The sequence below is a fragment of the Erpetoichthys calabaricus genome, chromosome 5 (genome assembly GCF_900747795.2).
Source record: "Erpetoichthys calabaricus chromosome 5, fErpCal1.3, whole genome shotgun sequence".
NCBI lineage: Eukaryota > Metazoa > Chordata > Cladistia > Polypteriformes > Polypteridae > Erpetoichthys > Erpetoichthys calabaricus.
Window position 1 is genome coordinate 38,622,292 of NC_041398.2, and position 72,089 is coordinate 38,694,380.

Below are 72,089 nucleotides of genomic sequence, written 5' to 3' on the forward strand. Positions count from 1 at the left end.
TGACAAGTTGCCTCAGATTTAGGCAGTCCAGGAGCTCTAAGAGCTGGGCAGCAGAATAATTAGAGGCAGTGTCCACATGAATGTTCACATCTCCAAGAATCAGTACATTTGATGATGTTGTACAGAAGGATGAGAGCAGCTCATTCATTTCCGTAATGAAATCAGGGTGTTGTTTTGGTGGTCGGTAAATAAGAAGTATTGTTATAAAAAGTGGATGCTTGCAATTTATTGCCAGGCATTCAAAAGTTGAGACTTTAGGAAGGGGGAGAAGTGATAATTGCAAATCAATCCGATGAATTACAACCAGACCACCACCACGTCCAGAGCTGCGGGCCTTTTCAAGGTAGGTGTACCCAGGAGGGCATGACTCGTTGAAAACTGAGTATATTTCGGATTTATGCCAGGTCTCAGTCAAACAAATAATGTCAATCCCCCTGTCTACAATGTGATTATAAATTAGACAGGCTTTATTTGTCAGGGACTGTATAACAATGTTGTATAACAGTATAAAGTAAAAACATCCAAGTTTTTTGAATGCTTTTAAATGGCACTGTTTTGAGTAGTGTGCATTTTAGTGAGGGTGTGTGATAAAGTGAGTAAAGGGTCCATGGCAGTCTGTGAGTTTTTAAATAAAAATGGTGTGACTCAGGCTCTGTGGGTATGGGCGCTGCTGTGGAGCAGTGCGGCTGCGGTATGCTCAGTGTGGAGGTGAGCTGACTGCTTGATTAGCCTCTGCTGTTCCACGTCGGTGCTCTGCAGGACGTCATGAAGTCACTGCGCCCACAGGAGTATAAAGGGGAGTGTGAGGTGAACAAAACAAAAGAGAAACAAAAGGAAAAGGAAAAGAAGTTAAAAGAAAAAGGACAGAAGAGTCAGGATTGTGGCTGCACCGGTGCTGCTACAGAGGGGAGGCAGGCGGTTGGGAAAATTGGGTCGCTCCTGTTGAGCATCGATAGAAGAAGGAGAAACCAAACCACTCCGAGAGATTTCTGCAGACGTCAAAAGATGGTAGTGGGGACATAAGCCAGATAAAAGGGTTGACTGTGCCTGTTGGAGAACGTCTTTTCTTGCTGAGGAGTGCGAAAAGGGTGAGCAGTGAAGATGTTGGTTTTAGAAGGGGGCACAAAAGGACTGACTGATTTTAACTATTTGTAAAATATATTTATTTAATGTGGCTTTTAACCTCCACCAATTCACTGGATTTTATTTGGGATTATTTATTGTGCATTATTGATCTGAAAACCTGCACTGCAGTTTACTTTGAACTGATTTGTTGGTTATGGACTGTGTGCTTTGCATCATCTCTTGTTTAACGCAATGTTTTTTGACCTCATTGCCCAGTCCATCCTCGGTTTACATCTATTCTTGTCCTGGGTTCAAGAAGGTAACGCCAACTGTGGGCAACCCATACGTCTCTGGGTGCCAATATAAGGTTAATTGTCAGGGTTCAAGTGACGATAACACTTCTGCATTCCGATATTGCCTGTACTAATATGATATTCTCAATGAGTTTTGGCTATGTCTATGGCATTTTGTAGATACTTGTGTGCAGAGCAGAGCATTTAATGAAAAAGAAGAGAAAGGTCATCTTTTTATAGCTAACCATGTATTTAGGGGCTCGGTGCACAATGCTCCCCTGCAAAGTCATAAAACTGAAAATTAAGTAAAGTCAGGCCTCCCTTTATAGCTTGTCTGTGATAAAATACATTTTAATTAAGTTAACAAAGTTGTGCAGATTCTGAACTGGGCCAGAGTATGTGCTTTACAATTTTTCCTGTTTTAACACTTATGTTGCTGTGATATACTTTGCCTGAATGCAGAATAATATCAGTATAACGGGAGCAGAAAATGGATACATGAATTCCAACTGTGTCCTGTGATGCCCTGTTTTTTCTACTCAAGTGTTTTGGCTGCCTTTGATCCAATGCTATTTGGCAGAGGATCGACAAATGGATTAAGAAATTGGATGGATGATTGGATTGTCCTGTGTGTCTTCTGACAGTGTGTTCTGTCTTGTGTCTATAGTAGTGGTTCCATGTTGGTATGCTTCAGTCTGATCTTAAAGCACAAATCTAGATCAGACTTCTTCTTCTTTCGGCTGCTTTCGTTAGGGGTTGCCACAGTGGATCATGTTCTTCCATAACTTTCTGTCCTGTCTTGTTCTGTTACACCCATCACCTGCATGTCCTCCCTCACCACACCCATAAACATTCTCTTAGGCTTTCCTCTTTTTCTTTTGCCTGGCAGCTCTATCCTTAGCATCCTTCTCCCAATATACCCAGCATCTCTCCTCAGCACATGTCCAAACCAGTGCAATCTTGCCTCTCTGACTTTAACTCTGCTACCTCCAGCTCTGTCTCCTGCTTTCTGGTCAGTGCCACCGTCTCCAACCCATATAACATAGCTGGTCTCACTACCGTTCTGTAGACCTTCCCTTTCACTCTTGCTGATACCCGTCTGTCACAAATTTTATTCCCCTGTAGTTACTGCAGTCCTGCACATCCCCCTTATTCTTAAATATTGGCACCAGTACACTTCTTCACCACTCCTCAGGCATCCTCTCACTTTCCAAGATTCTATTAAACAGTCTGGTTAAAAACTCCACTGCCATCTCTCCTAAACACCTCCATGCTTCCATAGGTATGTCATCCGGACCAACGGCCTTTCCATTTTTCATCCTCTTCATAGCTGTCCTTACTTCCTCCTTGCTAATCCGTTGCACTTCCTGATTCACTGTCTCCACATCATCCAACCTCTTCTGTCTCACATTCTCTTCATTCATCAGCCTCTCAAAGTACTCTTTCCATCTGCTCAACACACTCTCCTCTCTTGTGAGTACGTTTCCATCTTTATCCTTTATCACCCTAACCTGTTGCACATCTTTCCCAGCTCAGTCCCTCTTTCTAGCCAATCGGTACAGGTCCTTTTCTCCCTCCTTAGTGTCTAACCTCTCATACAATTCATCATACGCCTTTTCTTTAGCCTTCACCACCTCTCTCTTCACCTTGTGCCTTATCTCCTTGTAAATCTAGCTCAGACTATGCTCATGTTATCCTGGACCGATAAGCCTGAATCTCTCTGGAAACTGCATATACTTTTTATTTTAATTCTTATGTTCTTATTAAGAAGTATATGTATGAGATATTGGGACAGCTTAACTACTTGAAAAAACCAACAATCCTGATGGAACTGAATGGCCCCTGAAATTTCTTATGTAAAATGCTCTGTGTTACTTTCCATCGCAAGTTAGGAGACTAGAAAGAGTGAATGCTTACATGACTCTGTGAGATGTAAAAAGTTAACCAAATAATAATTTTGCACTTTAAAAGCTTGGCATGTTTGACAGTTTCTAAGGTGCTGAATATGTCAGTGTGTAACACTCACATCTATTAATTATGAAATTAAGGCTATTGGCTCTGCAAATCATGGCATATGACTCTGTCTTGTGGTTAGGATCATAGAAGCAGTCGCCACGTTAACCACCACAGTGTGGTGCTGGCTTGAAAATTTATTAAGGACTCAAGCTGTGTGGGAATTCAGAGCTCAGTGAAGAAGAAGGGTCTAGGAGAATCAGAATGGTAAGGCCAGCTTAAATCTTTCATCACTTTGACCCAAGTGCAAGTATTAAAAGTGTGTTTTAAGGCACATATGGAAATCCCTTCCGGCAAACTGTCGGCATGACCCCAGGGGGATCATTTGGCCATCAGCCTGTCTGCTATTAAAATGTCTGGGTTTTAAAGATCAATCCATACATTAATGGCTGTTTGTTTTTATCCTGATATAATTAGTCTGAGAGCAGTCCCAATGGTAAGCAGCATTAAGCGCTTGGTCATTCAACACCTCGTCCATATGTAAACGTTCTGAAAACTGGCTGAGTCAGATTGTTTATTTCACCATCTTGCAAATTTGCCCTTTGAGAGATTTAAACTTTTTTTTATATTCACTTTTGCCTTATAAATCAAAAATTTTGAAAGGGCAGGAATGCTCACAGAATCAAAAGACCTTATTGGATTTACTAAATTTTTCACTTTCTTTTTTTTAGGAGCTTTAAATTAAACAAGAGCACAAACCATGTTAATGAATCCTTTGGTGAATTATGGAATTTGGTAATGATGCCCTACCTATTAATAACTCATCTTTTATAGTGAGCAGCTTTCATCCTTAAAGGCCTTGTTTACCACCGTTTGGCCTTCAGGTCAGCGCAATAATGCATTTTTAGAACACATTACTCAGTATGAATAATTGAACATATAAAAAATTATTATGAGCTGAAGAGTTCAGAAGACAAAATGAAAAACACACTAGTCTCTGGCATAATGTTTAGTTCTGCTGCCCCACACCTCCAGGAGAATGGATCTGATCACTGGGGGGGTTTATAAGTAGATGGTTAGATTTGGCTTATTGTACCACAATGGCTCTGTTGTATTCCTTTGATTACCACTTACTATATGGTTTTCTTTAATAAAACACTGTCACTATAATAAGATAGATAGATAGATAGATAGATAGATAGATAGATAGATAGATAGATAGATAGATAGATAGATAGATAGATAGATAGATAGATAGATAGATAGATAGATAGATAGATAGATAGATATTGCTTTATTTGTCCCAAGGAGAAATTTACCTTTTACAGAAGCTCAAAAAATATATTATAACAAAGAACAATAAGAATGACAGCCCCCCTCAAAATACATGCCATACAAAATAAAATGAAGAAAACTTCTGACTTGGTTGAAGATACTGTGAGCAGTCAAAGTGAGATTTATAAAGGCATATTGCCATAGTTAAAAAGGAGCCCTGGTAGTGTTTTAACACACTTATAATAATCTGTTGGCTGAAAGTTCTCAGTGATACTGTGTATAAAATGATGTTGTAATGTCCTAAGGTGCACCTAAGAAAGAGAGATCCTGATAAGGTGTCTGAAAACTGGCACAAGGAGAAGAGCCACGTGAAAAAGTCTCTATGTAATCCTTTATAATTCCCTCATTAAGATTAAAAAGACTATTTTCATTAAAAAGCTCATATGGTGATAAGTTCAGATAACCCCCAGCCAAGACATTGAAAGGAAAAGAAGTCACTCATTTAGTCTGTGATGTGTGGCCTGAAACAAGAAGGGAAGAAAATTTCCTGCAGGCACTGACACTCATGTGAAACTATCTGTCGAGAGGCAGAGATTATTCAGAACAGTGGTCCAACTGTGCTGAGCTGCTTTCTCTAAATCGCATAAGTGAGAAAAATTGACAGTTACCCAGACAGAGTAGAAGAAAGAACCCTTAATAATCTGGTAGGATGCTAATGGCTTCTCATTTTCATTTTTGGTCACTTCAGTCACTTCTTTCCTCAGAGAATGCGTTTGGCTCACAGGTGACATTTGAACCCCTCCATCTTTTCCTGACTGGTATCCACTGATTGATATTTGTCAAAATCATACAAGCAAATCCAATTTAAATGGCAACATGAAGATCAGCATCTCCTCACTAAGAATAACAAAAGGAGCCAAAGCAGCAAACCGTTGCAGACCACAAATGTGTTGAAAACCATGACATTAAAAAATGTCTGAAAATGTGCACACAAGGTTAGTGCGATGGTAGATGGGAGGGAGCGACGAACACTTTCATTTAAAAAAACAGTGATGGCCTTGGGGCCTTTTTTTTCAATTGAATGCTATTAAATGACTGAATGCTCCCAAGTGTTTCCTCAGAAACTGCATGAATCTCTCTATAAATAAACTGTGGAAATTCAACTGCTCATGCAGGAGTTTTAGTGATTACTCCAAAGTGACTCATTTTGTGCATACATTTCAACTGAAAAAAGGAAGTTAAGCAGCATACATTTTATTATGCCTTTCATATTTACCGCTGCACGGTGGTACGGTGATGAGCGCTATCGGCTCACATCTCAAGCTGCTCTGCTTAGATACAGTGAATGGTACATTTGCAGATTCTCGGCAAATCTGCAACCCTAGTAGGTACTCTAGTTTTCACACACATTGCAAAAAAATGCAATAGTAACTATTTAACTCCAATTTTTTTTGTGACTGGAGGTGCTGGGTGATAGACCCAGATTACATCTAAGGTTAGCTCTTGGTTTGCACTGGATACTGCTAGGATAGGTGTCCATTCTCAGTGGGCTTATCATAGAATATAAAAAAATGTAGTCAAGAAAAAAAAAAGCAGGGATCAAAACCAAAAAGACAAACCAATATTTGCCAAGTCAGAAATGTTAGGCAAAAATCATAAAATTATGAATGAAAAGAAATTCAGAATACTGTAATTAGAAAAACACAGAGATACACATATAAAGTAAATACTTTATATCCAAATATGGATAAATGGGAATTGCCCAAGCTGGAATTTATAGGCCACACTGATGATGACACACATCACATTACTCTCATGGAAGTGGTGTCTGGCAACACCTGATACTCCTACCACGAAATACTGTAACAGTGAATGTGAGCAATCTTAAACAGTAAAAATTATTATGTTTCAAAAGAAGTCACACATTAATATTGAAAATGGATTCCCTGGGTTTAAAAAAAAAACAAGTTAGTCTCATAGTTCACCAAAAAATACAAAGGCAAAGGCATAAGTATATTTAAAAAACGTACTGATAACATACCTTCTTCAGTTAGATATACCATTATGTACCTTCACATATAATACAATACAATTTATTTTTGTATAGCCCAAAATCACCCAAGAAGTGCCGCAATGGGCTTTAACAGGCCTTGCCTCTTGATAGCCCCCCAGCCTTGACTCTCTAAGAAGACCAGAAAAAACTCCCGAAAAAACCCTTGTAGGGAAAAAATGGAAGAAACCTTGGGAAAGGCAGTTCAAAGAGAGACCCTCTTTCCAGGTAGGGTGGGCTTGCAGTGGGTATCAAAAAGAAGGGGGTCAATACAATACAAAACACAGAACAAATCCTCAATACACTATAAAAGTATGGAGCAGAATTTAACAGTAGATGATAACACACAATATGATTTGGATTTGTCTATCTTCCTCAAAGCTCAGTAAATACAAAGTTTCAGGGCAGTCATACCCTTTTTAATTTCTTGTATACGAAGTATAGGGAAAGTATTGTAATCATCCAAAAATTCAACGTCGAACTTTTGATGAATCTCAACGTTTTAGGTAATAAGTACAGGGAAAGTATTGGAATCCTCCAAAAATTCCATTTCAAGAATTTGATGAATCTCGACGTTTTAGACCTCCCTGAGTCCAAAAATACCATTATTGGAATTATGTTTGTGTGTCTGTCTCTATGCGTGTGTGTGTGTGTGTGTTGGTATGTAAATGCGATATCTTGAGTACGCTTTCATTTAGGTCAACCAAATTTTGCATACAAGTATTAGGTATAAAATGTAGATTTCTAGCAACTTTTGAGTTATTTCTGCTAACCGGAAGTAGTACTTTACGGTCGGTCCAAACACATGCAGGTCCAAACACCTGCAGGTTAGGTGGACTGGTGATGCTAAATTGCTCCCGGTGTGTGGTTGTGGTGTGTGTGGCTCTGTGTTCACCCTGCGATGGACTGGAGCTCTGTCCAGGGTTTGTTCCTGCCTTGCGCCCTGTGCTAGCTGGGATAAGTTCCAGGACCCACTGTGACCCTGTTCAGGACTAAGCGGGTTAGAAAGTGACTGACTGACTTACTTATTGATGTTTATTTCAGGCATTCATTTTTAATAATTTAATACACTCAGTTTTTACACTATTTTTAATTTTATGTTACAAGTTAATTGTTATTCTTCTTACTATCTTTTTGCTATTTTTTGGACTTATTCTTCTGATTAATTTCTCTTTTCACATTTTATGCATTTTTTTCAAACTTAATTTATTTCACTTTTTTGCCCTTTTTTCTTTTTCTTTTTCTGTTTTTGTTTTTTGCCCCTTTGCCTTCCCAGGAAACTTTTGTTATTATTAGTTATAAGTAATCATTTGCTCACATTAGACAGTACTTAGCTTTGCACAATTTATTCATGTTGTTAATATTCTTTTTATTTTATTGATGAAGTCATCAAAGCACCATTTTGTACTTTTGTTCTCTCTATGACCACTTGGTTGTTATCAATTCTGGGAACATGACTGTTGGTGGCGGTGCTGCATGTAACTTAATTGTGAGTACATTTAAAAAGATGTCACAATTGTGCAGGAGTCCAAGATTCAGGATAGTCAGTCAGTCAGTCATTTTTCAACCCACTATATCCTAAGCACAGGGCCACGTGGGTCTGCTGGAGCCAATACCAGCCAACACAGGCAAGGCAGGAACAAATCCCAGGCAGGGCGCCAGACCACCGCAGGGCACACACACGCACACTCACACCAAGCACACACTAGGGACAATTTAGGACCGCCAATGCACCTAATCTGCATGTCTTTGGACTGTGGGAGAAAACCGGAGCACCCGGAGGAAACCCACACGGACACGGGGAGAACATTCAAACTCCATGCAGGGAGGACCCGGGAAGCTAACCTAACTGTGAGGCAGCAGCACTACCACTGCACCACCGTGCCACCCCAAATTCAGGATAAAACAAAAAAATATAATTTCAGTCTTCATAGTTATTTAGGGAAATGCTCAAAAGACAGGATTTTTATATTTGTTGTTAAGACCTTCAAGTTTTGTTTTACATGTTCTTTTCTAACAAACACCATTCTTGACTCTTTTTGTCTTTAAAACCTGGCCCGTTAATTGAGTGTTCTCTTTTTTGCCCCTTTTGCTACCTTCATTTGTTAGCTCACAACCTCAAAACTTAGTTCTGTGGATGTACGCTGTTTCTAATCACAGCACAATTTGTTGTTAATAGCAGTTAACAATTTTTTGTACAATTGTGACCCATTAACACAAACACATTTTATCTGGGCACTGCAGCTTACTCTCATGTTTGGGTAACTGGTTGTAATGGTCTCTGTGTGCGCGTCCTGTGATGGTACTGCTGTTCCATCTACAGCTGACTCATTCTTTGTGCATGATGTTGCCAGGATCATGTCTGGCTCACCACGATCCTGTAAAGACAGGAATGAGGTTCACGAAATATAGTTTTCTGAAGTCCTACAACATTAGTAAAGATGTAGCCACCTCATGACCTTTTTGGCTACCTTCAGTGAAATAGAGACAGGGAATTGTTTCCCACCAGGGTCACCCAATGGGTAGCATAGAAAACTGCCCTTTATCCCAGGAGGAAACTCTGGCATGGACCACGGTAAGACGCTATGATAGGAACAGACAAATTCACAGAAGCAATATGGTGAAATTATATGCACCTGAAAGAACGAAAAGGGGTTTGGGCATTAGAAAAGCAAACAAACCTTTTCAGGAGGATAAGACTGTTGCCTGCCTAATGGCATTTAAAAGAGGTGTACTAACAAAATGATTGAAATATGAAAATAGTAAAAAATAGACCCTTTACTGAACTTTGTGCAAACCTCCCAGATTTCAGGATTATAAATCCTCCCACATGACAGCTGGGGGTCCAATTTTACTGTTTACACGACTCTGACACTTACTGCTCAAAGGTGATATATTTTCTACTCATTTGCACTACCTACCGTTTAACACAACATCTGTCAGGGGTTTTCAGCTTCATGTTGTCAGAGGCATTCTTCACTCTTTGCCCATTTCTGCTTTTTTTTTTTTTTTTTTTTTTTTTTGCTTCTTCTTGCTGACATCAATGCTAAATTTTTCACCATCCTCATCCATTAATGACTATGTTAACAGCCTTTCAATTTAAATGATTAAGCTACTTGAATTAATCATAACACACACTGAAGTACAGACGGAGGTCTTCCACTTCTTTCTATAATTTCCTATCATGTCATGTAACACATATACAGTAATGTTATGACCAAATGTGGTGTGGTGAAGAAAAGTGTGGATAACTGAAGAACACAATAAAAGCTTTCACCTCATAAAGGCACTTGTTGGTTAGAATAACACATGACATCTGGACAGGAGGTATTGGTGCAAGTTCTGCTTCGGTCTGAAATGGCCTAGCTGAATATCTATTGTTGCATTAGTCTTTTGTATAGTGCCTTGTAGTGGTGTGTTCTGTGTAAGGTTTATATATCAAAAAATGTTTTTAGTTTGCGTATCTGTGGATTATATTTATTGTGTGTCTTCTAACAGTTCAGCTTATACAAATATTTTATTAACTAAATATGTACTGTATTATGTGTCAGACAAATAACTAAGCTAATGGGTAGCATGGTGTCACAATGTGATTATAGAAACAAAACGTGGAACCTGGAAAATTCTATGTGGAGTTTTCATGTTTTCTCCATGCCTATGACACTTTCTTGCTTTATTTTTAAATCACAGAAAATGAATTCTTACAGCTGTGATGTGACACCCATTGCTGAAGGCGCAGTCCCAGAAGTCACATACATACATACGTACATACTTAAGTCAATATATAAGCCAACAATGGGTACTACGTATTGTCATGTCTAAGCCAGAGTTCTTTCCTTAGCTTATGTTTCCTTTTTTATGTCTTTTTCATTTTGTTTTTCATGCTTTAGTTACTTTAGTATATACAACTAATGTTTATGTATTTTTATTATTTGTCTTGTTATGTATTATATATTAATATTAATTTATTTTGTGATTGCTTAGCCCTAGTGACCCTGCTCAGGGTTAAAAGATGGATGAATGGATGGATGGATGAATCATTTAGTTTCTATAGCTGTAGTTTTGTTCTGTCATTTTCCTTGTATTTTGTGGATGAATCCCTAAGAGGCTGGGTCAACCTTCCCACATTAGAACATTAGAACATTAGAACACTCTAGACGAGAACAGGCCATTCAGCCTAACAAAGCTCACCAGTCCTATCCACTTATGTCTTCCAAAAAACATTGAGTTTTGAAAGTCCCTAAAGTCTTACTGTCTACCACACTACTTGGTTGCTTATTCCAAGTGTCTATTGTTCTTTATGTAAAGAAAAACTTCCTAATGTTTGTTCGACATTTACCCTTAACAAGTTTCCAACTGTGTCCCATGTTCTTGATGAACTCATTTTAAAATAAGTCTTGATCCACTGTACTAATTCTCTTCATAATTTTAAACACTTCAATAATGTCACCTCTTAATCTTCTTTTGCTTAAACTGCATTGGCTCAGCTCTTTCAATCTTTCTTCATAATTCAACCCCTGTAGCCCTGGAATCAGCCTAGTCGCTCTTCTCTGGACCTTTTCTAGTGCTGCTATGTCCTGTTTGTAGCTGGGAGACCAAAACTGCACACAATACTCCAGATGAGGCCTCACCAGTGCATCATAAAGCTTGAGCATAACCTCCTTGGACTTGTACTCCACACATCGTGTTATATAACCTAATATTCTGTTAGCCTTCTTAATGGCTTCTGAACACTATCTGGAAGTTGATAGCTTAGAGTCCACTATGACTCCTAAATTTACATTTACATTTACATCATTTACATTTACAACATTTAGTAGACGCTCTTATCCAGAGCGAATTACAACAGTGCTTAGTAGTCTACGACTGTTCTTCAGTCTTTTTAGGCTAGTATTAAATCTACTGTCATTAAACAAGTTACCGCTGACCAAGTTGTACAAAAAACCATGCTAGAAGAAAAGAGTAAGTTTAGTACAATTTTTTTTTTTTTTTTTTTTATATAAAGAGAAAGGGTAGAAAAAAAGTATGGGGACTTTAGTCCCCCAAGTGCTGTTTAAAGAAGTGTGTCTTCAGATGACGTTTGAAGACAGTGAGGGTCTCCGCTGTTCGTACAGCAAGAGGAAGTTCGTTCCACCACTGAGGAGCCAACACTGCAAAGAGTCTTGATGCATGTCGTCCTCTTCTTTTAAGTAAGGGTGGTTCGAGACGAGCAGTGCTTGATGTTCTGAGAGAGCGAGAAGTGACATGCTGCTTAACCAGTGCTGATATGTAAGGTGGTGCAGTTCCAGTTTTGGCCTTAAAGGCAAGTGTTAGGGTTTTGAACCTGATGCGGGCAGCCACAGGGAGCCAGTGCAGGTTCCGCAGCAGAGGTGTAGTGTGAGAGAATTTGGGAATATTAAAAACGAGTCTTCCAGCTGCATTCTGGATCAGTTGAAGTGGTCGTGTTGCCTTTAGTGAAAGTCCAGACATCAGAGAGTTGCAGTAGTCCAGCTTAGAGATGACCAAGGTCTGGACGAGAAGCTGAGTAGCCTCTGTAGTGAGAAAGGGGCGGATTCTCCTGATGTTGTAAAGAAGATATCTGCAGGACCTGGAGAGGTTTCTGATGTGTGGAGAAAAAGACAAGTCTTCATCTAGAGTGACACCAAGACTTCTTGCCGTTTTTGAGGGGACGATAACTGAGTTGTCAAAAGAGATTGCAAGGTCAAGATTCGGAGATGAGTCATAAGGTGTACTCTCGATTTTCTGACTACCCATTGTGTATTCAAACCTAACATTTTTACTTCCTGTGTGTTTACATTTAATGACATTAAATTTCATCTGCCACAAATCTGCCCAAGCCTGTATGCTGTCCAAGTCCTTCTGTAATGATTTAACAGATTCCAAATTACCTGCTAATCCACCTATCTTGGTATCATCTGCAAACTTAACCAGCTTGTTACTTATATTCCTATCTAAATCATTTATATATATTAAAAACAGCAGCTGCCCTAGCACTGACCCCTGTGGAACACCACTCTTAACATCTGCCAATTCTGATGAGGTTCCTCGCACCATCATCCTCTGCTTCCTGAGTCTGAGCCAATTCTGTACCGATCTAAAAACATCACCCTGAACTCCCATTTCTTTTAGTTTGATGCCCAACCTCTCATGTGGCACCTTATCAAATGCTTTCTGAAAGTCCAGATAAATAATATCATATGCTCCACTTTGATTGTATCCTTTTGTTGCCTCCTCATAGAATTCCAGCATGTTAGTAAAACACGACCTCCCTCTTCTAAACCCATGCTGACTATTCAGAACAACTCCTGTCCTTGCCAGGTGTTGCTCAATCTTATCCTTAATAATTCCTTCCATTAATTTTCCTGTGATGCATGTTAAGCTTACTGGCCTATAGTTGTTTGGATCTGCCCTGTTGTCCTTTTTATGTAATGGGATGATATTTGCCATTTTCCAGTCCTTCAAGATCTCTCCAGTACGCAGTGACTTCCTAAAAATATGTGTCAAGGGTTTATATATGTACTCACTAGCCTCCTTAAGAACTCCAGGGTAAATATTAACTGGTCCTGGTGATTTGTTTGATTTCAGCTTACTTAATCTGAGCAGCACTTTTCCCTCTACAATTTCCAAATCCCTCAGTACCTCCTTAGTAGTCCCTGTTACCTCTGGGAGGTTATCCACTTGCTCACTTGTGAACACCTCAGAAAAATGTAAGTTAGGGCATCCGCTGTTTCATTGTCTGTATCTTATTATTCCCCTTTACTATTTCTGATGCACTTGACCTCTTCCTTGACTGTTCTTTTACTACTAAAATACTGAAAGAATCTCTTAGGGTCTTCTTTCGCCTTATCTGCTATATTCCTCTCCAACTGTCTTTTAGCCTCCCTGATATCCTTCTTAATGGTTGCCCTCATGTTCTCATATGCTCTACGATTCACTTTGCAGTCATTAGCCTTATATGCCTTATGAAGCAGTTTTTTCCCTTTCAACTTCTTTTTTAAATCTTTATTTATCCTATTAATTCCAAATTCAGGTATGTATCTGTCCTGCATTACATGTAAAACATTTTTAAACCTGTTCCACTGCTCCTTGACTGTCTCCACAGTTAAAAGCTTATCCCAGTGTATCCTACTTAGACTTTGTCGCATCTGGTCAAAATTTGCTCTACCAAAGTTCAACTTAACAATTTTAGTCTTTGCATCTGCACTCTTACAAAATACTGAGAATTGTATTATATTATGGTCACTTGACCCTAGTGGTTCCATTACTTCCACACCCTCAATTCTATCCTGATTATTACAAAATACTAAATCCAGACAGGCTTCACCTGCGTTGGTGCTTTAACATACTGTGTTAAAAAACAGTCACTGATTACTTCTGAAAACTCCTGCTCTTGAGCTCCTCCATTTGCAAGGTTATCCCATTTAATATTTGGATAATTAAAGTCCCCCATGACTATAATTTCTCCCTGTAAAGTTGCCTTTTTGATATTACTAAATTATTTCATTATTAGGTGACTACCTCTAGTTTTTATATTAAGGTTGGAACAGAAAGTTCTCTCGATTCATTTGAGTGAAATTATCTTGAATGTTGTTTTTCTTGGATTTTCTGACATTTTGCACTGTTTATTGGGTTCTACCCTTCGATTGTGTTTTTGGGACTTGTTTGCCTTTGGATTGCCTTTCAGGCAACTCATTTTTGCTCTTTTGTTTTTTTCTTGCATCTTTTCTTCTTGTTATAAATAAATATCCTCTTTTATAAAAAGTCTTCTTGACTTGTCTTGAGTTTTCATGGTTCTCTCCCTGGGAACTTTAAATGTCTGTGCTCCATTCTGGGGCCTGGCCAGGCCTGAGGCCTCTCAATCACCTAGTGTCGGGACTGCTTGGGTGAGGCCTATATTAGGACTGGCCAGTATGGTTTCTGGCCTGTTTTTGTAAATCTTTTTGAATTCCTCACCCATTTTTTTTTTCAATTTTGTGGTGCCAGCATCACAACAGAATGAACTGCCTCTTAAATAAAAAACATGTTTTGAGGAGTAAGCAGAGCTACATTATATGCAAAAATGTTTTCTTTAGAAAGTGAATGACATTTTTCAAAGATATTTGTATTGCACTGAATGTCTACATAACACCCATAATTCATATCTGTACATACAACCAGGTACAGGATATAGTGGATAAATTACAGTATAGCTCATCTTTTATGGCCAGTATAGTAGACCTGGAAAAAGATGATACCTTTTTGATATACCAGATTATTTAGCAACATGCCAAGCAAATATCCAATATTTAAACAGATATGCACCAAGAGCAGTCAAAACAAGCAGGAAAACTAAGATAGCTATGGTGGTCTTCACGCCCAAATCTCCATTCCTCATTACACTTAAGCCTCTGGATCTCATTGCTCTCTTATCTCCAAGTTTTGCTACCCTTTTCATTAATAATAATAATTCTTTACATTTGTATAGCACTTTTCTGACTACTCAAATAACTCTTCATGCAGGAAACGCCTAGAACATGAACCCATGATCTCATTACTGTGAGGCAGTTGCAGTACCACTGCACCACATTAAGCTACTGCTCCTTGTGCTTGTCACTGAATGCTGCCAAGAGGTCATCGCTGACGCCCCCCTTGCAAGAGTATTGTCAGGAGGTCACTCCTGCCCTATTATTGTTGGAATCTGCGTAGATGTCTTCATCCCCAATATTGTACTTTATTTCCCTTGAATTTCTGAATACTGGTTATTTGAAACAAAGCTCTGCCTTTTGACTTTGATTTTTGTTTTATAAATTAGCTATCATGGGTCTCTCTTTTGAATTATGGTTTTGACCCTTGCTTTGCCCCTTTGGCTTCATTCTTTTCCTGCTCTTCACTCTTTTTTTGGACTGACTACCCTATTTGCAGACAGTACACTTATTTTTTTTAATTAGGTGATGCTTTCTGACTATATTTTGCATTTGCTTTAGTTTAATTCTTCTGGTAAGAACCTTTTGCTTAGCGTTTTTTTTTTACTTTGGCTTTGACACATGGTTTTAAGTCCTTTTTGCTTATGAGTACATGCTTTGTTTTTGACTGCATTACAACTTCTGATTCACTCTGTTTGTTTCATCTGCCATTTCTTTTCTGTGGCAGAATAAAATTGGCACAAATGTATATTTATGTCCCTGTTTATTGAGCATTTCCAACAGAGTCTTATCCAGGAATATGTTAAACTTTCTACTTTGTCCTGTATTTTTCATGTTTTTCTTTGTTTTTCTTTTGTGTGTATTTTTTTTTCTTTTGTTTTCTCTTCATTTTGTTTTGTGTTCAGTATTTGTCACAGCTCTCATACTTTCATCTTTGTCAGTTGCCTGGTATAGTTGGCAAACTTGTAAAATTTGCAGATGATACTAAAATTGGATGGTTGGCAGACACTGGAGGCAGTAAAAAGAATTCAAAAAGAGAGCAGCTTCAGAACTGGGTGATCACCTGGAAAATGCAGTTTAATGTAGAAAAGTGAAGAGTGCTACACATGGGCAAAATGAACATTAATTATCAATACAAGATGGAAGACATCATCATACAGGAATTACCTTCTGAAAAAGATTTAGAGGTTTATGTTGGCACAAAGTTTTCATTGACTTAGCAATGTACAGAAGCAGTTAAAAAGGCAAATAAAATGTTAGGTTATACTGTAAAAACTGTTGAACATAAGTCAAGAGACAATATGAGCAAACTTTATAATGCACTAGTAAGAATACATCTGGAGTACTGTGTGCAGCCCATCAAGCGTTTCCATCCTATTCACCTAAACTGTCCAAAGTCACATCAAGACAAGATGTCAATGTCCCTAAAATTCTGCTCTCTAACACATCACTTGGTAATTTATTCCATGTATCTGTGGTTATTTGCAAGAAGAAAAAGCTTGTAATATGTGTTTGAAATCTGCCATTAATAAGTTTCCAACTATGTCACTTTGTCCTTTTTGATTAATTAATTTAAAAATAACAGCTGGCATCCACATTTCTAATTCCTTTCAATTATTTTAAAGCAGCAACCATGCCACCTCTTAATCTTCATTGACTTAAACTGAAAAGGTTCAGCTACATTAGTCTCTCATATTGCTCATACTTTAAACTCCCAGAATCAGCCTACTTGGTCTTCTCTAGCTTTGATGTGTCTTTTCCGTGAAGTGGAGACCAAAGCGCTCAAAATAACAGCTCAGAAGTGCATTATACAGATTATGCATAACATTCTTAGACTGATAGTTCACACTTCATGATACATAACCTAACATTCTGTTTCTGGAATTTTTGTATATATTGTCTTGATGTAGAAAGTACCATCCCAAAGTGACTCCCAGGTCCTTCTCATATGATGTACTTTCAGATTTCCTTTTGTATATTCAAATCTAACATTTTTACTTCGTACATGTAATACTTTACATTTACTTACATCAAATTTCATCTGCCACCAATCTGCCCAAGTCTGTATGCTATCCAAGTAACTTTGTAACAGTTTAGCTGATTCTATATTATCTGACCTTCCACCTATTTTGATATCATCAGCAAACCTGACCAGCTTTTTGACCCTGTCCAGATCATCTATGTATATAAAATAGAATATCTTTCTGTTAGTCCTACACAATCCTACACACTGTGATCTGGATCAAGATTTGTATAGTTCCTTTTGAGGAACATAAGGATAAGACAGAACCCAAAATATTGACCCTGGGGGTCCCAGCGTTTTTTTTTTTTTTGTGTGTATTGCTGTTTGTACACCAGTGCTACCTACAGAATCAGAGCAAGTGTAATATCTGAACAGACTAAAGCCATACTAGCAGACAAAATGACCAGAGCCTAATGTTACTTACCTGAGCAATGACACATGCTGCTTCTATCTATTGTAATATGAAGTGAAGTATTGTGCACTTTTGCAGGAGGATGTTGGGTGAGGCTTCATTGAGAGTGAAAGTGCAATGCAACACAAAAGAAAATCAAAGGGTTGTTGTTTAACTCCTCCATTGTTGGCTTTTCTTCATAATTTAAGCCCTACAAACTGTCCGCACTAAGAGGACGAGTCAGACATGACAGCATACATGGTTACAACCCAGAAATGAGTTACCATAATTCTGGAATCAAATTGATCCCAAAACGAACAAATTCTCAACACACGAGAGCATTGACATTGATAGAGCAATAGTATGAGATAGAACATTTAAAAAATGCATAATTCTTTGCTTTCTTTCCTTAACACATTCTACAAGCATGCCCAGAAAACACCAGGTACTTAAGCTAGTTTATGCATATAAACAAGAGAAGTGGCACCAGCACTGACCCAGAGGAACACCAATTTTAAAATCACCTAATTCTGAAAAAAAAAATACCTCCCACACCATAACCCTTTACTTCATGTGTTTGGACCACGTTCAGTTCTTATGTTTTAAAAGTCTCCTCTAAGATTTCTTTTCCTTTTGTTTAGATTTTAGTAGTTTGGGTTTTTTGTTTAGTTACTCTTTAAATTATTCACTTGCTGCATTTCAGTTCTATGTTTAATTTTTTGTTTATGCAATTGATATTTTAATCTTTTTTGATTCTTATTTCTATTTCTACTTAATAATGTTTTAAAATAATTAAGCATTATGTTGGGAATTTTTTTGGAGTATTGGCTTTTGCATTTCAGAATAAATCATATGATTGTTGCCTTGTGTCTGATTCTGCTAGGAGGGGCTGTAGTTTCTGACTGCCATGAATTGTAAAGAATGGATTTAGAAATTGAATGGAATAGACTCATATATATTGCAGCACCCCCTGGCAGCGCATAAGGAACCCAACAGGATTGTACCAAACTCCAACTCCCATGGAGCCCTGCGGGAGTCCGAGGCACCCTGGGGGTCTTCCACCTAGTGCTTCGGGGGTGGTAATGTTCTGGATACGCACCCTCCCCAGCGTAGAGGCGTCCAGACTAAACATGATTTGTTCTTGTATTCTCAGTCTTTATTTCCACTTCAAAAAGAATATTCTTTCTTTAGTGACTTGAGTAGTCGGCTTGCCAGATGTAACATCTAAAATTCAGTGTCATCCTCCTAAGTGCAGTGCAGAACATCGTTAGAGAAAAGTCCTTCTTGTTCATAGTAAAGAACTAATTTAACAGCTCAAACTCTCCACTTTCTCTTGTCACTTTATTCAGTGGTTTCTAGAAGCTTGTCTCTTGAGAAAGGGCAAAATCTGTGAACCTGCATTAGTTTTACACATATGACCAGCAGAAGAATGTTTGCTGTTCCGGTTAAACACGCCAGATGAAAGAGACAAGCACACTGCTAATTTCTCAGCTGTATACCATACTGATATGATCAATTTTAAATTGGACAGCGCATAAGGACACTTAAAATGTATCAAAAATGCTTAATAAGCAAATGGAGATCCAGTAATCAATAAGTTAAAACATTTCCGGGCAGCAAAGTGTGCAAGTTGCAAAAAAGTGCAGAGTGCTTTACCCGTCAAATATTGGGAATACCCACCGATGGCTCCATACTCAGCTAATCAATTTTAACTCTTTAGCTTTAAGTTAAGAAAAGCTTGCATATTGTAATCTTTCTAGTTAGCCAATAAAAGGTGTCATTTTGCTTGGCTTTTCTCTACATTCATAATGGCTAACACGGTACAACACCCTAGTACTGCTTTAAGTTAAAAAAGATAAGTCATGAAAAATCTTCATAATAATTAATCCATGTAGAAATTAAGCATAAAATAAATCATATCGAATTTTCAGTTTTTCCATCCAGATGGTCATTTGTATTATACATCCATCCATCCATTATCCAACCCACTATATCCTATCTACAGGGTCATGGGTGTCTGCTGGATCCAATCTCAGCCAACACAGGGTGCAAGGCAGGAAACAAACCCCTGGGCAGGGCGCCAGCCCACTGCAGTTGTGTTATACAATGTTTTGTAATTATTTAAGCTATTACTGTTGTGGAAAAACAGTCCTCTATTTTTAAAGTACTCAATTTTGAGTCAGATGAGAATGCAGAACAATTCTTTATTTGCACACTGATAAGCACAAATGTCTCAATCCATTGAGTGAGTGCTTAAACAAATTATTCCCTTTAATACTTTTCTATTACCATTCATTACCTTATCTAATACATCACATTATCTAACACTTCCATCCATTTTCCAACCTGCTGAATCCAAACACAGGGTCACGGGGGTCTGCTGGAGCCAATCCCAGCCAACACAGGGCACAAGGCAGGAACCAATCCCAGGCAGGGTGCCAACCCACCGCAGTATCTAACACTTAATATGCAATATTCTATCATCTTACCCAATCATCTATAGCCACCAGTAACTGCGTAAACATATCGGTTCTTCCATTACTCTAAACACCACTTTGTTAATGGGGATGTCCTCGGGTTTTCCCACTGATCTTACTGCTTCACAATAGGGTGTTTGGAGTTTCTCAATAGTTTATTCTCTCTTTTTAAGGGGCTGTTCATTACACATCTGCTTCATTTTAACTTTAGCAACTATCTTGGTGGTGTCACATGTCTAGGCTTAAAACAGCATTTAATTTACCCTTTAATTACATTCAATTCTTATGTTTAATAATTCATTACTATAACTTCATATAAGTATACACTTTGTGACGTGTGAGTCCCTGTCTTGCACCCCAAAACACAAGGCTGACTCTCAGTACTTTAGCAAAACCAGCTTTATTCAGCTTGAAACAGGAACAGCAGGGTTATTCTGCTGGATCTACCACTCTCCTATACACAGACACAGCAAACGGGCAATGTCGGGGCCAGGTCAGTGGTCAAGTTATATTGTTCCCTGCATTTATAATGTCCCTTGCATCACCCATTGGCGACAGGCATGTATAGTGCAATCTCAATTGGCTCACAGTTGTTTCCGCAGCACTCTGCTGCTGTGCTGCGAACCTGTGGTTGCCTCGGCAATGGACAAGCAGTTTTCCACAGAATGTGGCAGTCGTGTTAGGTGTCCCGTTGGTAGGGGGCTGGGGATTCCTAAAAGAGTTCAGAAACCTCACAACTTGTATTAAATTGTAAATTTATGTCATGTATTGATTAAAAAGATTGATTAAAATTCTGTATTGCCAGCATCATTATTATAACTAGGAGGTAAAAACTCCTGCACTTAAGTCATTACACTGGCTTCCAGCTAAGTTTAGGGCTCATTTTAAACTATCCTGCTTTTATATAAAGCTTTAAAATACTTAGCCACTATATATATGTATATTTATGTACTTGAATTTATTAATTTGTACATACTGAAGTATACACCTTAGACACGATAGATTAGTGGAAGAGGAGGCTCTTCAGTTCAAAAAAGCACAACCCATGTGAAATGGTTCCAGGTTGTGGGTTACTTTCATTTTAATGGAAGAATAGATTTGATTTAATGTGGAAATTGCACACATTTTGTGTGTTTTGAGCATTCAGGTGAGTGACTTTATGTGGATTATGTGCAACACCGGTAACATGAGATTTTTTCATGGATGTTTTGATATTGTTTGCTCTTTCAAGCACTGGCCAAAACTGTATTATTATCATGAGAGCATAAGATTAAAAGTTTTTCTCAGCCATCACTACAAAGTACATGTGGTAACATTAAAAAAAAAAAATCAATTTTGAGTGGAATATTTCTTTAACTTGATGGCTATCACTGTTTATTAATCACTCTGTAGGACTATGGCTGTGAGGCTTCTTTATTCCTAATGTTGAAATGTTATCTGAGTACGGGGTTTGTATTTGAACTTATTTGGGGCCATGAATAAGAATAAATGCATGGAGTAAAACATCATTAGGTAAAAAACACAACAAAAGTTACAGCAGGCAAATGATTTGCTTTATAAGGAGGCTGTCTTTCTTCCCCTCTATAGAATTTTCCTTATGATAATGATTCTGCTGTCCCACCTGAAAACGGATTCCATCTTTAGTCAAATTAAATTAACCACCAGTTAGTTACTAGACATCCAGCTTGGCTAGTAGATCTTAGTAGATCTCTAGGTATATGGAATAAGCAACAGCCTCACATTACTTTTTCATCTACTCAACAGCCAAAAGGATAGGTCAGGCAGACATCAAAAACCTCTGTCTCTTTTCTCACTGATTTCAAATATGAGGCATGACATTACATAACATGCTGAGCTGAAAAAAAAAATCACAAAAAGCCTTTGGGGCTGAAGTCAGGATAGCATTACATGATGATTTTGTTAAGTAGTAAGTCACAGCTGGCAAACAGCTCACAGACATGAGAAGCTGCAAACAAGTTGTGTTACATTTCCAAGGTAATGGCAGATCTGGACTTGGCTGCTCTGGAGTCTAACTATTGGAGAAATAATTCTTAACCCATCTTTCTAAATTTATAAGCTTTATATTGACTTACACAGTTAGTTAAATTTATTTTCCTAAAATAATTAAGAAAACATTTGCAAGAGTAGAAAGTGTATATAAATTAAAATAAATCACAGGATAAACATACAAATTGAACAATTCTAACATCAATCATTTTTTGGTTAAAATGCAAGCTTGGCCTGTTGGGAAAGGTATACTGCATGTATCATCCTAAAGGGAGTGAGATGTCCCTGTTAGTTGTAATGGGGGAAATACTCCATAAGAACACTCTTACATGCTAACTTAATTTATTTAAACTTTATTCTTCTTATTTCAGGCACACATACTGTATATATAATGGATAGGATTACTGAATAACAGACAGGCAGACCACAATTTGGGAGACTACAAGACTGTATGTCAGAATGGGTGGACACAGCACAGGATCTGTTGTAGTTCGCTTTCCATTTACTTTTTATGCATGTTAGACTTTAATTATAATTCAAATGACTTGGAAAAGTAGTTTAATTTAACAACTTTAAATACACTATATGGCCAAAAATATGTGGACACCTGTCCAGATGATCAAATTCAGGTGTCTCAGCCACAACCATTGTTAACAGGCACATAAAAATCAAGACATAGCCATGTAATTTCCATTGACAAATATCTATCATGGAATGTGTTTTACTGAAGAGCTCGGTGATTTTAAACCTGGCTCTGTCATAGGAAGGCACCTTTGCCACAAGTCAGTATGTGAAATTCTACTCTGCTAGATATGCACCATTTTACTGTAAGTGACATTATTGTGAAGTGGAAGTGTCTAGGAGCAAGAACAGCTCAGCCATGAAATGGGAGGCCATGCGCACTCACAGAGCGGGACTGCAGAGTGTTGAAGCACATAGCATGTAAAACTGACCTCTCCTCTGTTGCATCACTTACAAAAAATTTGTAAAAAAATACCACCGAAGCAACATCAGCACAAAAACTGCATGTCTGAAGCTTCATGAAATGAGTTTCTGTATTCTAAGATCACTATGTACAATGCAAGGGGTTGGATGGAGTGGTGTAAAGCATGTAGCCATTGGATCTCTGAAGCAGTGGAAAAGTGTTCACTGGAGTGATAAATCACACCTCACTATCTGGCAGTCTGATGGACAAATCTGGGATTGAGGTAGTACCTACTGTAAAGTTAGGTCAAGGAGTGATAATGATCTGGGGCTATTTTTCAGGGTTTGGGCTAGACCATTTGGTTCCAGTGAAGTTTATTGTTAATGCTACAGCATATAAAGATGTTGTAGACAACTGTGTGCTTATAACGTTGTGTCAACAGTTTGGGGACAAACCTTTCCTGTTCTGGCATGACTTTGCCCCTTTGCACATTGCTAAGTTCCTCAACACACTGTTTTATGAATTTGGATTGGAGAAACTTGAATGGCCTGCAGAGAGCCCTGACCTCAACCCTACTGAATGCCTTAAGGATGAATTGGAATGCCAACTGTGAGCCAGGACTTCTCATCCTGTAGTGGCACTACATGAAAATGTGCGTCTTAATTGTGTTTGTGCTGAGTCACGCCTTTTATAGCGTTGTCCCGCTCATAGTCTGTTTGTGTCTGTTTAAATATTTTCCTCTGGAAGGAAGGGGGAAGGATAATGCAGTGGAACTGTGACCCCTTGTCGTAATTTTCCTGTCAGTACATCAACTTCATCTGGGTTATTTTTATTTAAACACGTGGAGGAAGGAGAGAAGAAAGAGAGCCATTACATGGACATGCTTCATAAAAAGAATAGAAACAAAGAGAAATGCCGTTACGAATCATCATGCACCTTTCTGCTGCTTGCTGCTTTCAATGCATTTAATGATTTCACCATTTCTATAAAAACCCGGGGTTCTGGATCATCCTGATATGGCGAGGACGATATGGTGAGAATGTTTTTGTTTATTTGTGAAATACAATCAACTGATTTCATTCATGTTACAATAATTATTACTGTAGGACAATTTCCAACCGGTCAAGGATCATATTCATTAATCATCCTCTGTTTAAACTTCTGAACTTTATGTTTATTTCATGTTTTCTGTGCATTATACTTGTTTAGTGTTCAGTGTGGGGTTAAGGGAGGGTTCGTGTTGTACGTTCATTGATTCACGTGTAATTACTGTATAGCGCCATTCACGTTTTGGGTTGTGTGTTACATTGGGTTTTTGGGGGAGTGATATTATATACTGTATTGTTTTGTTTTCATTGTTAATATAGGTCCACACCAATATTTTACATATTGTGTGCTTATTGTCTGTTTAACCGCCGATTGGGGGAAGTTATTTGTCTTATCTTACGAGTTCTGTTTTTACCAGGCCACAGTTCTTGGTGGTGTAGCTGCTGTTCTGAGCGGGTGGGTCGGCCGTTACAATCCAGCATCAGGGCTTGATCTCACATATGCTTTTTGCTCTGAAAATTCTTACTGACTCTCTCCAAAATCTTGTGGAAAGGCTTCCCAGAAGAATGGAGGCTGTTATAGCTACAAAGGGTTACCCAAGTCCATATTAATGCTCATAATTTTCAAATGGGATGTCCGACAAACTTATATATATGTGATTGTCAGGTGTCCGTAGACTTTTGGCACGCAGTGTATTTAAGTCTCAAACTTTCAGAAATAATCCTTACTTTTAAATGGCCTTTACTATAAGATGGCTTTCTTGGGTAGATTTGGTGAATGATTTTCAGATTGTTGAAATGCAATGAAGTTTCCCTCTTCAAGGCTGCACATTTCCATTTAATTTGCCTTCTTGTGGTGATTTCTGGATATTTTAGAATTATTTGGGACTGAGAAATGCCATGGTTTCAAGGGGCAAATCAGAAGAAAGATCAAAAAGGAACACAAACATCATGAAATTAAAAGAAAAGTTAAAAGGGCATGTCTAATTAAAACCAAAACAAGAACTGAAATCAGAAATCTTAAATTCATGCCTATCAAAAAAAATAAAGAAATCCCTATTTAATAGTTTTTTGAGAAGTACTTTAGTTGGAAAAGAAATTGAAGTCTTTTCTTTGGGACATCAGTTATTTCATTTTACTTTCATTGTCTTTTATTATGTGGACCTGACATCGTTGCCAGCAACAAAATAATGGCGCCCATGAAAACAATACAGAAAATAGTGGCACCTGGTATGAAAACACTATAGTGAAGGTCACTGAGATGACACCACAAAAATAAATAAAAATAAAGATAATAATAATTATTAATCAATAATTATACAAAGATCAAGTCAGGACACCAGGCACTACTAACATGTCATTTGTGTGAGCAGCATCTTTACTTCTCAATCTCCTGTTAAATATGACTCATATTTTGATTAAAGGAATACTTCACCCAACAATGATATTTTTGTATATGTTACTTACCCCATGTAAGAAAAAATGTGGGAAACGCTTTAGTTTAGGTACTGCAAAAGTGCATCTAATATTCACTTACTCCTAAGTAACAAGATCTTAACAAAGCCTTCTTTTGGTCTTCACAACACTTATAGAACATCAGTAGATTGATTATTCATTTCTGTGCAGTGTGGTGTATTGACGTGATGGTAAATTAATTTGTTAAAAACGAAGGATTCACAGATCTTATACTAAATACAGTATGTAATATAAGGAGAAATTCATCTCATTGAAGTCACCCCAAAGTGAAGTTTTGTTAGTCAGTCACATTGCCATGATGATGAAACACTTTACTGAAGCTTTGTTAGTGATGTGAAGATCCAAAGAAGTGTATGTTAAGGCTTTGTTACATAATAGTAAATTAAGAAATAGAAGGGTTTTGCAGTACCTAAACTAAAGTGTTGCCAAAATTTTAATCTCATAATCAAACAATGGAGAGAAAAAAACAATTTGATATAGTAGAAGCCAATAGTGATGTTTTACACACCAACAAGTGATATGAAAAAAGAAAAACCAAAATCTCACATAACCCGAGCTGCATGATCCACACATTTCACAGATTTCCCAGGAGCAGAGATTTCAGCTGCTGGCAGCAGAAATTGATCAGCAGGACAATGTTGCTGTCATTGAATGGGGTATTGAACTAGACCTTCCACTTGATTAAACTCAGTGATCTTTTGGCTTGTTTGTTCCAGATACATGTCAAGCAGCATGAGTGTAAACTGGCCAAGAAATTAATTAGTATTAAAAAAGAAGGAGACACACAGAGAAGCAGGTAATGCCAGCCAGTTTAGAACCAAAGAAGACAGACAAACAATGGCCTATGGCAGGTTTTTTTCAAATAAATTCCTGAGGTGAGATTGCTCCTTTAATTTTATCCAAATGCTGACTACTAGTGATGAGCTGTACAGCCCCGGATGTAAAAGACACTGGATGCTAAATGAAGTGGCTACCTCGGTGTAAAGTTGTTTGCTAATTAATGGTGACTGATACTCTTTTATGGAGTGGAGTTGTTGCCATCTGGTCATGAGAAAGAGCTGTTGTAGAATGTGGTGCAAAGCCAGGTCAAGGTAAAGGCCAGTGGGCAGAGTCAGGTCAATGTCAAAGAGCTTCGTCCAGATAAGCTGCTTCAGAACTGTACAGGATTCCATTTTTCCTCTGGTATTAACACTTAAATTATTCTTCTAAAACTTAGCAAAATCTCCAGACTAAATGTCCATTTAATTTTACTACAACTCTTTAATCCAATTTAAACATGCACTATGCCTTTGGTTGTTGTATTCAAACAGTTCCTTTCAGAATGTTCTGGCTGACATCCCAGGAATAAATGCAAGGAGAAAGAAGCAAAATACAATGTGTATAATATAATAACAATGAGAAATATTTTAGCATTTTAAAAATCAGGAAGAAAAATGAAAATATTCATAAGAACATATGATTTTTAAAATACAACTAGTTAATCCATTCAGATTGTTGGGCCAGCTAAGATTTAAATTGTCTAAGTACCGTATATACTCACAGATAAGTCGGGACTTGATTTTACTGTATAATTCCTGTCGGTCATATGAGTCGAATGCGGAAAACTCACGCTATTGGTCCAAGAGATTATGATATGCTAATTCCCACCTGAGAGAGTAACCACAGTGCACACTGCCTTGTTTTTCCATGTGGGTGCAGTAATGTGCTGTATTAGCGTGTGCTCCTAACCTTTCTCTCTCTATTGTGCCTAAGTGACCACACGATAATACCAGAACTATTCTGAAGCGATGTTTGCACTGTTTTGTGTTTTTTGTATTTCACACCCTCATACACCTTTACCGTAAGAGCATCCCTTATCTACGATGGAGTGTTCGATCAGGAGAAAATATGAAGCTGGTTTTAAATTAAATGTCATTGAAATAGCGAAAGAAATTGGTACGGTAACTGCGCTGCTGCAACAAAATTTGATGCGTCTGAGAAACTGATGCAAGATTGGAAGAGAAAAGAAGATTTAATATAAAATTTAAGTGTTGTATTTTTGAACGGGCATAGATGTCGGGGTCTGATTTTATGATCGATTTTTTTGGGTTTCAAGACCCGCCTTATACGGGAGTATATACGATACCTTATCTGCATTTTTTATGAAGCTTTTCAAATGGTGGTCCAAGTCGAATTGTGGAGTGTGCTTATTCTGCTTTTTTTTAAACGGTGTTTACTCCCAAATCCCACATACCAGTTTTAAGTCAATTGGTTCCTGTTTCACACTCCATGATGTCGGGATAGACTCTGCCTCACTGTGAATAACTGAATCCAGAAAGTTCATTGATTAATATGAGTTCCTCATTCAGATTCTCACAAGGGTATTATGTCAAAGTGAGAAAAATTTTAAAAAAGGTCCCAGCCATCACCACCACAAGACAATGTATATAGTTTTGCACAGAAACTCTTGACCATGCAGAAGGACAGACTTGCAGATATTTATTTAGTTATGACAGATAATACCCCTGCTGTGAGATGAACATCATTTCATTGCACCTTCATAGGTGGAAGTGAGTGTACTGCACAAACTTCCAGTGCCAGGTCCCTAGCACACAAGATCAAGCTAGAGCACCACTGCAGTTTGCACCACTCTGTAAAAAATAGCAAACTGTGAACACCAAATTTATAAAACAGATAAAGACAATCAACAGAAAAAGCATATATCAGTAGCAGGAGGTATAATCCAAAAATAAATTCACAACCTATGGCTGTTAAGTTACAGCCAGGGTTTATTGCCTTCCTTGTACGATTTTCTGTTTTACAGTTAATTTAGTATTACTTTTTTCTGTTGTGTTTATGTATTAGTTACTATTTGTGCTCTGTACCTTTAAATTTGCTGCTATTTCTTATGCTTTGTGGATGAAGCCTCAAGAGGAGGGGCTACCCTGACATCACTGCTGCTGGGTCCACAGCTATATTAATGATTCAGAGAGGTCTAGTGAGTGGGAGCTAATTGTTAATATTTCTGTTTATGTTCTGATTTTCCGGATTTTTGATTATGTTTATTCTAAATATCTGTCTAAAGATTCTAATTACTGGACTGTGTTTTAATAAGCAGCTCCTACATGCCTATTTTGCTTTTTTTGTTTTTTTTGTATTTTTAATTCTTTGTTTGCCCATCAGTTCACAAGCAGAGGTTTATGCTTACCCTCCTCTTGTTGGGCTTTTGAGATATTTTGAGACTTTTAAGGTTACTATGGAGTCAAGAAAGAGAGACCCAGGAGTGAATCATTGAGTTTGTGTTTATAATCTGTTTTTTATTTATTAATTTCAGGTTTCTAGCTTTTCATTCTTGTTTGTCTTATGTATCAGTTTAAATATATGTATATCTGTTGTCTTTGAATTGTTATTTTCCATATTTTCATGAATTTTGTGTGATGTATATAATTATGTACTCTCTTTTAGAATATGTGTCCATTCCATGTGTTTGTGGATGGAGAATCAAGTGTTAGGGCCACCCTGACTTTTTAGGCCAGAGTCGAGTAAGTTCAAATCTGGCGATCATTATGTTTATATTTTGAAGTATTGTAAGTATTGCTATTTTCTTAAATTGCTATAATTAACAAATCATTCTATGTAAAGAATAATGATAATAGTGATGTTGATTTAAATTATCTACATACTGTACCTCTAGTCTGAATGTAAACAATAATCCTGTTTTGGGATATGATAATTCTGCAGCAGTGGGCGGCACAGTGGCGCAATGGTAGCGCTGCTGCCTTGCAGTTAGGAGACCTGGGTTCGCTTCCTGGGTCCTCCCAGCGTGGAGTTTGCATGTTCTCCCCGTGTCTGCGTGGGTTTCCTCCTACAGTCCAAAGACATGCAGGTTAGGTGCATTCACGACCCGTAAATTGTCCCTAGTATGTGCTTGGTGTGTGGGTGTGTGTGCCCTGCGGTGGGCTGGCAGCCTGCCTAGGATATGTTCCTGCCTTGCGCTCTGTGTTGGCTGGGATTGACTCCAGCAGACCCCCGTTACTCTGTGTTAGGATATAGCAGGTTGGACAATGACTGACTGACTGACTGAATTCTGCAGTGGCATCATCTATATTAGTACTATAATGGTGGACCATAGTCTAACTAAAAGTTCAGGACTAAACAGTATAACCACAAATGACTTCATTGCTATTTCAAGATGTTTTAACACTCCAATACAGTTGTATTGTTCCAAGACATTAAATATGGCTTTACTAAATATCAAAGAGTGAACAAGTAAGGCTTTTCACATTAACAATCATACAAGTGAAAGGACAACAGACTTTCTTACATTGAGTGAAACATGGCTCAGTTGTAACAGCATAGCCAATAAAATTGTAAAGATACCTGTTTTGGTACTTTCGCATCTTTTGAGAATCATGCTGTGGTTATTCAAGGAGTGACACAATCTCTAGTATTGATCTTTCATAGACCTCCAGAATACAATATAATGCATCTTTTATTGAGGAATTCTCAGAGGTTGTATCCATAATATAATTAACCAGTAGCAGCACACTGCACGATAACGTGCAGTGAATACACTTGACTTGAGCATTCCTAGTTTTCCTACTCTTTCTCTGTACATTTAGAATTCGTTTGTTCAGAGGCTGATGTGCTTGCTGCTTCCTGAGCAGCTCTTCTTTTCTCCACCCTAGCGGCCTGCACTTTCTCTTCTTTTCACGTTAAAACTGATTAAGTCAGTGTTTGTGTTGCAATTATTTAGTATGTTTTCCTTAATTTTTAACTTAAGCTGGAACTTAAATCATTCTTGAGGCAGACTGAACACTTAAGATATGAAGACATAGAGGAAGTGACAGCGAAGGTGGGAGGGAATGAGAACAGTGCCCGTACGCATGTGCCGCACGGCCGCCCTGCTGATCGCTGCTGGGAGTTGATTCTACAATAAAATAAAATAAAAATAAAAAGAAGAATAACCTTGGAGGTCAATGATCACCCCGAAAGCACATAGTCAATATCACATAGTATATGTGTACCAAATTTCAGGTCAATCGTTCAAACAGTTTTCAAGCTACAGGTGATTTAAAATGCTTGTCAGACAAACGAACAGCCACGGTAGAGTATTAAATAAGAAGATTATGACAGGTTCCTAATTGTATGAGAATAATCAGTGTGACCCTAAAGTAAATACATTTATTAATTTACTGTCCTCTTCTGAACTTAGCTAGCATGTCAGCGAGCCCACATGTAAGGGAGGATGCATGCTTATTTAGCCATTTCAAAAGCACTAAAAATTGACATGAGGTTGGTTGTGGATATTGGCATGACCGTTTCTGCATTTTATTTGATGTAGAAATACCGATGACTAGAACTAAAGAGCAGTTTATTGCTAAAATGCTTTATTTTAAAGCATTAGCAGCTTCTAGGTTTACCAATATTCTGAATAATCAGTCAGAATGTAGTGCTTCCCCTAACACATTCAGCAATGTTAACAGTAAGAGAGAGAGAGGTTAGGAGCATATGCTGATACAGCGCATTGCTGCACCCATGGCATGACAAACCAACTCAGGATCCCAGATTAAGACCTGGGCAGAGCCATGCAATGGTTGCACCTCAGCACCGCACTAGTTCAGATGGAATTGAACCAGTGTGAGGTTTTTTTTATGGTGGCCGGAGTGCTAATTCTGCCACCAACCTTGATGCAGGTCTCGATGCAGATTAACATCATACCCAGGATGGAGCAATTGCAGCTCAAGGGCCCAACGAAGTAGAGTCACTTTTGGTGTTTATGGGATTCAAGCCACCACTCTGCCCCATTAACAGTAAGGTAGAATATTTTAATGTGAAGGTAAGAGCAGCAGCTGTCATAGTGGACCCCTTAAATACAAATTAAAAAATCATCCAGTTCTAAAATACCTTGGAAAAGTCATAGAGTGTCTGATATATGAGAAAATGCCCTATGGCTGAGCATACTTGAAGGAAAACTAAAGTAACAATACACTATGAAATGTTAAAGGCACATATAGCCGAGCACAGAAAAGTAGTCTGTCTTGAGAGGCAGTATCATTTTTTTAAAATTATAAATGATTATGTTGGAATTTCTAAGATTTATATTTTCAACTCTTGATCGCCTTCTAAACCCAGTTGTCAATGAAATACCTCCTGAAAACTTATGTTTAAAATTTTTTAAACATAAAATAAACAATATTAGAGCTATTATTATGCATCCCTCAAAAATGGTATCCTGTTAAACCCCAGCATGCTTTTTAGCAAATTAAATTCCTTCACACAAGTAGGTTTAGCTGAACTCCATTGACTAATTTCTCAGCTAAAACCTTCCACTTGTGACCTTGACTCAGACCCAAAAGGCTTTTTCAAAATAGTCACCTATAAGCTAATTGATAGTGTATTTGACATAGTTAACTCATCATTAGATACACGGGTATTCCCAGGTTGTCTAAAGACTGCAGTAGTTAAACACTTCTTTAAGAAAACTATTCTAGGCTCCTCTATCTCTGACAACTTTAGACCTATTTCTAAACTGCCATTTTTAAGTAAAATTGTAGATAAAAACAGTTTTTCAACAGTTATCTTTTTTAATAAACATGTTTTTTCTTCATTCAGGAGTTCTTCTCCTTCTTCGCTGTGGTTGCACCTTCTGGTTGTGAGCAGTACTGTAGAGTCTTCTTCTGTTAGCAAAGTTTACATCTGCTGGACAGTCGATGATCAGTCAACCCCCATCTGTAGCAAGTCAAATATGTGTCTCTGTCTAGGTCTTTCTTGTGCACTTGCTCTTCCTCAACAAGATTTGAACTAATAACACCCTCATCTAACTTCAGTCTTCCACATTTCCGGTTAGGCAGTAAGTCTTCAATAAAAGAGATTCCAGAGTAAAAGGGTTTGCTCCAAACTTTGTTATGGCCACCAGGGCCGGATTAAGGTGGGTGCTATTGATGCTGCAGCATTAGGCCCATTCCTGAAATAGGCCCAGATGAAAACAGACGAGAATTTTCCGGAAGCTGAACAGTTTTCTTTTGCTATATTAACCTCAAAATAATTCTTAGAATGAAATTTGGAGTCCGACTTTCGGATGTCTAGACACAGCGTTACTTATTATACAGTTACTATTGTTCTTTGCGCTGTGACGTAACTATAACGTCGTTGTGTTTATTGTTAACCAAAAATTTCAAGTTAATGCTATCAATTTTACGTTAAACAGTTTACTTAGTAATTTAGCTTGAAAAACAGCAATATACAGTAAGTAAACAGCACTAGCTCAGTAGTTAGGGTGACAATATGCCTAGGTTAAGTTGATCTGGTTTAGCCATTTCTGCATTAAGTGCACTTTTCAGACAATTGCTATTGAATGTTAATGTTACATAGTTTGATGTTAATCTCAAGTTGTTATGATACTATGTCGTTATTATTATTGATGTTCAATAAAGGCTGGCTGGTTGCGTCGCTAGCAATTAAGGCTCCTTGGTTGGTCTGAGTGCGCATATACGGTGAGTGTCGAATGCACATGCACCAATGCCGAGAAAAAATAGGCCTTTTTTTGTGCTGCAGCTTCAGGCCCAATTTCGTCTTAATCCGGCCCTGATGGCCACACACAGGGCAACAGGGTCTCTGCTATAGAGAGAATGTACATCTGAAGTTTGCAATGTTTTTTAAAGGAGGCAGTAGACGTTCTGCCATTGGTTTCTTGGGGGACACATATGCCCAACCTCTTGGTGATGCCTATCATTGAATTATAACCCTTTGTCCCTGATGAAGTATTTAGATGGTGGTGTGTGCATCAAGGAAATGTCTCTGTGTGTCACTTTGTGCTTGATAATTAGAAGCCCTAGAGAATTAAATAAGAGACCCTTTGGAGCGAAAACTAACACTCTCTTAAGCAAAGTACATGTGTGCCAAAGCAGACTAAAATTGGTAATGCTAGTCTGTCCTACACCAGACTGATGTTTTAGGTCTCAAAGAGGACATTACCAGAAAAAAGAGTGTATCTTATCACCCAATAACTATTTGTTTATCTATTATTTTGTTTTAAACAAGGATATATCAATAAATCAACTCTGATTGTACTGTGAAAAAGAAAAAAACACAAACAGATTTACTGGCATATGGGTGATGTTTACTCTGCATAAGGATTCTGTTGATCTAAGGTGCCGAATTCCTTGAAAAGGGAAAGTGGGAATGTAGCAGGGAGTGGAATGGAATGGGCGCAGGGGAAAACGGAAACAGGATGGAATTTTGTCATTAGCAGCAGGGAGTGTGATGAAACGATGGTGGGAGTGGTCAGGTGTCAAACTGAAAAATCACAGACCACCGCCCTATAATTCTAAAGCAGGCTAAAAAAATCTAATACGATTGCTGTGGACTGACATATGTTCTATCACTTGTTCTTGCCTTATTTTAAGAATTTCCTAGTTCTTTAATCATGTTTGCATTTCACCTTGAAAATTCTTACAATTCGTGTCTTTAACTTAAAACTTTAACAACTCTGAATTTTCTTAAGTGCTACCAGTGAGTACTCATGTGATTGCAGTTTTAAGCATTCTGGTATCTTAGAAAAAAACACAACAAGTTAAGAAACCAAGAAAATTTTGGAAATATACAATTGGTGATCAGAATGTTTTTAGCCAGAATCTTGAAGGTTATTTTTTGGAGGTGATATTGTAATTGAAAAAAGATTAGCTCCTGTGTACTGAAATATCTGAATTACGACACTTTGTCAAGCTTGGGTCACAAAATTGCACAGGAGAGTACAGGATGATTTCCAAGGTGTAGAAACTTTATTGCTGTCCAGGCAGATACAAACACAAGTCTCTTTCAGAAGCGGTCCAGCCTTACAAGAACAGCTGACAAACTTGACGCTTTGGTCCCAATTTCTGCTCAAAAGTCTTCCTCTTCAAGGGGGTATAGCAGCTTGGAAGCAGCAACCGGAACAGAGGGAGACTGAGGGAAGAGAGACAGGAGAGTGAGATGTCAGGATAGCCAAGGCTCGGACTTTTAAATGTTTGAAGCCCCGTGCAGCGCAAGCCAGCAAGGCTGCAGCTGATCCCGCAGGAGGTGTAAGAGTGTGTTTGTTTCCTATTTAAAAACTGTTTAAGAGGGGTTTAAGAGCAGCCATGTCACCCTGCGGCAGTGGTCACAGTTTATTTGTGGTCTATAATTCATATTTCTTGTTTCAGAGCAAAGAGATCATGGATTACAAGAAATGCATTATGCTAGCACTGAATTTCTAATGCAAGAGAACAACATACAGTACTTTTGGAGATTCATTCTCCCCTATCCATCATGTATCAGGACCAATCCTCTTCACATTTAACAAACTGATGGGTGAAGAATTTTATCATGGCCAGGGATTTCTCAAAGTATCACAGTCTGGCTGGCCATTGGCACTAACAACAGAAGAAAACAGAATAGCGCAAATATTAATTAAGTATCAAAGAGTGTATATGTATATGAGATTGCAGACACTTTAGAGATTACTTATGGGTCAGTTGAATTCATTGCTCATAAGCAATTAACATGAGCAAAGTCTGAGCATGTTTGGTGTTCACAAAGTCAATGCCTGAAATGAAGCATCTCCTCATTCAGAGCCCAAAGAAATGTTCACTAATTCATTCAGGCTGAAAGAAACTTAAGAAACATTTCCCTAGCTTGCATTAAACATATAGTATATTAGTATGACCCAAAGTCCAAAAAAAACTTAAACAATGAAAGCGTAGTTATTCTTAAATAACAAAGAAAGTCAACATCTAAGTCAGTGCCGGCAAGATTCTGTGCATGAGATTGTATGATGTTAAGGATGTAGTCCATATTGATTACCTGCCTTAAAAAAGGCAAACATAAACAGTCAATGTTACATACACCTGCTTTGGTATTTGCAAACATCAATCAGGGCAAGCACATTGAAAAATTGTCAACCAGCCTCCTCCTTCTTCTTCTTCGTGAAAACAGGTTGAAAAGGCTGTTCTTCAAACAACTAAATTCAAAGAGATATCACATTCACTGCCCTGCGTGACTACCACCAGCTCCTTAATCAGAAGGCTAACTTCATGGGGCACCCTATACCAATGACAAAGGCCAAGTTAGCCACAGAAGAGTGGGTGCTCAAAGAAGACAAAACGTTTTATCTGAGCAGCACAGAATAGCTTGGTGATTGTTAAAAAAAGTGTATAGTGTTTCTGGGAATTATTGTTAAAAAATAAAATTGTTTCCTTGTACTGGTGTTTCTAGCAAGTTGATTCTGTTCATCTGGACATAGTTTTTTTCCAGGGAGATACGTTACATCACTCATCCAAGTGACTTCCTCAGTGTCAGTTAACTGCAGGTTTCTCCAACCTTATAAACAGTACCTTTGCATAATGACCGAAACTAGCACCATTGACTAACAATTGGCCGTGTGATCAATGATATGCAAATTGTCCATTGATCAATGGCCATGAGTACCATTCACAGAGTTGGGGAATGGCTGCAGTCACAGCATTGTAAGATGGTGAAAGATGTACCCTTAGGCCCCCCTTAGGTTCAGAGATGGTTTTTCCTTTTTCACGTAAATGGCGTCCTTGACTCCTTGCTCAAGCCAGAGTTCCTCCCTGTCCAGGATGTGCACATCTTCATCACTGAAAGAGTGACCACTGTCCTGTAGATGTAAATAGACTGCGGAGTCCTGGCCTGATCAGGTAGCTCTTCTGTGTTGTGCCATCCGCTTCGCCAGTAGTTGTTTGGTTTCCCCGATGTATAATTCATGGCAGTCCTCTTGGTGTTTGTTTTAATAGTTCAGGCTCAAAGGTTTTTGATTGACTCTTGAATACTGGGGCACTTAGTCTGCATAACAAAACTGAGTTGTGTGTAGCTAATGTTAGTGTGTTAATAAATTCAAATTACAGGCAAGCAGAGACATTTTTGGTTTGAAGTTTTCACGTTCTCTCCATTTTTGTGTCACATTTTCTCTGTCTAAACATGTGTTCCTCTCCCATTCTCAAAAATGTACATATCTAATTAATTGGTGATTGGTAACTAGAGAAAATGTGTCCTATTTATAAATGTGTTATGAAGATTATAGAAAAATCTAAAAACTGATGCCACTCCAGTTATTTCAGTCATGGACTGCAGAAACCAGCTGCATTACAAAGCCTGCTTCAAGACTCCATTTTATAGGAGACAGTACCAGCTATTGCTCTGTAGTGTTATAAAGATGATTGTAAACTATTTAGAGTTAATTTGAAATTGCTACAAATCATGACAAATAATTACTTCATCAGTGGTGGAGCCAGACAGGAGGAGGGGATTGGTTTGGTATTCTCTGGTCTACAAACATGACGAATAATGTAAAAATGCACTCTATTTAATAACATTCTGGTACATCCTGTAAGGACGCTAGGGGTTGCTGTCGCCCCTTTAAACCCAACAGACAGACGCAGACACAGCTTAAATGCACAGAGAAGTATTTTAATTCTTCTTCTTTTAAGCAGAGCCTCCAAAGCACCCCAGCCACAATAAACAGGCAATTGAATACACAATAATACTATCAAATATTCACTACTCCACACCTCCTGACTCTGGCTCACTTGCTGGGTCTCCAACAGTCCTTTAAATAGTCCTTGACCCAGAAGTACTTCTCCTCTTCCGTTCATGTAACTTGCCAGTGCTTCCAGGTCAGATTGAGAACTTGCTTTTTTCTTCAGCCCAGAAGTACTACGGAGCTTACATCCCCATGGCTTTGGAGTACTTCTGGGCTATACAGACAGTAAAACGTCCCAGGTCCCCCTGCAGCATCTCTTGGTGGCACCCACAGTTCTCAGCAGGGCTTTAAAGTTGAACTCCAGTTCCCATGGTGCTCTGCGGGAATCTGGGGCACCGCTATGTTGCAGGGAAGTCTCCATCTAGGGACATGGGGGAGGCAGAGGGAGGCATCCTTCTGTTCTTTGGGTGTCCCGACCATCCACCAGCTTTAAAAGGGTACATGTTGACTGCATCTACACATCACATCACCACAAGTTCATTCCCCCATATAATGTCCTGCTAGAAACCAACAAAGTCAGCTTCCCATCGCTCATTGCTGCTGCAGAAAAAGGAGAATGGGCAAGGGAGTGCCGTGAGCTGCCAATTTACAAAAGGGGGGGCCGTAGTGATTTAATGAAGTCCTGTGAAAAAATAGTGCAAGTTTAAGGGACTTAGCAGAAAGATTATGTCCACAAAAGAGAGAGGGAGTGTGAGGAAGCATAGCTGCGTAAGGGGAAGTAGGTGATCAGAAAGCATGTATGTTTTACTATGTTCTCCACTCTCATGACAAACACACGATAGGTACATTATATGCAAACCCTAAATTAATTCCATGTCCTTGGTGCCCTATCCAGGCTTGGTTCCTGCCTTGCCCACTTGTAACATTGCATTTAAGTTATCATATTTGAGAAGCTTATGTATTGTGACCACTAGAAGGCATTGCAGCACTCCAAGTCCCAAACACAACCACACCACACAAGTTACCAGTTCACATAAATAAGTTTTGTTAACCAAAGTACCTTACACATCTTATATATTGGTTCATCACAAATATTCTCATCTCCGTACCCTCTGAGTGGAGGAACAATGATGTGTTTTTGGGGACTGTGTGCCACAAACCTCCTTTACATGTAAAACTGGGAAATGGACACTAGAGTTTGTCTTCTTGACTGGGTTGATTGTCTGGCAACCTTCAAGCCAGGTTTATACTTTACGCCACGCGACACAACGCATGCTCCAGCGGACGCTCCTGCTATGCAAGCGTTTTACTGTTTATACTTGCGCGCGTACTTTACGTAAATCTGGAAGAATCCACCAGGTGGTAGTGTGAGATATTATCACGGTGAGAACAGGTTCGGCTTCTCTGTGTTGTGAATTGCCTGGAACACCCATTAAATTCCAATGACACCTTACCGCAGTATCTCTGAAAAGGATGTTTAATGATTAAATCCATCAATCTAGGGATGTGTCCACTCCAGCAAGCATTGGGCATGAGGCAGAAACAATCTCTAGATGGGGCATCAGCTCATTTCAAGGTAAATACAAGCACTCACATATACTAGCGTTATTTTAGTGTCACGAAATCTGCATATCTTTGGAAGAAATCCGGAGCACACTGTGGAAACCCAGCAGGAAAACATGTAAACTCCAGGCAGGCAACTCCCTGCGAGACAGCAGCGCTCACGCTCCGCCACCGTGTCACCCCCTTGTATGTAATTATTAACAGTATTCATTATTTAAACGAAATTAATGATTTATCTGTAAAATGTAATTTACATAATTTAATGCATTTCATCATGAAAGTGATATCAAGTATTAATCTAAGGATTCTAAATGTGCAGATAGTCAGACTATCATAAATTTAATGTGTTCTGTGTGGTGATCTATTGCTATTTGCTGCTGCTGTCAGGTCAGGTGGAAGCCCCAGAGAAAAAAGACGGCACAAAAGATGGTATGTGAGACTTTTAAAATGTATTGTGTCATTACGATCGGGAATATGCAACTCTTGAATATAAAAGCACCACAAATGCATCTGTATGTCGGCATTTTGCTTCACTACATCGAACCATTCGTCAAACATCGAAGCGTGCACATCAATCCCGTAGGATCCGCGTAGAGGCTTTCTGTCACATGTAGATAGTAAACAGAGACTCTGACGTCACATTCCAACTATTATCACACTGCGCCCCCTGACTTTTTGCTGGTACTGCGACTCGCGCACGAGGACCTGCTCAGAGGACACGTCAAATGAACACTGGGAACAGGTGGCAGCCATGATGCGTGCGCGTAGGCATTCTGAGCGCGAAGTATAAACAAACCCTCAGAATAGCATTTTTAGTGAAGGAAGTAGGTGATCAGAAAGCATGTATGTTTTACTATGTTCTCCACTCTCATGACAAACACACGATAGGTACATTATATGCAAACCCTAAATTAATTCCATGTCCTTCGTGCCCTATCCTGGCTTGGTTTCTGCCTTGCACACTTGTAACATTGCATTTAAGTTATCATATTTGAGAAGCTTATGTATTGTGACCACTAGAAGGCACTGCAGCACTCCAAGTCCCAAACACAACCACACCACACAAGTTACCGGTTCACATAAATAAGTTTTGTTAACCAAAGTACCTTACACATCTTATATATTGGTTCATCACAAATATTCTCATCTCCCCTCTCTCTCGTATTTCTCGAGAAGGAGAGTGAGGAAGCACGTAAGGGGACGCATGCCGACTAATGCTGCAATAAGTAAGGACCTTCTGGGAGGAGGGAAAGCATTCTCCGTGCCCTCTGAGTGGAGGAACAATGATGTGTTGATGGGGACTGTGTGCCACAAACCTCCTTTACATGTAAAACCGGGAAATGGACACTAGAGATTGTCTTCTTGACTGGGTTAATTGTCTGGCAACCTTCAGAATAGTAGTTTTAGCGAAGAGAGTAGGCGATCAGAAAACATAGTTCTTGAACCAAATAGAGGGTACTTTGGCAGATTTATTTTTCTTTTACTTTCTATTATAAATAATCTTTTGATTTTTTCCCCTCCAATAGTCTTTGCTTTGCATGGGGCAATTTTATTTTTGCTGTTTGTAAATTCATTTATTTTTCTTGTACAGGTGTAACTTTTCCCTTTACCTGACTTTGCCACTAGAAGAAACTGAGGATTATTATTTGTTTGTTTTGTTGTTATATACTGTATATTTCTTGGTTTCCTTTGGATGAATGTCATAGTAGACAGAGTTTTAATTAGTGACACTCTATCAATTTGGAATTTCATTGTTGCATCTTTTTCTCTTTTTGTGGGAGGAACATTATATAAAGATTTTTTTTTTTTTACTATTTATATTTTGATGTCATGTCTTCCAAACCTCTCTCTGTCAATCTGGTCGGCTCATGAAATTCTAAGGGTCTGGAGTATAGCAAGGTGCCAACTCCAACAACACAGGGTACCACAATAGTATGTATAAATACTTGGCAGTTGTAGTGTTAAGGAGGCTTGTAAGTGTTACTGTGCTAAAGTAAACCATGAACTGTTTGGTAACACTTTCAAGAAGTGGATTACCATTTTCAGTCAGTTATTGCTATCTAACAACACCCTAACAATGCTTTGTTTGGACTTAATAACATTTTCAATGTCAACGCTTTGCAAAAAGGGCTGCCTTTAGTTCGTCTATTAGTCACTTATTATTATGAACAATAACATAACAAAGGCTTTATGTTATACAACAAAGCACTAAAGCAAACCCTTAAAGCCCCTATTCTGAAATGTTACCTATATATTATGCAGCGTTTATATGTGTTTAACTATACAATTTGTATTCATGCTGCCTATGATAAGATCCTACAGATGTTCTATCAGACGGTTGTGGCGAGTGCCCTCTTCTTCGCGGTGGTGTGCTGGGGAGGCAGCATTAAGAAGAAAGATGCCTCACGCCTGGACAAACTGGTGAGGAAGGCAGGTTCTATTGTTGGCATGGAGCTGGACAGTTTGACATCTGTGGCAGAGCTACGGGCACTAAGCAAGCTCCTATCAATTATGAAGAATCCACTGCATCCACTGAACAGGATCATCTCCAAACAGAAGAGCAGCTTCAGCAACAGAATGCTGTCAATGTCCTGCTCCACTGACAGACTGAGGAGATCGTTTCTCCCCCAAACTATGCGACTCTTCAATTCCACCCGGGGGGGTAAGCGTGTTTTTACCTGCATTATTATCAATCTTTAATTTAATATTGTTTTTTGTATCAGTATGCTGCTGCTGGAGAATGTGAATTTCCCCTTGGGATTAATAAAGTATCTATCTATCTATCTATCTATCTATCTATCTATCTATCTATCTATCTATCTATGATGGTCCAAACAGCCTACTGTAAGCCTAAAATAATAGAACATAACACTCTCATATTTGCTTAAACCAGTCATTCTTCCTTAATTTGATTTAGTATTCAGTAATTCCCTTACACATTTTGTCCTTGCCATTTTGTTGCCCTACTGTAGCCTTTTTTATTCCACTGTTTACATCCAGTGTATGCAGTGTAGCCTTACAGTTGTTTTGTAAATCTCTTAACTGAGCTCCGTGATGATGCTTGCAGTCAAAGCCATCATACTGAACAGCAGCAAATGCATTCAGTGTCAGTAAGAGATGTCTGACCTACTACAGCTTCCAAAAAATAAGTACAATCAGAGAAGCTGAAAACTAATAACATGGTAGTCATGAGAAATACTTGCTGTGTTGCTGTTTTTCCCCTCGCTTAAATGACATGTAGTTCCTCAGTAGCCTATTATCACTGTTGGAATGTTATTCTCTGGTGACCTTTAACCTGCCCAGTCTTTAACCCCATTCTTATTTGTTCTGGCCAGAGGGAAAAGCAGCAATATGCAGTTGGTTGACATTGGCTCCTGACTTTGACTTACAGTACATTCTAACATATACAAGGGCGTACTTCAGCTTCTAGTACACTAGCCACTGTTCATCTGAGCAAATTTAATTACAAACAGCAAGTGCCAACATGGCAAAGAAGTCAAGCAATTAATTAAGTATTCTGAAAGAAATAAATAAATACATACATACATACAACCTTTCAGTCTGGAAATTAAGATGTCGGGTGGACACAATGAGAGGATTTTAAAGTAAAGATATTGAAAAAAATCATATTTTACTTTAGGGCAAGCTGTCATCTGAATGGTTAAAATGGTTCAGAATCTGAGTGGGGCTAGAGTTAAAATTTAAATACGCAACATCTTATTGTTACCTGGCTGATGCCTTTATATATGGTGACTTAAAATATTTGAGATACACTTGGTGACATTTCTTTCATTTTACCAATTGTAGCACAGGAAGGTGAAGTAACCTGCTGGTTACATAGTGTCTGCAGCAGGCTTTACACCCACAACCTAAGGGTTTGAATTTTAAAGGCTTATCTTCTACGCCGCACTGCCTACCAATCTCATTCTGTTTGTGTGGAGTTGCCATTTTTTCTCTCGTCTTTGCATTATGTTTTACTATATTTTCCACCCTCACGACAAACACATGATAGGTACGTTATCTGCTAACCCTAAATTAACTCCATGCGCTTGGTGTCCCATCCTGGCTTGGTTCCTGCCTTGCACACTTGTAACATTGCATTTCAGTTATCATATTTGAGAAGCTTATGTATTGTGACCACTTGAGGGCATTGCAGCAGTCCAAGTCCCAAACACAACCACACTACACAAGTTATGGGTTCACATAAAACAGGTTGGTTAACCAAAGTACCTTACACATTTTATACATTGGTTCTTCACAAATATTCTCTTCTCCTCTCTCTCTCTCTCTTATTCCTCAACTCCTCCCAGGCAAGTGTTGTCTCCCTGGATGAGGTCGAGCAGCTTCCTTTATCTTGGACCTAGGAATACTTCAGTTGCTACGGTATGGCACAATGGAAGCACTTCCGGGTTGAGCGGAAGTACTTGAAAGTAGGAATCACAAAAAACCTCAAAGCACCCTCTGCATCTCCAGAATCCAACAATGCAGCTCCGTGGAACTACAGTCCCCAGGATACCTTGTGGGTGCCCATACAGGTAGCACTGTCCAGGGATGCTGCCACCTAACATATGAGGGGAGCATATAGCCCTGACAAGTTGTCTCCCCTGGTTCTTCTATCACAATGGCCTCCTGGATGGATACTATTCCTTGGCCTGTGCCGGGACGCCAGCATATCCAGTTCCATACTTGAATCTTCTGTCATCTTCCTGGCTAGGGTAGGGAAAGCCCGTCCTTGAGCTTGAAATGGGCTGGCCTCCCATCCATGTAAGGAACCTTGCCTGCCCACCCAGGTGTGTCATCCTTTACAGTATATTATTAAGCATATGGGTCATAATGCTTCTTGATGAATTGATTGCTAAGAAGAAATGCCTAGGCAGGAGCCACACAGTGAGGGGAAACTGCTTGGAGGGTCTCTGCACTGCTTACTTAGACAGTCTTAACCTCATTCGATGCAAGATACAGTAGGAAGAGCAATGTGGGAAATGCTAGAATTGTTATGGGTGACACGGTTATATAAATAACATTTCATTTTTGTTTTATATTTACTATTCTGACTATAAATTTTGATGATTAATATCTTGCCTTATCACCTTTTCCGGTAACACTTTACATTAAGTGTCCATAATTACACTGTGACTACTATGTAATTACCTGTATAAGTACAGTGTAACTACGACTTATTACTCCGTACTTACTGTGTAATACAAAGTAACGCTATAGCTAATTACTCAGTTGTCATTGTTATTCCACAGTTTATATAATTACAATGTAACAATTTATCAGTGATCCAAAAACAAGTGTACTTACATAGTTACATTGTATCTGTACTTTCAAAATGTAATAAAAACATCAGGATATGTAACTACAACTATGTAACAGATGTTCCATGGTCTAGGCAGTTGCAATGGAGAATTGAATTGAATTATTATACCCATCCCTAACATAATACTGCCAAACTTGCATCATTCAATCAAGGTACACAGGGTCGCAGAGCCATTCCAAGCATCACCGGGCACAAGACAGTGCCATCCCATTGCAGGGCCCACTGACAAGCATACCAGCACTCACACTCTCACACATATGGCCACATAACCCAACCTACATGTCCATGGGATGTGGAAGTAAAACCCATGAAGAAGACATAGGGAGACGTGGGTAGAATGTACAAATTTTACACACATATCTCCAGACAGAATTTCATCTCAGGATAATTGGATCTGTGACGCTCCAATAGTGCTGCCTTTATCAGAATATTAAGAGGAAATTTCACTGCTGGTTCTATGTTACAACTGGGTATGATTTTTGTTTTTTTGCAGCAGAAAAAGGTGATAGCAGTCCACGTAGGTCAGGTTTTCTGTTTTTGAAACAGGGATATTCTGCTGCATCCAGCTTAGTGTAACAAAATAAATTGTATTTAAGACCAGACAATCCAGAAAAGCATGACATCAGAACCACTTGGAAAGTTATATACACAGGGAAGAACACAAAGTGTAACAGAAAGCATAAAGTCACAAACAAGCAGTGGCAAAGCCAGCATTGCAATGGGAGGGTATTTTCCTCAGGCCCCAATCTAATGGTGGCCCCAAATGTGACAGAAAAGTCAATTTAAATCAGTAATATATGTATATATTGTCACAAAAGCCACAAAGAGCCATAGCATGGTTTGGGGCAGCCACCCGTATATTTGGTTTCCTGGCTGCAAATCGTCATTTTAAATGATAGCACTGCTGTGCACAAAACCGAGTCCAAAACAGAACTGAGGGAATAGGGAAAAGGTGGAGGCTTTCAAAGGGGAAGACAGGAAGTGAGATGAAAGGGGTTGGGCTCATAAAGGTCTTCAGCCATAGGTTCGAGACCGGACGTGACATCACAGGGGCCAGAGCCGGCAAGATCTCCTTCCATCGGCTCGGTCCTGGAAGTGATGTCAAGAGGGCCAGGTGGAATCTCCCGTGAATGGTCTGTCAGGCAAGGGAGAAAAAGAGTCAGTGCACTCCGCCACATCCCGGTATGACTTGGAACAGCCCTTACTCAAGTCCTTTAGCTGCCTCCCATGCGCACGTGTGTATATATATATATATATATATATATATATATATATATATCAATTAGAGAATGGAGTTTTGACATTCAAAAGGGCACATGTTGCTTGTATAAACACATCAAGTCACAAGATATCATTATTTTTTCTCATGCCATACTGGCAGAAAGTGGATAACAGTAAAGAGTTCTGTTTATTTCAACTATGATTCCATTTCTCACAATGACAAAGTGCACGAAGAACATCAAAGTGCTGAGTGGGAGAAAGGTGTATCATCCAATGAAGAAAACAACTGTGCAAATAACACAGAAAACAGTGTGATGGATGCAGTTGAAAACCATAATAACCAGAAAGAGCGAGAGAGAGAGAGGGAGAAGAATGTGCAGTATGTGAAGTAAATGACTGTGTCAGTGGCCCATCACAATTTACCAGAGCTGACAATGGCAACTTTGCACCCTCGTTCAGGTTTATCACTCATGCACTTGTTCAAAAGTTAGATGCTTGTCCTGATGTCATTTATCACTGTCATTAATCATATGCTAAATTCTTGAGATTTGTATGCGCTGCATGCTGGGTGTGCATTAAAATGGCACTTGGTGCTAAGAAGCTTGCCCCCCAAGTTCAAAAGCCTTGCTGTGTCACTGAAAAACAAGCTATAACCTTTACGATCTGCACATACAGTTATCGGCCGTAAGTCCTACATAGGTTTACTAGTTAAATTTCCCACCCTGATATTCAAAAGTCCTTTCTCACCTTGTACAATGTTTTCCTTCCTCTACTCTTTGACAACATCCTCCTCTGGCCAGTTTAGCCCTTATCCAATATTCCCCTCAACTCTAAGCACAACATGACACTAACTGGACTTAGTTTTTAGTGCAGATTCCTGAATTACTTCTGGTGAATCCCCATTAAGTATTTCAGGGGTTTTGGACACCCTATGAAAACCATAGGGATTTGGATAAGGAGCTCTTGTTATACTGTAGTTCCAAGATACTTTTCTACTGCTAGGGTCAGTAAGTTTCTGTGTTTATGTGGCTGAACCCCGATCATTATCCCATTCACTTACACCAGTTATACTTTTGGCCAGGGGCATTGTAGGAGTAATAACTTATAATTTATGGCCTGCCCAGGTCCAAAATGGGTCTCTGGCTTTCAAAGTACAAAATACTCTAAATTTCTTTCGGGGGAGAGCTTGAATGTAAGACCTAGCCTAAAGGAGAAAAAAAAACAAAGTTACTTATTTCAGTCATTTATTAAATAAAGAAAATGAAGACCAAAGTAGGCAAAGTAGGGAAAAGGAAAGCACAAAACATGTCAAAAAAAGTTTTTATTAAATAGGTAACCCAAAGAGAACAGTTCCAGTTCATAATTCTTAAGCAACATCTACAAACAGTGGAAAAATTACCAAAAAGGAGAAACCAAAATTATACTAAACAATCCTTAATCCTTATTCCTTAACACTTCATGACTGTCTGAAGGCTCTAAGCCCTCATCCAGAATAAATAGGTCTTTTAGCCAAGATCTCATAGTGGACTTCCCTCTTGGGGTTCTACCCACATAACACTAAGAATACATAAATTACATACATACTATATAATATGCAAAAAAAAAAACTATATTAAATACAAAAATTAAAAAAGAACAAAAACATTTGTAAACTAATAATTCAAAACCAACAGAAATGACCAAAAAAGAGGAACATATACTTAAGCCAGGAATCAGACTGACACATAGCAACCTGAACTTTTCTCAATTAAACAAAAGCTTCTTCTGGGCTCCAGCACACTGTGGCAATCCATTTGTGGATTAAACTCAAGAGGATGAAGTAAGTGAGTCACTACAGATAAAAATTGACATAAACTTGTCACAGGGAATATCTAAAGTACAAAAGACAGTCCAAAAAGTCAAAAAGTCTGATGAATTCAAATGACACAATTTTGCATGCAATTTTCAAAACAGTGATCATGTCAAAGTAATTAAAAAGAATATTGTACCAATTTTTATATCTTTGAAGAGGTCACAAAAGAGGCTTGGCTCATCCAGCAATCAGGTACAGAAGTCAGAAAATGTCAAAGTAATTTAGAACAGAATGTAGATTTGAGACTAGTGAAGGAGAAATATAATAGCATCATAAAGTGACATAAAGCAACATCATATTATGCTGTAATTTAAATATTTATCTAAAAAAAACCTTTTTAACAGGTTGAACAGCCTGAAAGTATTTAATTTACTAAAATGTTTCACGATAACAAAACAGCTGTACTTAAAATCTGCTGCTGAAGCGTCAGAATTATAAAATGGATTGTTATTACATAAGCCACACTGAAGAATTATCATGCAAGCTGTCGTATGTGTCAGCCAGTTAACTTTTTTTTCCTGTTTTTGAGAATTTTTATTGTTTATTTTCCTCCTTGTTATATTGATTGGCTTGGGGTGTGACATTGTTTCATGAATCCAATATGTTTAGTGTGGTCATGTATTTAGCATGGTCATTGGTCTAGGTGCCCATTTTGCCCCACTATAAAAGTAGATCTACACCAGATGTGCTAAACAACTATTTATACACGGAAAAAAATATGTTTCCTAAGTCTTCCTCATCCAACAAAGTTGCCCCCTCAACACATTCAAATACACTTCCTCTGATATGAATTGAGGTTTTGTTAACGGCAGAATACATTTATATCATTACTTTTTATTTATCTTGGTATATAAAAGTTATGTAAAATTTATCACGAAGGTTTCAGTATTTTCATGCTGCAATTTTGTATTGTTTCTCTTGCACTGGTGCCACCATTTTGGGGTTTGTTTTGTGTCATCCTATTGCTACCTGGTGATACCGAAAGTGGCAAAGTGTGACGTCACTGCCCCACCATTATAAAAGATGGTGACTTGCTACCATTATGAATCCAGATATACAGATATGTTGTTTCTGTATGGGCACTACCATATCAGGACTTTTGCATTACGGCAATATGCCCAGCATATGCCACCTGTGACATCATTGGAGTGACAGTTTAACACTACAATCCCTGAAGCCTACAAAAAAAGTCATAACGCCGGGCCACCTTAAATTCCTCCTCATCAGTGTCTTTGTTTTGCAAATGTGTCAATCAGCACTGGCAGCAGGCAGCCTGCTCACTCATCCCTCACTGACGCAGCTGAAGTTCTCCTAGCTCAAGTCTCTTTGTCTGCGTGTGAAGTGCCTGGGATTGTACAGGGTAAATAATATATCATTATTAAGAATACATGCATTTCATGTGTGTTCTGTGTCTACAACGATCTGAGTAGGTGTAGGATGACAGGAAATGAGAGGCAAGCACATAGATAAACAGACTTGAGCTGAAAGAACTTCAGCTGCGTCATTGGGAGATAGGATAGCAGGCTGCTTGCTGCTTGTGGTGACGGACACATTGGCAAAACAAAGATGCTGATGAGGAGGTATGAAGGAATTTAAGGTGGCCTGCGTTATGACTTTTTTCTTAGACTTCAGGGATTCTAGTGTTAAAGGTTATCCTGAACATTTACATAGTAGCTGAGTTTGTGAATAACAGCCTTGCCCTCAAGCTTTTAAAATGATTCTTTTGTTTAGTAAATGTGCTTCCCCATGTATTACAGGTCTATCTCATGGCTTGTGTTTAAGTTCTTTTGTAATGTCCTTTTATTTTCATTTTTTTTGTTTATACTAATATTGTTATTGCTGTGTTTTTATTAGTCGTATGTATTTAATTTTGGTTATATGAATGCTTATTCTATTATATTCCATGTGTTTTATGGTTGGTTCCCTTAGAGGAACCACCATCAAGGAACCACCATCTCCATCAAGGGAACTCCTCAATCAACTGAGGAAACAAGCAGTCCCTTGCGGTTCATTGAAGGTGCTTGTTGGTGTTGATGAATACTCTTGTGATTATTTCTGTGCTCTTGTGGATTCCTAGATTTGGTGTCCTTTTTTCTCTGTCTTAACCATTCTTTCAGATATTGTAGTTGGACTTGTTTGCAACTGGACTGGCTAAATCAGTAAACTCCTTTTTGTTAAGAAAATAATTTTTCATTATTCTTTGATTTATAAAGATTCTTTGGTTTCTCTTTCATGACTAGTCAAGATTTGACAGCTTCTTCCATCTGTAGTTGGCATTTTGAGTAATTTTGGAACTATGTTTCCTTTCTCTGAAGGTCTCACATCATTTCTGTGGTGCTGAAGCACAACACCCAGTGCCTATTCATGACATAGCATGACCTTGAAGCCTAGGTATGCTGTAGTTCATGTACCGATTGAGTTTCTGCCTGACATCAGCTTACTGGAGCCCTCACTCCCTATTCCTCTGAGGTAAGTGACAGAAGTTCTAACTATTTCATTATGGTAAAAATCTACTATATAATGAAACTCTAAGTTATGTGTGTGTTCAGCCCCTCTGACTGGTCAGTTTGGCCTTAATTTGATTAGTCAATTTGGCTTTAGTGATTTGATCGAAAGATGAAATGCAAGTGTGAGACACACAAGTAGGAGAAAGGTGTAAGAGGCATGCTGAAGAACAAGGGTAAATTAGAAAGTAAAGTTAATTTGAAAATTATGAGGTAACTGCAACAGATAGAAGCTGACACAATACAACACATTCATGATGGCTTATGGGTAGTTTGAACATGCACAGCTCAGCACTCTGCCATAAGTCTAGTTGAAGCCAAGGTCAAATAGACATGTGCACTCTGCTGTGGGATTGCACCATTGTTGAAAAACTCACTCCCTCTCTTTTTTCACTTAAGAAATATAGCAAAAGTTAGAAACCTTATAGCTTTAGAAGATGCTGACAAATTAGTTCACGCTTTCGTTTTCAGTCAGCTAGATTACTGTAATGCACTCCTCTCAGGACTACCCAAAAAAGGCATCAATCGATTGCAACTAGTATGGAATGCTACTGCCAGAATCTGAACTAGGAAAAGAAATTCAGAGCACATCTCTCCAGTTCTGATGTCACTACATTGATTACCTGTGTCATTTAGAATTGACTTTAAAATACTGCTTATGATTTACAAAACCTTAAATAATCTCGCTCCATCCTATATCTCAGAGTGCCTTTCACTTTACACTCCAAATCGTAACCTTAGATCTTCAAATTAGTATCTCCTTATAATTCCAAAAGCTAAACTTAAAAGAAGTGGTGAGACAGCCTTCTGCTGTTATGCACCTAAAATCTGGAATAGCTTACCAAAAGAAATTTGCCAGGCTAATACGATGGAGCACTTTAAAAAACTTCTAAAAGCCTATTATTTTAACATGGCTTTCTTATAGCTTAATTTTAGTTTAACCCTGATATTCTGTATATGCATTTATTGTAATTATCATTATCATTCATGGTGGCTCCGAAATCCGTACTAACCCCTACTTTCTCTCCGGTTTTCTGTGGTGCTGAGCCACCACCACCTGATCAAAGCACCAGATGTCCACATGACCATCATCATCTAATTCTTCCATGTGAAGCCTGAAAACCATGAGGATTGATTGAGATTGGGACCAGGACTGTATTTGACCACAAAAAGACAGTTCAGAGATGGCAAGATGTTGTCAAAAGGAGAAAATAGTATATTTTTTTACAACAAGCAGTATTCCACAATCAAGTTGTAAAAACATATACAGTGGAAAAAAAGAAAAATAATCAAAAAGAAAAAGAGTCTCAAAAACAATAAAGCTGGTCCTTTAATGATCTAAAAAAAATCTGATATAATATAATAAGGATCCCTTCTCTAAAGTGTAAAAGGGTCCAACTGCTTAGGCAATATTTACAAAAAAAAATCAATCATAAAGCAGTCTTTACAATAAAAACAATGCTCTTTTCCACTTGTCTGTAATTGGATTTATTCAAAGAACTTTGCTGGAATTTATTTTTGTTTTTAACTCCTTGTGTCAAAATTCTTGCTCTGCTTTTTAACTATAATTAACATTTAATGACTTGGCCATGGTTGCATGGTGATTGTTCTTGTCTGCCCAGCAGAGGCTCACTTGAACTCAGCCAGGCTCCCAATATAGCCAAAAATGGGAGCTGGCAAAATAACACAAAATGTATTAAAATATATGAAAAAGCCTCACAAAGAGGAGGATAACTGTAAATCTCTGATTTGTGATAAAATGGCAAAGATTAAATTTTATTAATTAAGAAATACAATGAGCAGTTGCCTCAAAAGGTGATCCTAAGCAAACTTCCAAAATGATATCCAAAAATCAGACTCCTTAATCAGAGCAAGAATATAACAAAACCAGTAAATCCACACAGAAAGCAGTACTTACAAAATGTTAAAGTACATGAATGATTTCTTGCTCCTGAGCCTTCTCAGCTCATGTATTTAGCTAGAGTGACGGTTCAGCAGCAGTGATGTCAGGGTATCCCCACCTCCAACATGGAGCAGCAGAACGTTTAAAGACAAAGGCCATAATTATATGCTTAACAGATAATACACTAAAAAATAAATAAATAACATGTATCCAATGTTATGTGTTAAGGACTTGTGTTTTTATAAATTCAATATCAATTATTCAATAGCAATCAAAGTATCTGTACTATACTCACGAAGCTCCCATATTCATTACAAGATAGGTGGCGAAACTTAGCTTATGAACTTGAAGAAAGAGAAGACAGAGAGACAGATATTTACGATATAACTACTTTTCTGCATCAAAGATGTTAATGCATCCTGTTTATGAAAGGGCTATACAAGGTAGCGCAGACAAAAAGGAAAAGACCAAAAAGGGTAGGTCATGTCTGAAGAGCAGTCAGAGATCAGGAAATATTTTCACTACAAGTATTTCCGATGCTGCTGAATAAGGGAATTGAAAAACCTTAGTCAACAAGACTGTTACTGATGTCTGTGCATTTAAAAAGCCTTGTGTATTCTGCAATGGCCAGTATACTCTTGCTGAATGTAGTAAAATCAAAGAACTGCCACATTAAGAAAGAATTGAAATCTAAAGGTTTATGTTTTCGTTGTCTCATACAGGGGCATCTTGGAAAGAATCGTAAAGAAAGAATGAAATGTCAGACATGTTCTTGGTAGCACCCAAACTTTTCTGCCGAAAGGTTGTAACTGCATTTTCCCAAAATTACCAAAGTACAGCCGCTCTAGTATGCGAAATGGGATTCTGGCAAAGCTTGATAAAATGATTCCACAGACAAAATATCTTTGTTTTAAAAACTTTAGTAAAAATTCAAAGTAAAGCAGTTCACACAAAATAGAGAGAAATTGATTTAGCAAAGAAAAGAAAAGTTCTTGTTTTAGAAAAGTTCTCTTTAAAGCTTAAAATTCTTGTTTCATTTCTTTAAGTTTGCTTTTACAGTTGAACCATTTCTAAACGCTCAGAAACCGTGTTCATGCTGTAAAAGGGTTCTTAAATCCCATGTCAGCTATGGGACCTGTTCTAAACAACAACTGTATCTTAGTTATAGCAAGAAAGTTCAGGGGGTAAAAGGCTATACCATTGTCTATGACTAAGCAAACACTATATGAATTTAACTTAAAGCTTAAACTTTCTAAGATCAGCTCTTAAACTTATGTTTTCTGTTTTTGAGTTTTATTGTCCATCTTCTTCCCAATTTCCTTACTATGATTCTTGTTTCACGTCCTTAGCTAGTTTGCCTGATCATTCATCCACCTCCACTTAACACTAGAATTACCAAAGCCTACGAAAAAACTTGTAAACCCGGCCCACTTTAAATCCCTTTGCACCTCTCCATCAGCGTCTTTTGTCTTGGAAATGTGCCGATCAAGACAAGCAGCAAGCAGCCTACTATTCCATCCCCCCACCGCCGCAGAATGTACACAAAGTTCTCCCAGCTCAAGCCTTGATTATCTGGGAGTCAGGTACCTAGAGTTGTATAAGGAAATAATAGATCATTATTTGGAACACATGCATTTCATGTGTGTTCCGTTTCTACATCAATCTATGTAAACATATCATTAAAACAGAAACGTTTTTCATATTTTAGTAATAAATGACAAAATGTAGACATAAACTGTATAATATGTGGAAGCCTGAAGTCCAAAAATCAAAAAAACACTTTCACAAAAGGTACAAGGATGATACAACAGCTTCCGTGGTGCAGCGGTAAGAACTGCTGACTTGTAATCAAGAGTCCCCCGGTACGATCCTGACTGCCTCGTAAATTTACCGTTTTGAATAGTGAGCTGCTCTTATTGTTAATATTATACAACAAAAACATACATTTGATTTGCGTCTGTAACAGCCGGTGTAAATTTATAGTACTTGTAAAAGTTAGCAGTTTTTTTTTTCACTTTTATTCTCTCACCACTAGGCCGTGGTGGGAAATTTAACCTGGACATCAAGATACGCTCTGTTCTTTATAAAGGAGATATTTTATGACCACAGACAGTCAGGACTTCAGTTTTACATTTTATCTGAAGGACATCGCCATTTTTACAAAACAGTGTCCCCATCACTGCACCGAGGAACTGGGATCCACATTCTGACCACAGGATAAACACTTTCTGTTGGCCTTGCCAACACCTCTTCAGGTAGCAACCCAAGCTTTTCCTGGCCTTTAAATGTGTGAATATTTGGTCATATTTTGCAATCTGAACTTTATATTTGTATCTGCTTATTTTCAATTGATCTCATTAAACTCTTTAATGTTTTTCTGCTGATGAGAGTCCTTAATTTTGTTTTAATATGGTATGGATGAATGCATCCTTTACCTACTCATTTATTCATCTATAATTTTAAATAAGTTATATATGCTGTTTCATATATCTAGCACCCTGGGTTCAAATTCTGCACTCATTTGTTGTTCAGATGGAGTTTGCATATTCTCCACATCTCCATGGGTTTTTCTGTGGGTTTTCTGTTTTTCCCTCTGACATTCCCAAAGATTTTAAAACTAAGCAAATTGGCTCTACAATGGACTGGCTCCCTGTCAAATGTTGTCTTTTGCATTGTGCCAACTGCAATCAGGTAAGACTCTGGCTCTGGGTGACCCTGAATTGAGTGAAGCAGGTTTGAGAAAGTTACAGTATGTTATCCTGTTTCATTTTAAGACGTATTCGTCTATATAGTTGAATAAATAAATGTGTTTTAACTTTAAACTTTCAGCAAGTTAAGCAAAATGTAGAGTAAATCAAATGGTAACTATAAAGGATTAAAAGCAAAACTAAGAACAAGGAAAGTAAACATTAGTTAATGCCAGTAAAGTGTTAAGACCCTCCAATGTAATGATGGCATAACAAGAAGGAGATTGTGTTATGTCAGCATCTATAAAGTAACAGAAATGGAATACCAAAACACCAAGAATTTATTTCTTGTATAGCTCAAAATCAAACAAGGAGTGCTGTAGTGGGCTTTAACAGGACCTGCTTTTTGATAGCCCCCCAGCCTTGACTCCCTAAGAAGACAAGAAAAAAACTACCAAAAAAATAACTTTGTAGGGGAAAATAATACATGAAAGCTTTGAAAGAGCATCAATAAGTGAACTCATAGATAAGAGTGGTCTGTATATCTGGTATGTGAGGAGATGTTGGGTCCTGACTCAAGTCTATTGAGATTACACATAATCTAACGGTCTGATCATGGCTGCACAGAGATTTTTTTTCCACTTTCTTAAAATATACATTGTTCAAGCAGTCAGTCACACTGCTCTCATAAGTGTGCAAGTGGCTTGCACTCTCTTATTATTTACAAGTCCTTAGCTAGCACTTTCTAAAAATGATCAACCAAGGCCAGCTCGGCAGAACATATACATCCTGTTAACAGATTTTGTCATTTGTGGTCTCCCTCCTGTCTTCATGTTCCACCCCTGTAGCTTTATTCTTGTCGTTTTTTTTTTGAATCGTCTGCCTGCTAAGTGGGATCTGCACTTTTGAATTTAACTGTCACCAATGATAAGATCAGGTTGTGAGCTGTGCCTCTCACTCCGGATGCGAGGGATGCCTTCCTTCTTGCCTTACATAACATTTACAGTGCAAAGCTGCTGACGCCTCATGTTGCTGGTAGTTCTAGCTCTAATACCAGAGCTTGGGTTACACAGGCGCTTCTGATTACTGCTGCCTGTGATAAGGGCAAAGTGACAGGTCAGCACTGCTCACAGGCCTACAGCACTCACACTATTAATATCCACAGGCGTTTGACCCCTTGGATCAACAAGAGCAGCAGACTTTTAGAGGGGATAACCTTTGATGCCTCCCTTTAACTTCCAGCTCAGTTCTTAACAGGAATCAATCATTAAGCACGCTCTGTAGAGCTTAGGAGCAGCTACCTGAAAAGATTCACATTTCATGTTGTCAAGGAGCTGTTATAAAGCTTTTTGACTTGTAAAAGCCAACACCTCGGCTCTGTGACCCTTATGTAATCAGTCACCCATATGAAAAAAATTGTCCATGTGTGACTCTACTCACCCTTTTTCTCACACTTCTCGGCCGCCCTATGGATCACAGCTGGTCAATTTTTATTCACACCACATCTTAAACCAACAAATTTATTTTTCTCTGCAGATTATAAAACTGATAGGTCAATGAATGTATGAGCGCTCCCTACCTGCACACATGTTAGCAAACACTTTTTTTCCATCAGGGAACACATATTTTGAATAGGTGACAATTAACAATCTGCACAATTAGAGTTATACTTTGACCCAAGAAGGATGACACTGATGTCAATGGTGCTTATTTATTTTAAATATAAAGACACAAACAAAAATTGACTTCAGTTCACTTAGTCACCATTAAACATTCTTGCTTTTTCGACTTAAGCCATTGTATCTCTTCTCGTTGCAAGGCTCACATGAAGTCATCTGATCTACTGATTTTCTTATTTACTGAATGAGTTACTCCTTATACATTTAGTGTGTTTGCTCAACAATGCATGGGATGAATGGAAATCCAGTCTAGGTTATTGTGGCATATTCATTTTATGTTTAATCGAATATGTGCTGTAAGAACAAACATTTAGTAGGGGTGTAGTAAATGTAGCTAAATCAATTTCAAAATCTGTGAAGCAGGAACACATAGTGGTTGTAGATGTAGTGTGCCACTTAGTTTTTATTTGTTTTAAGACATTAGTTAACCTTTAACACTAGAATTCCTGTAGCCTACGAAAAAACTTGTAAGCTTGGCCCACCTAAAATCCCTTCGCACCTCTCCATCGGCAACTTTTGTTTTGTAAATGTGTCGATCAGCACAAGCAGCAAGCAGCATGCTATCCCATCCTACGCCTTGACGGAGCTCAACTCTCTCAGCTCAAGTCCAGGCTCCTTATCTGCGTGTGATGTGCCTGGAGTTGTATAGGGTAATATACAGTTAGGTCCATAAATATTTGGACAGAGACAACTTTTTTCTAATTTTGGTTCTGTACATTACCACAATGAATTTTAAATGAAACAATTCAGATGCAGTTTGAAGTGCAGACTTTCACCTTTAATTCAGTGGGGTGAACAAAACAATTGCATAAAAATGTGAATCAACTAAAGCATTTTTTTAACACAATCCCTTCATTTCAGGGACTCAAAAGTAATTGGACAAATTAAATAACTGGAAATAAAATGTTCATTTCTAATACTTGGTTGAAAACCCTTTGCTGGCAATGACAGCCTGAACTCGTGAACTCATGGACATCACCAGATGCTGGGTTTCCTCCTTTTTAATGCTCTGCCAGGCCTTTACTGCAGCGGCTTTCAGTTGCTGTTTGTTTGTGGGCCTTTCTGTCTGAAGTTTAGTCTTCAACAAGTGAAATGCATGCTCAATTGGGTTAAGATCAGGTGACTGACTTGACCATTCAAGAATTTTCCACCTCTTTGCTTTAATAAACTCCTGGGTTGCTTTGGCTGTATGTTTTGGGTCATTGTCCATCTGTATCATGAAACGGCGCCCAATCAATTTGACTGCATTTAGCTGGATTTGAGCAGACAGAGTGTCTCTGAACACCTCAGAATTCATTCGGCTGCTTCTGTCCTGTGTCACATCATCAATAAACACTAGTGTCCCAGTGCCACTAGCAGCCATTCACTCCCAAGCCATCACACTGCCTCCACCGTGTTTTACAGATGATGTGGTATGCTTTGGATAATAAGCTGTCCCACGCCTTCTCCATACTTTTTTCTTGCCATCATTCTGGTAGAGGTTGATCTTGGTTTCATCTGTCCAAAGAATGTTTTTCCAGAACTGTGCTGGCTTTTTTAGATGTTCTTTAGCAAAGTCCAATCTATCCTTTCTATTCTTCAGGCTTATGAGTGGCTTGCACCTTGCAGTGCACCCTCTGTATTTACTTTCATGCAGTCTTCTCTTTATGGTAGACTTGGATATTGATACGCCTACCCCCTGGAGAGTGTTGTTCACTTGGTTGGCTGTTGTGAAGGGGTTTCTCTTCACCATGGAAATGATTCTGCGATCATCCACCACTGTTGTCTTCCATGGACGTCCAGGGGCCTCATGTATAAACGGTGCGTACCCACAGAAATGTTGCGTACGAATGTTTCCACACTTAAACCGCGATGTATAAAACCTAAACTTGGCGTAAAGCCATGCACATTTCCACGGTACCTCATACCCTGGCGTACGCAATTTCTCCACTCGGTTTTGCAGACTGGCGGCACCCAGCGTCAAAGCAGTGCTACTATTCCTGTGTGGTTACCCTTTCTTTCTTAGACCCACAGTCCTGACGCGGCTTTATTAATACACTGAAATTAACTGCATATTGTTTATTAGTGTAATGCATCTGATTGTAATTAACCTGTAGCAATATAATGGTCCAGGGAATAGCCATAGTATTCCAAATACCATAACTGCTTTAGCGTTGTTACTCTCACTGCATCTTCTTCTTTCAGCTGCTCCCGTTACGGGTTGTCACACAGATCATCTTTTTCCATATTACTCTCACTGCACCACTCGGAGTATTTATATCACTGTATCTGAGTGGGGAATCACAGCAACAGCTGATCGGAAAGAGAATTATCGGTATACAGCATGAAGCAGATGCTGCCTCAACCACGGCAAAATGTGTCAAAGCCTTTCCTGTACGGACCTCGCGTTTCAGAAACAGTTTCATCCCAAGAACTATAAACACACTCAATCAAGTGCTCCTTGTAGAACTGTTTGTACTTATAAGTACAATTACCGCACTGTAAACTTGCACTACAATTATAATATTGCACAACCTGCGAAACTTTATAAAGTGCGTATGATGACGATATCATTTTTAAGATGAAATGCAGCAAAATATGTTGCTTATAGTATACAGATAAAACTTTAACTTCATTTAAATAATCAGTATTATTAATAATTAAACATGTGAGGACACGGTGCCACAGCGCTAGCTAGTTCACGGATAGCTCCTGCCTTGTGCTGTATTATTGCTGGTGCTGACGCGACACTGGAAGGATAGACGGATAGAATAATTAAACATATACTACGAAGATATTTCAATGTTTCTTAAAAGTTTTGAAGAATCGGCATTCTAAGCTTACAGATGGCTTAACATCTATTACAGAGCTGATTGTGTGGCGATTGGGTATTTGGAGAAAGAAAAGTAAGGACAGGAATTGGAGATTAGTACGTTTGAAAGAGACAGTACTTCTGTAATAAATTATTTCATCGAAGGTCGCACATGGCGCAGCAAGCCTCTTGCGTGAGATATGAACAATCACTGCACCACTATGTTCCCATGTTTAATAACATTCTTTCATTCCTATCATCATGAAAAAGATATCACGTATACAGTACATCTCAGTATTTTAATTATTCAGAGAGCCGTAATATCACGAATGTAATGGATTCTGTGTCCTGTCGGAAAAAGAGAAAGAACGGAAGCAGGTAGTGATTCACACACATAGAGCACATAGAAGATCAAACACAGAACAAAGCATTTAACCTGCTACGGGATTTGAGAAACTAGTAAAATAAACGATTTTAAGATGAAGTTTATGATGTTCTACTTTAATGACAAAATAAACTACGTGATTAAAGTGAAAATTTCGAGAGTAAAGTTGAAATTTCGTGCTTTTTTCCCACTGTGTGCCTATTTTTTTTCTCCGTACCCTGATAAGCTTTCATATGACACTCAGACAGTCTGCTACGAGTTGCCTTTTCACGCCGACTTTGATATGTGACAACTTCTTTTTTATTTCGGGCACTGTGCGACTTTGTGAACTTGAGCTTTCGAGTTTCTCCGACACTATGTCACTCGATCAACTTTCTTTTGTTGATTATACCACTGTTTAAACCAACAAACAGTACGTTTTTCCTTTGCCTCCACTTGGTATTCGCTAAAATTCTTATATTTTCCCCCGTGCTTTTCCCATTGTCTTTTCACAGAAGGCTATTTATATCGATTTACATATTCAAAGAGGCATAATTCTGGGAGGAGTTGGGGCAGGACAGAAGGCGCGTGCACGTGCGTTACTTTTCACGCTGATCAGGATTTATGTAGTAGAAGAACGTGAAAGTTTGCGTACGCACAGATTCTTGCATCTGGATTTTTCTGTGCATAAGCACATTTCGGCTTTTGTGCTTACACCATGTTATAGTGTGAGTTCTACGCACGGCGTTACGCATGATGCTCCAGGTCTTTTTGCGTTGCTGAGTTCACCAGTGCTTGCTTTCTTTCTCAGGATGTGCCAAACTGTAGATTTTGCCACTCGTAATATTGTAGCAATTTCTCGGATGGGTTTTTTTCTGTTTTCGCAGCTTAAGGATGGCTTCTTTCACCTGCATGGAGAGCTCCTTTGACCGCATGTTGTCTGTTCACAGCAAAATCTTCCACAGGCAAGCACCACACCTCAAATCAACTCCAGGCCTTTCATCTGCTTAATTGATAATAACATAACGATGGACTTGCCCACACCTGCCCATGAAATAGCCTTTGAGTCAATTGTCCAATTACTTTTGAGCCCCTGAAATGAAGGGATTGTGTTAAAAAAATGCTTTAGTTGCCTCACATTTTTATGCAATCGTTTTGTTTACCCCACTGAATTAAAGCTGAAAGTCTGCACTTCAACTGCATCCGAGTTGTTTCATTTAAAATTCATTGTGGTAATGTACAGAACCAAAATTAGAAAAAAGTTGTCTCTGTACAAATATTTATGGACCTAACTGTAATACAGTGATCCCTCGCTATATCGCGCTTCGCCTTTCGCGGCTTCACTCTATCACGGATTTTATATGTAAGCATATTTAAATATATATCGCGGATTTTTTGCTGGTTCGCGGATTTCTGAGGACAATGGGTCTTTTAATTTCTGGTACATGCTTCCTCAGTTGGTTTGCCCAGTTGATTTCATACAAGGGACGCTATTGGCAGATGGCTGAGAAGCTACCCAACTTACTTTTCTCTGTGTCTCTTGCGCTGACTTTCTCTGATCCTGACATAGGGGGTGTGAGCAGGGGGGCTGTTCGCACACCTAGAGGATACGGACGCTCGTCTAAAAATGCTGAAAGATTATCTTCACGTTGCTACCTTCTGTGTGCAGCTGCTTAGTGAAGCGACATGCTGCACGGTGCTTCACATACTTAAAAGTTCAAAGGGCACATATTGATTTTTCACTCTTTGTTTTTATCTGTCTCTCTCTCTCTCTCTCTGCTCCTGGCGGAGGGGGTGTGAGCTGCCGCCTTCAACAGCTTTGTGCCGCGGTGCTTCGCATACTTAAGCCAAACAGCCCTATTGATTTGTTTGTTTTCTCTGTCTTTATGACAGTCTCTGCTCCTGACGCACAGTCCATTGAAGAGGAAGATATGTTTGCATTCTTTTAATCGTGAGACAGAACTGTCATCTCTGTCTTGTCATGGAGCACAGTTTAAACTTTTGAAAAAGAGACAAATGTTTGTTTGCAGTGTTTGAATAACGTTCCTGTCTCTCTACAACCTCCTGTGTTTCTGCGCAAATCTGTGACCCAAGCATGACAATATAAAAATAACCATATAAACATATGGTTTCTACTTCGCAGATTTTCTTATTTCGCGGGTGGCTCTGGAACGCAACCCCCACGATGGAGGAGGGATTACTGTACAGTATATCGTTATTTAGAATACATGCATTTCACGTGTGTTCTGTGTCTACAAAGATCTGGGTAAGTGTAGGATGAAAGGAAATGCGAGAAATGCAAGAAATGCTGAACACATACCTAAAGCAGAAACTTTATCCATGTTATACTAATAATGACGTGAAGTGTATAATGTGTGAAGACTTTAGTCCAAATATCAAATAAACACATGCGCTTTTATTCAAGAACCTGGGACCTTTGGGTTATAAAGCAGCAGGTCTTACCTCTGCACCATTCAAGAACACGTATAAATTCCCTGTCGACTGACATTTGAGCTTGAGTTTTTAACTCATTGACAGCCACATGTAAATCAAATGCTTTTTTTTCTTTGGTTATATTCTTGAATAAAAGTGCACATGTTTATTTGATATTTGGATCTATGTAGACATGGAACACACATTAAATGCATGTGTTCCAAACAACGATATACTGTATTATTTACCATGTGCAACTCCAGATCTCACATACAGATAAGGAGCCTTGGCTTGAGCAGGGAGAACTTTTTGTCCGCAAGCTGAGCTCCGTCAAGGCAGGGGATGGGACAGCAGGCTGATTGCTGCTTGTGCTGATCGACACATTTACAAAACAAAAAGATGCTGATGGAGTGGTGCAAAGGGATTTAAGGTGGGCCAGGATTACAAATTTTTTCATAGGCTTCAGGAATGCTATTGTTAAATGTTTATCCATTAACATTTTCATTTTAGGTATATTGGGAGAAGGATGGTAAGGATAAAGCTGCCAGGCAAGAGGAAAAGAAGAACACCTAAGAGAAGGTTTATGGATGTGGTGAGAGAAGATATGCAGGTGATGGGTGTAACAGAGTAAGATCTAGAGGACAGGAAGATATGGAACAAGATGATCCACTGTGGCAACCCCTAATGGGAGCATCCGAAAGAAGAAGAAGACTATATCTTAAACAGAATATTTAGAAGGAGGCCACAGTAGTCTGTGAGCAGACATGCAGTCAGAAAAGGGTCCCATAAAACATATAACAGGCCTCCTTTGGATATTCTGGAGGACGGGTCACCTGAGACATGGAAGCTGGAACTCAGGACTGCAGTGACAGTTAGGGGCACAGTTGTAGAGTTCCATACAAACTCAAAGAGCACAGACGTCCAGTGAGTGTAGAGTCTGAAGGAGTAGAAGGACAAGCACACACATCAACAGCACTGTCGTTTTGTACTTTTGATGGGCAAGTGTGTAAGTCGGGACACTCCACTTTTGAAGAGTTTTGTTTCCTTTCTGTCTCCCTCAGTACTGTGATTTATCCCTGTGTTTATCAGTCTCTGTCATTAAATAAAGCTCTTCTTTTTGACATTTTGTCTTACTTCACATTCATTCTGAGTCTGAGGTTGATTCAGAAGTTTGTATACCACACTGTACTGCATGTGTTACATACTGTGTACTTTATATTGCTGATAAGTCATGGAATCAGTCAGAAGACAGTAATCCAAACAAAAGAAAACTGGCTTTATATGCAGCTTGATCCTTCAGAGGTGTTTCAACTACTGCCTTTTATATTCATACTACAATCCAACCACAATATATATAGCTAGTCCAAAAGCTTGCCCTTTTTTCAAACCTTTTCAAGAAAGGAAAAATGAAAAATCACAGACATCTCACTTGCAGGGCATCCTAGGCTTGCCAATGTTTTGTGACATTTGAGCCTAGTCAGCAAATGATTCTCTTCCACAAAGCTCTGTACTCTTTGGAAGTGAGTTCACAAGTAAATACTGACTTCCAGCCCCATCATTCTTTAAATAGCACACAGAGCAAAAGGTGTGGAAAGTTTGGGCAGAACTGGAGATATCATCACAATCCATCTCGGAATTTGTCCTCCGGTCTACAGAGAAAAGAGAAGAAGTTGTTAGTAGCGGAGTTTCCTCACTTAGTGGGAATGGGTGACTAACCTCATTAGAGCCCTGTAGATGCTTCTCATATGCACACATGTAACTATATATAAACTGCTCAAAAAAATTAAAGGAACACTTTAAAAACACATCAGATCTCAATGGAAAAAAAAAATCATGCTGGATATCTATACAGATATGGACTGGGTAATGCATTAGGAATGAAAGGATGCCACTTCGTTAGATAGAAATGAAAATTATCAACCTACAGAGGGCTGAATTCAAAGACACCCCGAAAATCAAAGCGAAAAAATGATGCGGCTGGCTAGTCCATTTTGCCAAAATTTCATTGTGGCAACTCAAAATCGTACTCAGTAGCACCCCATGTGCTTGTATGCATGCCTGACAATGACGGATGGTGTCCTGGGGAATCTCTTCCCAAATCTGCACCTGGGCATCACTAAGCTCCTGGATAGTCTGAGGTGCAACCTGGCGGCATCAGATAGACCGAAACATAATGTCCCAGAGGTGTTCTATTGGATTTAGGTCTGGCGAGTTGGGGGCCAGGCAATGGTATCAATTCCTTCATCCTCCAGGAACTGCCTGCATACTCTCGCCACATGAGGCCAGCCATTGTCGTGCACCAGGAGCAACCCTGACAATGGGTCCAAGGATTTCATCCTGATACCTAATGGCAGTCAAGGTGACATTGCCTATCCTATAAAGATCTGTGCATCCCTCCATGGATATGCCTCTCCAGACCATCACTGATCCATCACCAAACCGGTCATGCTGAATGATGTTACAGGCAGCATAACATTCTCCATGGCTTCTGCAGAAATCTTTCACGTCTGCCACATGTGCTCAGGGTGAACCTGCTCTCATCTGTGAAAAGAATAGGGCAACAGTGGTGGAGCTGCTAATTCTGGTATTCTATGGCAAATGCCAATCGAGCTCCACGGTGCAGGGCAGTGAGCACATGGCCCACTAGAGGACGTCGGACCCTCAGGCCATCCTCAAGAAGTCTGTTTCTGATTGTTTGATCAGAGACATTCACACCAGTGGCCTGCTGGAGGTCTCTGTAGGGCTCTGTCAGTACTCATCCTGTTCCTCCTCACCCAAAGGAGCAGATACCAGTCCTGCTGATGGGTTAAGGACCTTCTACGGCCCTGTCCAGCTCTCCTAGAGTAACTGTCTTGTCTCCTGGAATCTGTTCCATGCTCTTGAGACTGTGCTGGGAGACACAGCAAACTTTCTGGCAATGTCACGTATTGATGTGCCATCCTGAAGAAGTTGGACTACCTGTGCAACCTCTGTAGGGCCCAGGTATTGCCTCATGCTACCAGTAGTGACACTGACCGTAGCCAAATGCAAAACTAGTGAGCAAACAGATGAGGAAGAAAAAATTTCAGTGGTCTCCACCTGTTAAACCATTCCTGTTTTGGGGGTCATCTCATTGTTGCCCCTCTAGTGCACCTGTTGTTAATTTCATTAACACCAAAGCAGCTGAAACTGATTAACAAGCCCCTCTGCTACTTAACTGACCATATCAATATCCCAGAAGTTTCATTGACTTGATGCTATACTCTCATTAAAAAGTGTTCCTTTAATTTTTGTGGGCAGTGTACTGTATATATTATAGTATATGTACATGGGAGTGCCTCTATCAAACAAGAGAATCAACCTGCTGCCCCTCTAGGCCCTACTGTATAAGCCTTCAGCAGTGTATACCAAGCATAGAGGTTTGCCCATGAGTTTACCTCAAAAGTACTGCACAGTACTTGCACTCTTCTTTCTGTCACTGGAGGACTCTTTGCTTGATTGAGGTTATTGTATCACAATGGACACCACCCCTGAACTGCTTGAAATATTACTGCAAATTAAAACTCATACATATGGCACTGTATGACTGAACCCCAGTGATATGCCTTGTGACTTTGGTTGTTTGAAGCTGAAATGTGATGCAGTACCTGCATGGCAGAAAGGCAAAATGATTATTTTCAAGTGGAAGGACACAATAGACATCTGCCTTCTTAGTACTGTTAATTATGCTGCAACTGTCACTCTTTATGACAGGGGGGATGTGGAATTCACTGAACCTTGCACTGTGGTAGCTTACAATAATACAATGGGTAGCGTAGATTGTGCAGATTAGGTCCTGACATTCTGCCCTCTCAAACGCAAGCAACAGAAGAAATATTACAAGAAATTCTTACAGCAACTGCTTGAACAGTGCCTATAGAATGCTTTTGTCCTATACAAAAAGAATGCTGATTAAGCTATAGGCCATGAAAATGTCATGTTGTAGGTGGTGGAATGAATTCTGAAGAACCAACAGCCATCAGCCTTGTCTGGAATTGTGGGTCATCATATGTATGTAAATCCCGAGTGGCTGATTGGTAGCCATTTTATCAGCTACTACCCAAAAAAAGAATTCTCTACAAATGTATGTTGTTTATTGCTCAAAACGTAATGAATTGGGCAAGAAAGTGCCAAAGAACCACACTTGTACCATCCTGATTGCAACGTTGGGCTCTGCATTGGTGACTATATGTCACATGAAGAATATATATTGAATCTGCCTACTTTTCCTACTGATTCATGTTGATATTTTGGTATTTACATTTTTCTTTTGTACATAATAACCTTTTTTTGTTGAAAAAAATCAGTGTTTTTTTATTGTCTTCCTAGGTTTAAATATAACACTAAGGAGGTTCCTTTGAATCATGTCTGCTGAAACAGAATAATAAAAACTCGTGGCAACTTGATAAGGGGTTTAGGATTCAAACCTTTGTTTCTCTAGCCATCTCATGAGAAATCAATAGGTTTTGAAAAACACTGAAATTATAGAAAAAAATAAAAATAAGTAAAGGATTTCTAAACTCAAATACCATCGTTGATGACTGTATTCAAGGTTTAGTGGGAGTGTGTTATTTCTGATGCTACTGTAATTTTTTTATTCCTAATAGTTATGTTTGATATTTGAATCACTGGGGAATTATTTGTAGTTTACAACCAAGATCCTTTAATAATATTAGTCAAAAACAACTTTGTTATTTCCTTACTTTTGAAAAAACTTTACAATATATGGTATCATGCATGCACGTCAGAGGGTCACCATTCAGGTGCCTCTCAGGAATGTGATACCACCCCAAGCTGAGAGGGGGCACTGCTGCTAATTTTCTTGTATTCTTCTTCCTCCACATTGAAGAGAAGTTGCCCAGTGAGGGCAACTGACTCTGCCCCTTCCAGTCCCTGGGCCATAAAAGCATGATTGCCGGAAGGAAGAGTCACTTCTTATCTAAGCAACCTGAGCAAAGGAGCTCCACATGCCAATCGCAATTGAAAAAGACCCTCAAAACAACTAAGCCAGGGTTTTTATGGTGGCAGCATTTTGTTTCTTTTGAGTGTTATTGTGCATTGGTTTTGTTTAAAACCTTTAAATAAATGTGGACGGCCTGGGTTGGTGCCTCAAAAATTTATCTGTGTATCAGCCTATCATTCCCTTGGACAACCACAATACATACAAAGGTTTTGTATAGTGGCAATCTGTGACTTTTATCTCTGAAATTTCATTTATCTAATTAAATTTGTTCAGCTGATTTAATTTATATAATTTCTGCAATTTTGAAATATTGGCTAATAAGGTATCATTAAATGAATGGAGACAATGGTTAAGGAGCTAAGAGCTAACCTTGGTAACTTTTATAGATCATAAAAATCTTGAATAGTTAAAGACACTTAAACATTTAAATGCAAGAGAGGTTCATTGGGATCACTAGGTACTTTTAGATTTACCATTTTCCTATCATCCTAATAAAAATGGAAAAGATGCTCTGCCTTGCCAATTTGTCTTTACAGAATACAAAGAAGGGCCAGAATTCATTATGTCGGAATTGCTAGGCTCACTCTTTATGCTAGGTTTAAGAGGTCAGCAATATGGGAGGACCTTCAAATTGAACTTATTTCTCTCTAGATTGAGAGGTTATTTAGGCATTGGGTGTACAATTGAGGCAGGACCCAGTGGAAGACCCAAGAGTTGATGGAGAAATGATATTTCTCATTTGGGAATTCCTCAAAATTAGCTGGAAAAAGCTACTGAGGACAGGATGTCTACATCTGTTCTATTCTGTGTACTGCTACTGTATCCCTCACCAGTGGCATCAATGGAAATTAAATTAGTGATTTCCCCATGAATGCTGGCTAATTCTACATTACTAAAAATAAGCTTCCTGTGTAGGCATGCTTCTAGTAAAACTACCTTCCTTGAAAACTAATGATTCAATTAATGTTTATTCCATATTGAATGCTTTATGATCACAATAGGTTTCAAAATTTATACAGTAGCTGTAGCATAAAAAGGTGCGTATAATTAATACAAAATTAACATAGTACGTTACTAAAATTGATTTTCAAGTGCTCTACTTTTTTAATGTTTTGAACAATATTAATTATTGTAAGAGAAGCAGTTTATTACGCAGATTACAAAAAAACATCTTACACAGCTTTTTATTGCTGTTTCTTTTCCTTGTGTTGGAGTTGTGGTCTTTTAATTACATTCCATCTGTTGAATTAATTGCTTTTGAGTCTGAAATAAATATGTTGTAGGTGGGTATTTGCGAGAAGGGTGTGGGGGCCTTATGATACATTACATAACTTTTACCAGCAAATAAGAGTTATGGCAATATAGTAGCAAGACAAAGTGGGCAATTGTAACCGAAAGAAGTACTTAAGACAGGGAGCTTTAAATCAGAAGACATTTTAGGCTAATTTTAAGGAAATAGCAAAAGATTGTTAATTATGTCAATGCATTACCTTGTTTTTATCCACATAAATAAAATACTACTGACTAAAAAGTGAAATCCTTACAACTCCACATATAACAAGTTCATAAAAAAAAATAAATCCAGGATAATTAATTGATTAATGCTACTCTTTTCTGAATTAAAAATGTAGGGTGAAATTAAAAAAAAAACTAAAGTAATTTTCTAACCTGCTTAATCCAGGTTTTCCTTTGGGGGCTGGAGCCTATCCCAGGTAGCACAGGGCACAAGGCAAGAACAAACCCTGGACAGGGCACAAGCCTACCACAGGATGAACACGCACACATACACCAAACAAACACTAGGGCCAATTTAGCATCAGCACATTGCCTGTCCTGCATGTCTTTGGACAGTAGCAGGAAACCGCGCATCCAGAGGAGAACATGCAAACTCCATGGAGAGAAGACCCAGAACACAAACTCTGCTTTCCTTACTACAATGCCATCCCAAAAAGTGAAGTATATGAGATTATTTAAATGTGTAAAATTGAAAAAAAAAAATCTGTTAATCTGTATTATTTGTTTTCATATAGAGCGGCACATTGGTAAAATGTTCAAGGATGCTGCCTCATGGCGCTAGAAGGCTGAATTTGAATCTTGACCTGTTTGCTATCTGTGTGGTTTTGGCACATTCCTCTGTTTCCACATAATGCTCTTTCATTTCATTATTCTGTTTTAAAAATTTCTTTATTGCTCTGGATTAATTCAAATACTTAAAAAGTGCAACAATATGGTATGCTGTTTAGCGAAACTGGCTCACTATGAAAACTGTCATTTTTTCCCAACAATGTTGAGAAGGTGGGCTCTAGCATGCACTTTGTTTTGAATTGCCAGTGGAATAGGCATAAATCTTTGGCCATCACATTTACAGCAGACACTTCAGATTCAGACTCGTGAGAGGAAGATGAATTCAGAGTTTCTTAAATTAAAGTTGACATTTTCCTTTGGGCAAGTTTTACTTGCACTCATATCCACCATAAATGCGCATAGTCATAACTTTAAGCATGTGCTTTGCTTGACTTAAGAAACTCACTGGTTAAAACACAGTAATTTCTGGAGCCCATCCTCTTAACATTAACCCATCCATCCATCCATTGTCCAACCCACTGAATCCAAACACAGGGTCACAGGGATCTGTTGGTGCCAATCTCAGCCAACACAGGGCACTAGGCAGGAACCAATCCCGGGCAGGGTTCCAGCCCACCGCAGGACACACACAAACACACCCACACACCAAACACACACTAGGGCCAATTTAGAATTGCCAATCCACCTAACCTGCATGTCTTTGGACTGTGGGAGGAAACCAGAGCACCCGGAGGAAACCCACGCAGACACAGGGAGAACATGCAAACTCCACGCATGGAGGACCTGGGAAGCGAACCCAGGTCTCCTAACTACGAGGCAGCAGCGCTACCACTGTGCCGCCCCTTAACATTAATTAATTATTAAATTAATTACATTTTGTCCAAAATATTTCTCCATGCCTTATAGCATGAGTACTGTTTGTGTGCCGTTCGTATAATTTATCAATAACAACATGGGTTGGTTTTGTCATAAAATTGCCAATGTATGGATTTGAAGAAGATAGGAGGGAAAAAGATACAAAAGAATAGCTGATGGAAGTTACCTGAAGTAGGGAGGATATGTGCATGGTTTAGAAAGTGGACAGTGAACCTACCAAAACCCACAAGATCCAAACTGTCTAGACTTATGTTGAAATAATATTAGTTTTTTTACGTGCATGCTTTTTATATTTTGGTGGTTTTGGGCAAGCAGGTCACATTTCAATCATTTATTTTTTGCTTTGATCTTGTTCTGTAAAGTTGATTGAAACATCTTGTTTTGACTATTTAAGCAGCACTATTGGACATGTCACATGACCCTGATCATTCCATTAATGACATTTCAGTCATACGCAATAAATATATGACAGTTTCAATATTCATTAACCCTCTGTAGATAAAGCAACATTTGGTTTAGCTAACGTCCAAGTAGACCCTGATGTTAGGATGATTTTTGGTTTTCTTACTTTTCATTTTGTCCTTGATATTTAATTTTTCCTTTGCCCCTTGGCAGGCGATTTCTCAAACCATTTTTTGACTTTCTAGTTTGGTTACAACTTTGTCCTTTGTCCCCGACTATATCTTGGTTTCTTTGCCATCAAGGTCTTTTGCTGCTCGCAATAATCCTCAGACGATTCATTTGTTAAAACCTTGTTTTGTTATTCCAACGTACACTCCCCCATGCATCTTTATTATTTTCTAATAAAAAGCTTTTTTATTACAAATTTGGAATTTGACTTATTCTGGGACTCAACAATGGCAAAGCAAACAATGCACAATAACAAAGTGTTTCAGTATTCTGTTGTGGCAAGTGTGCCAGTCAGTAAATATAGATTATGTGATCCATCTTTGCATTAATATAGGAGGACTGAATACAGAAAGTATGGTAATCACAGAAAGGACACATCTGAGCTGAAAAACATCCCCAGTGATGTGTGTGAGGCAGGGGTACCAAACTCGGTTCCTTGAGGGCAGCAGTGTTTCAAATTACTGCTCCAAATTCTCTTTATTTTTTCTAATTAAAAGCTAATTTCCACTGTTAAGTAAACATGTTACAGAATGCACCAAATTTTTGTCCTGCTAGAACTATTCTGCCATATCAGACATTTCCAAAATTATACATTTTCCATTTCTGTGATCATCATCAAAATATTTTGTGGACCAGGGCACATATTTTTCAGGCATCCCAGAATTATTCCTAATAATTGAACTAAAAGTCACACTAGGATAACAATTTGTTCTACCTCAGAGTAGGACATAAAACGTATTTATGAAACAATGTAGTCCCATCCCAGCTGACAGTAAGAATTCACGTCTGAGAATGGATGATCTTGTGATATTAGGTCACCCTTGCTGTAAATTGCCAATCATGATGATGTTAGACAGTTTTCTATACTAACACTAAGGCTTCACCACAAGTACAATAATAATATTTTAATAATATCCATAGTAGTAGGAGAAGAAAAAAGAAGAAGGAAAACAATATAAGGTAGGGTACTGTGCAAAGCTGTACGTAATTGTTGCCTCAAGAATAATATGGTAATTAGCATTGAGATGGAAAGACTGAGACACTGGATGAGAGTTAAGCTTGGTAACAGGCATGTCTGTTTAACGAGGAATGATCCAGAGTAGCACTTTCAGAAGAATCACCTTCCTGCATATGATCATGGGAAGCACCTTGTAAAGTAACAGTTACTGAAACCAGCAATGGCTATAAGTTGCATTCACTCTTCCTGTGTTCCGTTCTTCCACTGTGCCTATCTGTGACCCTAATTATCTTCTGTGAGGTCCTATTTATCCAATACTGCAGGAGTCTCCGTCTGCCTTCTTGAATCTTCCCAGGATTGCAAAATGTAAAAATGTGCAGGGTTTTGTGGAATTAAAAGCTCAGCATACCTGTGTAACATTTCACTGTCAGTTACCCATTCAGCTCTGCTTATCTTCACGGTAATGTTGACTACTACAGTTCAGTTTTCCACCATGACCATTTGTGCATTGATACTGTGATATCGCTTGTGATTGTCATATGCATGCATATCCACACTTGGGGCAAGGATCTTTATGTGCTTGCTGATATGCATGAATATAGCTTGCTTTTTTTTTAACCCATGTGCAGTTGTGAGGAAATGTATTATCTGTTGTAAAATAAGGACACAAACACCATCAAAGGTTTGGGGGGATGCCTTGTATAATGTAGCACAAGCAAAGGAAGTGACATCTTCACAAATAGAGTTCAAATCAGAACTGACAAAAAAGGAAATAAAGGTATATATAGTAGATTGGCAGCAAGTGATGTCATGGGTGAAAGGCATTCTGGAACCAAAAGTGGTGTCATGAAGAGGTGGGATCTTGAGGGTTGGAACCAGGAGTGATGTTACTGTGTGGATTCTTCAGTTGTTCTGCCAGGAGAGAGGAAAAAGAGTTAGAGGGCAGCGCCAACCCTGGTTCGGCGGGTAACTGCTTCTATTTGAGCCTGTAAACTGTCTTCCAAACAGACGTGTGTGACACCGTGTACAGTATTACCTCACATGTTGTAAGGGTGTTCAAACTTTGGTGTAAGGACATGTTTGGCTGCACATACGCAAGACATTGCAAAAGCATTACCCACACTTTAATTCCATCTGACAATGCATGGCTTCTTTCTGTAGATGGATCGATTATATCATAAAAAAGATTTGTTATGAATATTATTCTATTTTAGTCAGATAGATATCTTTTTATGAATACATTGTTTTCCAGTGTTCCCAAAACATTCAGCCCTTTACAGGATGTGCATGCCGATCTCTTCCTGTATGCCATCTTCTGGTAGTTCCTAGTGAGTTGTCTAGCTCTCCTAAATCCTGCTGAAGTTAGGAATAGTTTACCAAATTAGAAAAATGGACTCAAATGCTGTTACTCCTACT